At 38.9% G+C, this 72,089-nt stretch overlaps 1 protein-coding gene across 1 annotated transcript; it reads right to left on the reverse strand.

Moving 5' to 3' along the window:
• Positions 1-201: 201 nt before the first annotated feature.
• WASL (WASP like actin nucleation promoting factor) lies at positions 202-48,677 on the reverse strand. Its single transcript, XM_083859835.1, has 11 exons — positions 48,561-48,677; positions 23,119-23,253; positions 21,759-21,845; positions 21,148-21,244; positions 16,206-16,229; positions 11,303-11,471; positions 8,077-8,119; positions 7,540-7,693; positions 3,938-4,455; positions 2,743-2,851; positions 202-1,316 (listed from the first exon to the last, which is right to left on the reverse strand). Exons 1-11 carry the CDS (start codon positions 48,672-48,674, stop codon positions 1,255-1,257), a joined length of 1,512 nt encoding a protein of 503 aa, XP_083715961.1. The 5' UTR covers positions 48,675-48,677; the 3' UTR covers positions 202-1,254.
• Between the last annotated feature and the right edge of the window lie 23,412 nt (positions 48,678-72,089).

The following is a 72,089-nucleotide window of genomic DNA, read 5'->3' on the forward strand; positions in this document are numbered from 1 at the left end:
CAAATACTATTCTTGTGAATCAGGTTCTTGATCTTTATCACAACCCTCGGTCTTAAAGCCAACATATGAAGATAAAATACTGTCAATAAAGTTCAGTACTTATCCAAAGTGTATAAATCTGAGTTAATGACTTTCCAACCTACAAGATGTAGGATTGGTGTTTCAGCATCTGCTGTGTACCATAAAGCAAAGACTGCAAAGTAATACCACTTGTGTTTATTAGTACACCAATGTCCTACAAATTTTAAAAAGTAATTAAATGCTATTGAAGCAAGCCTTAAATGCAGCCCTTCAGCCTAAGAACCACAAAAAATTGATTTTAAAAATAGATCAAACTGCAGTGATTGCCAGCCTCCAGTACAGCCCCCAGTAATTTAGATATCTTCATTCTGAAAGTAATAGCAGGGGGAAAAAAACGAAACGAAACAAGAAAACAAACAAAACCCCAACCAACCAACCAACCCCAACCCCCCAAAAATCCCTCAGAAACCCTCCCCAAACCAAAACAAACCAACCAAAAGTTGAACTTGTCTGCATCAAAGTTGCCTTTACCACCATGAAAATATAGAGCCACCCTGTTTAACTTCAGATAGAGGTCCTCAATTGAAGAATTTAATTACCACTGCTGTTCACAGCAGTCAGTACTATAGCTAGGGCAAGGTAATTTTCACAACTAGCTGTGCATTTCTGTAGTGCTTTTGTGTTACGTAAAGCATATTGCTAATATTTGAACTGCAATGTTTTGATGTATTTGAAACCATGCAATAGTATAAACCAGCCTCAACATTCATATAGCATTGCATTTGAAATCATGGGGCTAAATAAACTAAGAGCTGCATCACTTAAAGAACATAGTGCTATACTAGGCTTTAATAAGAAAATTTAGATACAGAAAAAGTAGGGTATGAAAATAGTGTTTTCCTTCTTGCATTATAACTAAATTACATTAAGGTTTTTGTCAGTCTCACATATTACATTTAAACTCCCTTATTGATGGAATGGAAAGTATTCACATGTACATGATCATCCAGATGTAAACTTGCACACATTAACAGGGAGTAGCTTTGTAGAGGATTATGACAAACCTTTACAGATTAAATGAGGTATTGCACAGATTAATAAAAAAGCAAAAGGCAACAAAAATATACAGCAAATTGGTAGAACATTTACATGATAATTTTACAGAATCCATAGACAGAAAGCAGTGTTTAGTATATCATTCACCTTAAAAAATATATATATAATAATATATGATCAATCATCCCATTCGTCATCATCCTCAAAGTCTTCTTCATCATCTTCATCCTCATCTTCATCTGCAAGACAGGAAAAGCAAGTCACTTGCATGCACAGAATTAACATGATAAAAGTATTACTGATTTCTATCACAATTTTCTGAAAAGAGAACGATCAGTTCAAGGTCATAATGACAATACATTTAGTAATACTCTATTTTAAGATTGCTAGACATGACATCCAGTTCAGACAGTTACTAGCTGGAAGTAAAATCTAATTTGCTTCTTTTCTCACTCTTTTCCTCATGTAGGAAAAATGTGTTTTGTTTGAGACAAAAAGAATCAGAAGCTCTCATTTAATAGTTACTACTTAGTACTCTTTCTTAAAGAATGTGCAAGTTGCCAGCTTGTTCCAGACTATGTGTTAAGCTTCAGGAACAGGTTAATTTCTGGAATGTAAGAACTGCTTCCCCAGGTTTATTACATAATGGAATTTGTTTACTTTACAAGCAGATAAAAAACCAGCCTCCCAAAAAAGGTCTGGTGAGCTAAAGATCATCATGGATACTGGAATATTCGAAAATGTGTAATGAACATCAACCTCAAAGTCAATGCTTGCTGTTGACTTTATTCAGCCTCCCACTTTTTTTATATGCATCATACTTTAAGAAAATGTAGCCTGTTAAAATTAAACTACTTATTTGTTAGACAAGAGCATTTCCTTCCCATAGGAAAATACTGCATTTAGCTCCCTTCAGGTATTTAATTTATGTTAAGTACCAAAATTGGCAATTACTACATAGGGCAGTTTATCAAAAAACCATACTGCTCTTGGTCAGATGCTCTGCAGACTGCATACCCAGTTCTGATATCAACGCAAGCTCTAGAAATATATCAAAGCCTAAACAGAACAGATATACCCAAACAGCTGCACTGCAGCCACTGAACTACATTTATTACCAGCTGGTATTTGAGAAATGCAAATCCTCTTGCAGCCCTAATTTTTTCCCAGCACTTAAGCACAGAAAGTTGATTCAGCCCTGGTAGAAGCCTAGTCAAGTAACACTGAGTATCTGTTCCTTATCCAGGAGGTGGCAGCCAAAGCCCACTGGGAGCCACAGCACAGCAGCTGAATACTGACAAGAGATTTAATGTCAACAAACAGAATGCATCAAAAACTTTCTTCCAAAATACTTTGACAACTTATTTCATCAGACATCGAGTAGATAAAAACAAGTCAGTTACAACAACAACAACAAAGTCTTTATAAGGATATTAAGCTTGCTTAGTAACTTAGTTGAGGATTACTGTGAATTGCTACACCCCAGTAATTCAAAGCAGCATGAAGGAACCATTACCCCCACTGCCAGGGCACTGCTGAGAGCATTCTGCCCTGCACTATATACTGGAATCCATGCTTTTTTCTAGGAGTGCTTTTATGATAAATAGAAGTGCTAACTCTTGAAAACCTGATACCATGAGGTCAGAAAAATTCCATCAGACTCACCTGAAGAATGAATGGCTTTGCTCCTTTTCTGCATAACTTCCATTAATGCACCCACAATTCCTGAGGTGGGTGCAGGTGTAGGTGGTGCACTCTCCTGACCATCAGATACCTTGGAGAAAAGGTTACAAAAGAAAGATGCAATTAGCAAAACAGAACCTCTGTATTTTGAGACAAACTTCCTTGTACGATTAATGAGCTTATTTTCCACCAGAAGAAAGTGAGGAACAGCTTGTTCCTTTAGCTCAAACTGCAAAATCTTTATTTAAAAAAATAAACTTTTCTACCATATAACAACTGTAGTTAGCCATATCCAAGGTTAAATATTTCAGCTCTGATGACGTGAGCACTCATCTAAATGAAAACTTCTAATATGGTTGTACAGTCGTGACTTGTATGGCTCCATAACTATTATTCATTTTACCTTTGGTATATACCACAAAATATTTATTATCATTGTTTGGGTTTGATCATCAGCTTGAGGCTGATAATCGCTTCTGAAGTAATTAAATTCAACAATGCCTACCTCTAATGGCAAATAAATATGAACACACCCTTACACTTTTTACAGCAGAAGCCTCAAGTGCAGAGGAGCGGCAAAAAATAAGTACCAACAGGCAAAAGAGTTTTTAAGAAATTATTTTTAAGATAATCAGTGGCATCAGTAAGGAACAATAATAGCCTGTGCTGCAGCAGGGACAACTATGGCATCTCTTATGGGCAGCACTTGTCGAAACACTGGCAGTCACCTTCGTACAAGCCTCAATATTTGCAGAACATAGGTCCATTTTAAGATGAAGATAAAAGCAAACTAATAAATCTAGTGTTTTCCTTCCACTACCATTACTCCTAAACTCATCCCCTGCAGTTTAGATTATTTTACTGAATAGTCAGAAAAGCAGCAATATTTCATAATTCTTGCAAAAGTTCTGTACAGCCATGATACTACAGCATCATCATTGTAGGATTTATGGATTTTACTCAAAAATGAGAAATGAGTTTGAAAGGGTAATTTCATGCACCAAGACTCATCTGTAGCAAATGTGTGTTCTTTGCATTTTCTCAGTACTATTGTTTAGTCATCACTTCAGAAACTCTCAAACTTACAATCCAGCCCCCAAAGCAGAGGCACATTTTACTGTTCACACTGCACTTGCAAGTCCCAAGGGGACCTGGATGAGAAACAGCTTTTACTCACAGATTTCAACTGTATACCCTGTCGTATCTGGTCTAGCAGTGCATCTCTTCCTGAGCAGGACACTGGTCGACTGTTCTGTTCAACCTTCTTTAACTGAGCTCCTTCTCTGATTTGATCCAAGAGCGCTGCTTTGTTTCCCGCAGGAACTGGAAGCTGGTGATCAACCTCTGAAGGAAGGCCTGGTGGTGGTGGAGGACCAGGAGGGGGTGGAGGAGGCGGAGGGGGCGGAGGAACAGATGACCCGCTGGCTGGCGGCGGCGGGGGCGGAGGAGGGCCGGGCGGTGCCGATGAGGAATGCACTGGCGGTGGGGGAGGAGGATACATCCGGTTGGGAGGAGGCGGGGGCACTGTTGCACCAGGTCTAGACGGTGGTGGGGGTGGAGGTGCAGCTGTGGGAGCTCTCGAAGGAGGTGGAGGTGGTGCCCCTCGGCCCCGAGCAGGGGGAGGAGGAGGGCCCGAGCTGTGGGGAGGGGGAGGTGGAGGGGGTCCTCCTCTGCACGGTGGTGGCGGAGGTGGAGCTGAAATGAAACAAAACAACTTTGAATTACCAGCTACTCAATACCTGTAAGTCTTTCAGAGACTAGCAGAAAAAGAACACAGGCTGTGCCTTGCCTCTTGCAAGGATGTCTGTGCCTGTGCAAATATTACCAATTCTGGATTAAACTGAATACAGCTGAATATAAACTATATTTTTGCTCTATAGGGCAAACCAAGCTAGACATAGCCTATGCCAGTTGTGTGTTTTCTAAATGAGTCAACCATTGCAGGAAGCAGGTGCAATACATACAATGACTGAAAAAGATTCAGAAGAATCCTGTAAAATTTTGTTGAGCTAAGACAGAACAAAAGAGAAAAACTTTTCAGAAAATATACTTAAAGTGAAAGACAGAATTTCCACTTTCTAAACTATCCATTATTTTATTAGGTAATTACAGAAGCAAGCATTTTTTGAAGCAGTATTTTCTAGTAACACCTCCCCCCCCCTCAACTAATGCACTATAATGCACTATAAACTGACTTGTAGTCTCTTTTACTGAAAATTACTTCCAAGTATCTTTATGGCAAGGGCTGTCGAAAGGAAACAACTTTAGGGCTACACACAGGATCATTTCTCTGTGAAGTGGCCTTGAAATGTACTTGCTTTGCTAATGGCATTTTAAATAGCACTGTTTCATTTCCTCTTCCATTAAGCATCTAATGGCTCATGGTACTTTAGGTTGTGTGGTTGCTGCACACAACTACTTAATAATCCAGGTGTCATCATATAACTAAGAGAATTCATGTTTGATTCCATGTGCCTTTATAACAAAAATGGTATTACACTCAAGAAGATACTTTTTTACGCCTTCAATTATTCCCTTCATGTTACTTGCAAAGACAGTGGGCTGGCTGCACTGGCAGAGAAGGGAACATCCTTTATGGCATTTGGGGAAGCAGGAGTCACTAATACCTCAATGCCTCCTTCCCTGCTCATCTCCAGAAAAAGATACTACTCTTAAAATCATGTATTATGTTTTTAAGTTCCACAAGATGCTGATTTTTTTCTATCCCTCCACAAGAGCAACACAGAGAATTGCCTCTGAAATGCCATGTATTTTCCAAGAGACATACCGCCAACATTCTTGATTTTAAAAACTGCCTTTTTTGGCTGATATGGCTCTAGTTCCGTTTACGGCCACTGGAAGGCGGTATTACCAAGTGTAACAACCCGCCGAGCACTACGGACAGATTTTTGCAATACTCGGCGTGGTCATGGCTCCAGAGCCTGTTCTGTCCCTAGATTTCCAACACAAGGTTTAGATTTTCCTATGGGGAAATGGTTTATTCACATTATAACTAGAGAGATATGCCGTATCCAATCTGTGGAAACAGTATTCTGCCTGTCTGCACTCAACTGTAGTGAAATGAGGGAGGAGAAGCAAGGAAAGAGCACCATTAACTCATCCTCTCTCCCTTCCCCCTCAAACAGATGGTACAAGCAAAGCAAGAATAGAATTTTACGTTTTATAAATGCACAGTAATCTGTACACTGCTATTAACAATATAAATAATGTAATCGTCTATAGATGGTACTGTCACCAAAAAAACCACCAGTACCAAAACTAGGGAAAGGGCAGAGAAAACAGGAAAATAATTTCCATCTCAACAGAATGGCTTGTCTGAAACTCTCTAGTCAGCATCCTAGCAGGGTAAATATGTAAGCACAGAAATTCTTGCAATAAACAGAAAAAAAATGTTTTTCAGTTGAGAAAGAACACTTCAAACAGCGGTCAAGCCCATACATCAAATAACACAATTGTGGATAATCCCACTACAATACTGGAGTATTTTATCTACCTCTATCAAAAAGCACAAAGGTAGATTATCATCATGCATATTATAGATAAGGCAGTTTTTCTTTTAATTGCACACATGCAAATGGTCATAATGTGAAGTTAAAACATACAAAATAGAGAAATAGGCATTTTTACAATATTTTAAACTAGTCATAAGACTCCAAGGCAAGCCTTCTCAATCTAGTTTTGAAGTTAGCAATCTGGGATCAACAACCCTTTAAACATTTAAACAGAGTTAAGATTCTATAGAGAAGCTGACAGATTTCTTATTGAGAAAAAAAATTCATAATTGGGAATTTTACTTGCAATTTAACTTAGAAGTTCAGATGTAATTTTTAGTATTGCATTCAAACAGGTGCAGACTAAGGAATCAGCTAGGAAAGAAATCACACAACAGCATGAATACTTTGAAGCATATGCTTAGATGCCAGCTCAAGTACATACCGCTCCACCGTGGGGGACCTAAGGAATAAATGTAACAAGTCATTGTACCCTGATTCTGTATCTCTTAAGTCACTGAACAATTTACTCATTGCTTTCAAACCACTATAATTTCACCTTAGGTAATTTTTCTGTTGAGAAGAGCTCTAAGCAAATTTTTGGAAGTTTGACACTGGCAGTGTAATTTTACACTGACTTGTTATCTTCCACTAGATAGTGCATCAGCTGAGACCACATTTAAAGGTTAGGCAGGCAGCAGCTTATTTGAGAATTTTTTTGTAGCAGAAGCATGTTAAAACCTAATATTTTTTATTTCAAATTAAAAAAAACCCCTAACTTTAAAAAACATAAAAATGGCAGGTCTGTAGCTGTTACAAGGCTCTCTACAGAGTGCTGCCAGGGTAAACAGTCAGCATACATTCCTGCCAGCCATCTACTACCACTACAGCTAACAACAGCATTACAGCTTCCAACATTTTAATTTATTTATAAGATTGAGATTATAAATAAATATTTAACATACACAGTCTGAAAAATCTGTATCAAACATACTGCATAGCTTTGCATTCAGACTAAGTGCTACGGGAAATTACTTAATTGGCATCAATATCCTTATTCCTCAGGGTCAAGTACTCTAATGTGTCATGCCTGGATATTTTGACATAGTGTATAGTGTATGGAAACATGATCCAGTGCAACTGCAGTGACATGAAGCCCAGAGAAGAGAACCAAAACCGAAACTGCTCACCATCAACAGTTTCTACTGTAATCCTTAAGATAAAAAATACCCTGTTAATTTTTACATGGAAATAAAAGGAATCCCACCTTGTCTGCGCAGTTCATTTTTAACAGCTTCCACACCTCCTGTTTTTTCAATGAAATCATATATGACCTTTGAAGTTTCTTTGTCTTTTAGTTGAGCCTCTGAAATTCCACACAGATCAAACAGATTTTTCAGTTCTGGGTCTAAGTTGTTTACCTGCAAGTCATATACATTAGTTTTAAATAGCTTGGAATGTGGAAATACTTCTAAAATATTATTTATATTAAGGGAAAAAAATACCCACAACTATATAGTTAAAAGGAGCAGCAAGCTGATGTACATGCCTCTGAGTCAACTTTTCAAGGGGGAAAGTACTACTTTAGGAGGGGTAAGTACCCTGAATGAAAACCTGAAGAGTCTGCATCCTTCCCTCCCCAGTCCCCCTGCCTATTCCTCTTCTACTCCAACATCTCTCTGTTTACATCACATCATAAAAATCCCAATTTATAATTATTTAATTGTACAGTTAACTTTTTATTTAATGCAAAATGTCTCTAAAGTTTAAATCACTGTCTTCAGTAGCTTACTAAATTACTTACATCAAAACCTGTGTTTGGATCCCAACCAACATGTCCAATGTGTCTAGAAAAGCAGAAAAGTCCATTTAATCAGCATAAAAAGAATCTTGTTAACTAAAATAAGAGGACAAGATGATAACCAGAAATGACTACCAGCTTCTAAGCAATCTTTATTCCTCAGTGCCCCACTTGAGAATGGAATAGTAAAACTTCTTTACTTTTACTTTTTGTCTCATATCCAGAAGACCAAGTGGAGAATTTCTCTCCCCAGGTTACAATCTGTGGCAAAACATGAAAGCTTCGTGCCACCCTGTGGTGCAAATGGATAATGATGGAAGGAGTGCACAGGGATCAAGGAAAAGTTTAGCCTTTACATAGCAACTGGACCTTAAGCTATTGCCAAATTTTTCCAGCGCCATGCAGCTGGAAAACCTCCTCCCTGTCACCACTGTGTTCTCCTATCACCCCTTTCCCATTCACATCTTTCCAAGATAAGTCAGGACTGTTTTCAGGTGTCATCTTCCTAAGCTTCTAGTAGCCATTTCATGTAGCTACTCAAGTATTATTTTATGTGATGCTATAACCAGTTAGAACACAGATGAGTTTTGTGCCCCTCCAAGCTACTTCATGATACTGCTATTGGATACGGAAAAGAGCCATAATGTTACCAGGACTCCATGTTTTGTGATTCTTTTCACATACGGTGACTTCTAGAAGCAAGATACAGTTTTCAGGAGGTTCAACTCGGAGTTATAAAAACTACCAGGTGAGCTGTTAGTAACTAATGTAGTCTAGGTTAAGCTTGCTAAATTACAAAGACTGTTTGGCTGCTGTTAAACAGTGCCTTGCACGAGACCTTGTATTCTTGTTTGGGTCCGTTTTTATCAACAGCACAAGTTTTCTTCATTAAAATACTTAAGTACATACAATGATCAGTTTTGGTTTTGGTGTAACTATGACTAGTTAACTACTTACTTGAAGAAGCAAGAAAAGTAAAAGGTTTGGTTTAAAATGACATTATGCCATAAAAACGGAAAACCAACAAAGTGCCCGTTTTGCCTAATTATTTAAATGCCTTTAACTAACTACCAAAGTATGGGATGATTTGTTGATTACAGAATTCTGAATGCTAAGCTACAGCCTGGTGCACATAAATTAAACATACACTTCCTAACAGGGTCTCACATGTGATCACAATGTATTAACCTGGCATATGTAAATTGACATTAGTTTACCACTAATATGATCTTACCTACATATTTGTGCACAATCTGTGTGATTTGGGATGCTCTTTCAAGAGGTTGTGAGTGTACAACTCAGAATTTGGTGCACTTAATTGACACTAAAGTTTTATATGCCATAGTTTTAGCATTATTTTTCATTTACTTTTCACCCTTCAGAGTAAGATAAAATACTTGTACACACTGACTCTAACATGCATTTTTCAGATCTTTTCAATGCAAATACATACTTATCAGGTAGCCCCAAGTTTCATGCTACTTATACAGTAATAAGTTACATTTATGTTGAATACAGATTGGGTTTTTTTTCTCTAAACACAAGCTCCACATCTGTAACAGAAGGCATTTAAAAATTTTATATATTGATTGCAACCTTGATCTGGCATAAACAGTGACCATGTTGGTTGTCACAAATATCACAGCACAAGTGATAAAAGTTATCCTACTGGCTTATTTGCCTAACAATACCAAATGCCAGTTTCCATATGTTGGTACAAAACCAGCAATTAAAGTATCTTACATAGTAAGATGACACGTAACTGCTGCACTCTGCAGGAAATAGTCAAAATAAGCCAAAAAAGACTTTCAACAGACTCATTTTGCAAATGTTCACCATTTACAATTACATGATACTGGAACATATCTTTTGTTTGAACAGGATTAAATATTTTACCACCTTACTCTCAGCTTCTCTAGGTCACAATCTGATAGACATCATAAACAAAGTCTCAAAGTAATTTTATCTCTATGCTGCTACACAACCCCTTCCATAAATTCCCAACAGAGGTCTGACCAGGGTAATGAAAATTTTGTCCGCATATGCTCAAGTCTGCATCAGTACAGCCACAACAGTGACCAGCCACCAAGGACTCTTTGTTTTTTGTTTCCCTCTTCCTTCTTTTCTACATTTTTCTGTTCAAGTGACACTAACAAGATACAGCACTTCACTGATACTCAGATCAGTAAGGAAAGGTTGATACCTAAGCAGAGCCTGTTTAGGGAAGTGTTTTAGCCCACCTCTTTTATGTTCCATCCACTATCCCCATTCCACAGAGCACTGTCTCAAAACACTGTGCAGTAATGTTACTGTAACTAGTAATGCCAATATTACTTAATGGAATTTTATTCTGGGAAAACACATCAGTGTAATGATGCAACACAGCAGTTCAAAAGAATAAGACATTCACTTGGCACGTAAATGTCACACTGGTTTTCTCATGCTTCACAGAAACTGATCTCTCCTGTAACTAACTCACACTCTTTAAGTTCCTGTTGCTTCAGCAAATAAAGCACATTTATTTAAAAGGCAGAAGATTATTACATCAATTAATGTTCAGGAAAGCAACAGTTAATTGAGTAGAGTGACCAAAACCAAGTTTCATGAAAGTGAAACTTAAAAGTGGTACATTGTAACTATTTCAAAAGATTGAAGATCTGTAAGAAATTACAGTAAGAAAAATTGCTGAAGGATGTATACTGTACTCTCATCACAAGATACCAGTCCTAGCTTACACATCAGAAAAAGTTTGTAAACAGAAAGCCAAAGATTAAATGATGGCAAGTAATTTCTGCAGTTATGACAAGTCAGGACCCAAATGTGTATTTCACAGCTAAACATGCGCAGGTGTAGGAATCACAGTGTTAAAGAGTTGAACATTGAGGCTGAATATGAGTCTCCACTGAGCTGACAACTTCAGTAAGGCGCCTCTATGCAGCTAAAGTGTTTTCTAAGCTGATTTTGGATAGCAAGTTACTTTTTGTTTACAAAAAGTAGGAAAGCTGCAGGAAAATCCTCATCTGTGTCTAAGCTAACCCTCTTTTAAACCCCACAGCATTCCAGATAGCATTTACTTAGTTGAGATTACACAGATTCAAGAGTTGGCCATTTTCAAGTGTAACTGACACACAAAAAATCAGAAAAGCAAAATACCAACATCCCCCCACTACCCCAAACAACAAAACTGCCACCCACGTAAAACCAAACTCAAACTCAAGAATATACTTACTGGAAATTAGATGGAGTTCCAATATCTGCCTTTGTCAATCTTCTCTTTTTAGTTTTTCCTTTCTTCTTTTCTTTGGTATATGAAATATTGTTGACTTGTGGAGTATAAAATCTGTTAGTTGTAATTTCTGGGTTTTTGATATCAACAGTTGCCATTGGTAGATTTGGGCCTGTGAAAGTAAAGTACAGGATTTTTACTACTGTGTTTCACCAATGCCATGTCCAATCCACAAACTCTGGGAGCCGTTTTTGAGCTGTAGAATTCTTGTACTCTAGCTGTAGCTCTGCATGTGTCCAGATGGGTTCTGAACGTCAGATGGATAAACTATGATTTGATGAAAAAAAAAAAAAATTGCTAGAGCAGAGCAGCAGGAATATATTCTAAACTACGTCTTGTTTTTTTGCCACATGCACAGAACACATGTGATGAGAAACATTAAGTAAGATACAACATAGCTACAATCCTAGATAAGATCAAAGACTTTCATAAACAGTTAGGCCCAAGAAGCCAGCAGGCCATTACCTGGGCAGCACACTAAAATCATCTTTCAGGAGACAGTACCTTCATTTAATAAGCCCTTCTGCCACCACACACAGTCCCTGAACATCACAATAGCTTCAGAAGGCTGCTCTGGACACACTATACTGTCTTCAAACATAGGATAGTATCTGTGGAACTATTCAGGATTTCTTATGTCTCTGTAATAGGTTTTCAAACCAGTGGAGTCCCGGATAAGAAACAGCTTGCAGCGACAGTAAAAAGAGCACTAGAAATAAAATCCATAACTTGTGTGCTTCATTTATGTTCTCCAACTTTGTTTTTAATTATAAATAATTCTGAATTACTATATGAGCTATTTAAAATGCATCTGAATTATACTTATGCCAATTTTAGCATTTTAATTTTATGTTACTTGTGTAATACTAGCAAACAAACATACCTAGCACATGTTCCACTCAGGTTTTTTAGCTTTGACAGAAGATAACTCTTCACATAAGCAAGTGATAGCAGTACTTAAATACTAAGAGGCGATTTATGCATTTATCATTTACATACATATGTATACACACACACACACACACAGACGTATTTTTAAAGAAACTTACAAAAAGGGTAAGTAATTTCAGTTTTGGAAGAATGAGATTAAGCAGGTCATTTAAAACCAGTTTGGCCAGAAATAGTTTGAAAACATTCCCTACTTCCCTGTGAGTTAGGACCCAGTGCCTAGCAAATCAACTAAAGTAAGATACAGTCTTACGGGGCAGATGATAAAGAAAGTCTAATTAGACTTTGATAAACCTGAACCTTGTTTTGACACTACTTTTTCATAACTGCATTCAGAAAGAACCAAGAAGCCTTATGTTCACAATCCAATATAAGAATCAGAAAGGACAAGTAGACAACATCACAGATAACACAGCTGACACTTGCAGGTAAACACCTTGGTGGGAAGCACCTAGTAAGGGCAGGACAAGAAACAATAACAGGAACAACAAGAAACATGACACAGGACTCGACAAAACTCATCTAAAACATATGACAACTCCAACAGTCCTGTAGGAGTCTTAAACGACAAGATTAAAAACTGCATGAAAAAAATTCTAAAATGATTTCTGCTAAGCAGAAATACTTTTATCTAGAAATGTTTTGATCTAGACAACTGTCCTTTGAGAATACCAAAACAAGCTGACCACGTAAGACTACACAAAACAATTTGCATTGTTAGACTGTCACTTAAAATTAGCACTGGCTAATCATCAAATATTATCAACTCTAAACTTAACAATAAGTTCAGTAAAATCTTCAGAATGAATTGAAAATCACAGTCTTAATTTCCTTGGTACAAAACAAAAAACACTAGGAGTTAATCTTATTATACTCACTTATTATATTTTCTGTTATATTCTGTCCATTTTCACCTATTATATTGGTATTTAGAGTTTTAATAGATGTATTGACATTCAGAAAGAAACTGGCACCCTTATAATGCTAGTAAGTTGGTGATATTCTTCCCTCAATTTCTAGCAGTCTTTGAAATGCATCTTTTTGTATATAAAATCCTGAACTAACCAAACGTGGTCAGTTGTATGTAAAGCAGCAGCAATTTGCAAACAGAAGTTTTATTCAGCTGAGCTAAAATCAAGGACAGCCTGATTCCTTGACAATAATATTTATACAAGAGGTTACAGTAAACTTAAAGATGAAATTTTTTCTTACCGTCTGGTTTGGACCTTATCTGTCCACGAGGGATAAAAGAATCTTGGAAAGAATTGTACTCTTCTAGAACTGCCATATTTATATCCAGTAAAATTTTCCCCATCATTACACATGCACCTTCCCCAGCAGGTGTAGACAGCTCAATAAACGAAGATGAGAGAGGCATATAGAGCTCATCATTGGGAAGTACCTGACAGTACAGTGGCTTTAAGCATCCACTGTTATCAGTATCTGTGGCATCTTCAGAAGGGGCTCCAGAAAACGTTGTACAGAACATTTTGAAATGTTAATTCTAGTCTGTATTTTATTTAGAGCCTCTCTAGGTATCTAACTCAAACTACAGACAAGCCCCACAAGAAATGCAAACTGCTCTGCTTAACAGCTGAAACAAAATTCTGCCACATGGCTCTTCATGATTCCCTCAAAACCTAATACTCTGACAAATCCTCATTTCATCCAGTACTTCATACTAGGTCAGTTCAACCACAATAACTCTTCTTTATTTGCATAAAGAGACCTAGCTATTACAAATGAGTAGAACACAAATCCCAGGAAATTACAGACTAATACATTTTACATAACTGTTAATGCCAATTTGAGTTTAATCCTGCAATTCTACAAAAAAAAAAATCATCTTAAATCCCTATCATTGAAAACGTCATACGAAAGACCAAGTGCTCTTTCCATGCAGCTTCAATGTATGCAAAAAATCCAGACTAACAAGCCCCAGTAAAACAAAATTCCTCACAGTATTTCAACCATGGGTCATATGAGTACAGAAATGTGACTATTCTTGTTTTTCAGTTTTAGAGCTAATAATGCATTAATACCCAGCACAAAAGAAGCGCAGCTGTTTAACCTTTTCCCCCAACATAATTTCTAAACAGAAACTGCATATAGAGAGTAAAATAAAAGCTAGCTGTTATTACAACAGGTGTGGTTTTTATTTCCTCCAGTTACATGCTGATAGTATGTACCTGCTCTACAACCTGACACTATAATCCATGCCCTGACCACGTCTTCTCTGTGACTACTGAGACATGTCCACACAACTTTTCACCAGCAGAGAAGCTAGGCATTACAGAATTTGATAAAATCAGAAAAGGAAAAGGTTTTGACAGGTTTTGAAAAAGTATGTGGATGTCCCAGGGAAACAGTTTATTAAAAAACAGATGCTGAAGCCTTTAAAGTGATTATGAAACTGAAACACTGAGCATAAACCCTATGTCTTCCATAGAACATTAAGGATAAATTCAGCATAGGGACAATGACTGCAAGTTTAGTATGAGAGAATTTTTCTCAGAAAAATATTGTTCCCAAGGTCTTACAGGATGAGTTATGGAGAGTATTTTAAGCACATAAGTTTTTGCAGGCTTGGTTTTCTCAAATCTTATTCTATTCAAGGATAGCAAAGTAGACCAATTATTTGTTTGTGTTATAACAGAAACAAAGGCTAAAGTTTTTGTGGGAGGTGTTACTACATGATTGCTGCTGCTGTAATTCCCATCTGCTCTGCAGACATTGCTATCAAGGATGTGCTGTTTAGGTGAACAGAGCAGTTAAAACCTTCTGAAAGCTCAGAAAAGCTGCCAAGACCATTACGGATGGTATTACTGTGAGTGTTTCAAAACTAAACAGCCCAGTCAAAGTTTAATCTATACTAAAAATGCCCGACCTAAATTGATGGTTGTCTGTATTTCCTCAAAACTTAAAATTTATGGAAAAGAAAAAGCAATTTTTGAGAAGAATTCCATATGAGGAAGGTTTTATCTGGCTATATAAAAGGAATCATTAGTTCCCATAATTCAGGATTAGTTATGAATTACCTATTTTGGTGACCTACAGAGGAATGCTTGAATGACTTGATTAGAACAAATTTTAAGGCTACCTAAAGTCATAAGCAGATTTCAGAAGATCAGTTGACTCTACCCTTGCTCAAGCAGCAAACTCACAGGTACATGCTATGACCTATGATCTGGATCACTGACGGAAATATGACAGGAGAAATCCCTTTTTAACTTCAGTGTGAATTCAGAAATCAAAACCAACAAATTAGATATTCACTGATGCACCTTTATCATGATTTGAGAATGGACGGTAAAAACGTTTATCAATTTAATAAGAGGATCTCCTGAGGAACCTGTATCTTCAGGCTAGTGAGACATGTTCCTGAGAGGCAATGAGATTCAAATAATTCTTCACTCAAAAGAAGTTTAATATTGATGAGCATATGACATAAATCCAGAAGACTATGTTACGTGGTTAGCCAGATATACTGAAATTGAAATATTATATCCTATTAAATCCATCATTATTATGCCTGCCATTAAGACAAATGGACTAAATTTGTACATTGGTCCTATACATGTATATTCTGAAGATCAAGCAGCAAATGCAAGGCACAAAGTTTTCTTCTCAGTTTAAACGGAAGGGCCCTCTCTCCTATTTGCAACAAAACATGCTCCTCCAGAAACATTCTTTACAAATGCCAGCTAAGCCACAAAGTTTTCAAGCCACAACTAAACAAATACCAAAGAACAGAAACAAAGAGAATACTGTAACCTCCACTTTACTACTTTTGTCCCTACATGACTATCCTGAACAAATCTGAAACAAAGCTATACATAAACGGTAAATGACAGCAGAAGGAAAAAATAAAATGCAATGATTCATGCAAAAAACTTACCATTTGGTGGATCTCGTCTTTTTTCTGTTGAAAAAGAAAAAGAGCCATTTAATCACAGGTATAACAGGAAAAAATTCTACATTTTGGTGTAGATCTTGACCTTGACCTCAAACTTAGGAATCTATTAATATCCTTAAAATCTACTTGTGCAATTGAAAAAAAAAGTATTACAGAACAAAACCCCCCAATCTTAGATAATAAGCACTGATTTCAAGCATACAAACTGAGGAGGAGTGTAAGGCAATAGCTACCAACTTGGTTTCAGGCATTTCAACTATGAAGTAGAGTGAAGTATTCAAAAAGTATCTGTTTTAAATACAGCCTATCAAAGTAAGACTTTTGAAGCATTATGCTTTCTGATGTCCACTGAATGAAACTGTTCTTTCATTTTTATCTGAAATGTAATTAGCACTTTTATAGAGTATTGCTCCCTCACAGAACCTAAAATTTAATTCATTTTTGCTTTATGCAAAAAAAATAGGACACAGTGGCAAGACACTTCACCTATGTTATTCAACAGGTAACTGAACAATATGGAAAGAACTAGAATCTCCTTGATACTAATGTGATACATTAGTAGCACCACTATTCATAGCACCACAGTGTTCTACAGATTATGAAGAATCTGCTTGATGATTTAAAATGTAAGTATTTCACACCTCAATATTCTGAGCCTATAATAGTAAGGTCCCCTTTAAAGGAGATTTCCCTCATTTACTATTAATTCCTATCCACCCCCAGTACACATTTACACTATTTGTCTATCTATACACACACTTTTAAGAAATTTGGATTTAGCAGCACCCATAAAGGCAGGCAGTTTATCATCTCACTACAACAAAAGCCACAGCTCTGTAAGGATCTGGAGTATCTGTAATCTAACAGGGGCTCCCAAGAGTTGAATAATAAGAATTTGTAACAGGCACTTCACTTTCCAGCCAGCCCCAAAATAATGGTTAACTTGTTGTATTTTTCCAGACTCACAAACATAAGAAGGGAGAGGGTGCCTCCACAGATGGTGCTGACCTTGTCCTAGGAATACTTAAAACCCCTAAAATACACAAACCTAAATATACAAGGCAAGTCGGCCTCCTGTCAGTCCGCTGATCTTCAGGTAGGAATAAAGGAATCTGTCAAGATCATCAAACCTTCATGGGAAGGTGACCAAAATCCATTGAGAATCAACTTTTGATGAATATGCCTTCCAAAGACAGTTGAATTTTAGGTCACAGCAGGTTAGTTTCAAGCATAGAGAACCTCTGCAAGGTTCTCAAGGGTGCCTCAGCATAAGGTATCAGGTCTGAGGTAAGAAAAAGAAAACAGGCTTTTTGGCCAAGTACTGTGCTCTCTTTTCCTACAAGATTCAGTTTAAGAAACATCTTGTACTGTCTACTAAAAATGAATTAAAAAAAAAAAAAAAATCAACTCCCAACTCAACCTTTGGACCATAATCAGAGTTCTAGACAGCAATTCAGAGACAGCAAAGGAGAGAGAGTGCAGGACTTGCTGCAAGTCATCTGCCAGAGGATGGGAAGATGGCAAAAGCAGGAGGCATTCATAGGAAATGTTACGTGGCCTTGAGTGAAATCATGGGAATCCTTCACAATTTTCATTATAATAAATAGATCAAGAGAAAAAAATAGTGGGAAACAAACCAAAACATTATATACATTTCCTGTCATTTTTACTGGCTTGATTAATTTGTGGCCCAAAGAGACTAGCTCTGCTTTTCTGTGGTTACCACTGCTGACTTTTGTTCCTGAAGCGCAGATGACCGGACGAGAGTGGCAGATTTGGTTTTTGAAGATGAAGATGCCTACTGATCTAAAACAGATGAATACCAGCAGCTGCCTGAGTACAAAAAACATAGCTCCCTTCACCGAGCATTCCTGGATTCCTGGAGCACCCAGAGAATAATCTCTGCCAAGACTTGAATCCAATGCAAGCTGAGCAGGTTAGAGATGCTGTTGTCACCCAGACAGCAAAAACAAAAGCTGTGACCAAAGATGAAGGAGAAAAAAAACCAAAGCAAATTTAAAAATCCTTCTCCATATGAAGTATCTACCCTGAAATTTATGAAGTCCGTTATGAAGGTGTTCAGGAGCTAAAAGCTTGTGAAGGAAAAAAGCAGTTTCATGGAAGGTTAACAGAGCTCCCATCCATGAGCTACAAGCAGTACATAAAAATTAGTGAAGAAGCCTCCTACTTCAGAAAGAACTACCTGCAGTTAAGAACAAGTGTCTGCTTCCCTTTTAGGGATGAGTGCTCAGCATGTGGACAAGGCACTTCTGTATGTACACACATTTCTGAGGCAAGATAATAACAATAAAAACTAATGGTATCTATGTGCAATAGCCAAAGGGAGAGTGTGCTACAGTGATAAGCACTGAGATGAGACACACTGTGTTCACCCTGCTTACTGGGGCCACTATTTGGGATTGGTTTAAGAAGTAAGTGGAGAGATTATTTAAGTAAATCTACAGACAAATTAATGAATTATAGCAATTCCTTTCTAATCTAAGGTTAAGAATTTAACTGACAAACAAAAATACCCAAAACCAAAACACCAAAGCTGCCATAATTGAAAAGACCAACGCAAACCAGAGTTTAGCTAGATTAAACCCTGCCCAATTACAAAGATTGGGACAACAGAAAAAGAATTCTCCCTCTCCCTTTGTCCCTCATTCTATTCGCTACTTGATTATTTTGTACATTTTTAAGCTTTTGTACATTCTCTATTTGGATCCAAACTTTCACCTCTCTGGAACTCCAGATGCACTTACTCAGGGGTTGTCTGTGTACTGGAGTGCATTTCATGCTGAGTGAGGAAGAGCAGAACACTGTTGTGTCTTCTCTTAGCTGTCACACAGTACTTTGTGTACTAACCTCAGCACCAAGCCAGAGCTTTGTGAGCCAGAACTGCTGTTACTGCTACCTTTCAACAACGTAAGTTTTCCATAAGACTCCCAGAGAAGTCTCCTAGCAAGCCCTGAATGGCATAACAGGCAGATAAATGATCACACGGAGTGCGTAGTTGAGTTGAAAGCATCTCAAGTTTCACTACTATGAAATGAAACATACTTTGGAAGGTATGAAAGTAAAAATCCCTTTAAAACAGAAGAGCATCAAAATCATCAGACTATTACCTCCATCATTGAGAAATTAATATGTATTAATATTATAAATTATATACAACTCTGGTATCATTTGTATATATATAAATCTATATGTAAATAAATATATGTTTTATGTAAGCATTTATAAATAAATATAAGCATAAACACTAACACCAAATCAGCTTTGATATGAAGAGTGCAAAGCCTGTTATTTTAGAAGCACAATTAAATAGTCACAAGGACAAACACAGAACTCCATCTGGTGGCTTGACTAAGCATCTCGTAACTGTTTTAAATTCTTCATTTGCAGCTCTGAACGAGGTAAAACCTGAAGTGTTTTCAGGGTTTTTGTTTTTCATTTTATTTTCTTTTTTAAATAAAAGTTGTCTTGAAGTTGCAAATGTTTGGGGAGGTGGAGCTTTTTGTTGAAACAATATATAAAATGACATGAGCTTTAGCATACAAACCAAGATATTAGTTCAGAGAGTAAACAAGAAAAACTTAATGTGGTCCTGTGGAAAAAAATCACTACATAGAAGAAAAACTCCATAAACAGAAGGTTTGACCGAATCATTAGTTTCAAAGTTTGCTATGGCCAATAATGCAAACACACTTCTTCCCATGTCATGTCTGTGCACTGTAGCATTTGTTTCAGACTTGTAATAGAGTAAAACTTCAGGAACAGTAGATGCAAAATTACTTTTGCAATGTGAGTATAAGAAACTTTCTAATTGCCTCTTCTTAATGATCCCACTTCTTCTCATTAAACCTTATGAACTTATTCTGAGCTGAGGGAATCTTAAAGAAGTCATTTAAGCTCCCAGAACAAGTGCTCTGCTCCTGAGTCACTGTGCCTTGGTGAAATCCAAGTGAATACACATTTGCAAGAGTACTTGCAAGGACAGCTTTCCAAGCTCTCCAGAATGAAGGTTTCCTCCTTTTACAGCAGTCTACACTGCATTGCTAGTGCAATTCCAGAATGGATTACAAAAATACATCCTGTAGCTCATACACAAGTCCACACTACATCTTACAGCAGGCCTGAACACATCTATTTGTTCCAAGCCTGTATCTTGTATCATATTATGCTTCACAGACACACAGCTGTCAAGACAGGAAAGTTGTTTATGGGATCCCTGGAAAATGACCAAGACAAGATCTGTAGGAAGCCTGAGCTGCCTTTAAAGCACTTACCAAGCTCCTAAGGCATATTGCACCTGGCAAAAAGCATGCTGTGCTTCACTGACTGTCCTGTGCTGCTAAGGACAATATAGGCACATTATGTCTTCTGTTCTTGCCCTGAGCCAAGATCACTAGTTCTGAATAAAAAATATTTCTCTACTAACTGCTGGATCAATGCCAAAAATTCATGAACTACTGAACATACCAGATGGTAAAATTTTTGTTACAACCCACTTGGGCTGAATTTAACAAATCAGTTATAAACAGCCCAGGGCTAAAAGAGGGTTTATTCAAATATGAAAACAACTTAGAGAAAGATTTCTAGTTTTCCCATTGTCATCTTAGAGTTTTTGTTTCCCCCAATCTGTATTTTCAAATCAGAATCTTGGGGTCTCGGCTTACACAGAGACTTAAAGAACAAAACACCAAGGTCAGTTGTTTCAAAAAAGTACTAGTTTTTGCACAATAGAGAAAGAAGCACAGTTTAACATAGCATAATTACTTCAAAATATAAATATGGCAGAACTGCCTCCAGTGGCTTTCAGACATATCAATAGCTTCCTGCCCCACCCCCCCACACCCCCCCCCCCCGCCCCCCCAACAAAATAAACAAGCCTGAATTTAAGGTTAATTTGAATATTTACCAGATTTTCTCTGCCGTCGTCCAAGTAAATCTGTTACTGTTTTGCGGAATAGTTTAGCTTCTTCTTCATTAGCAAAATTAAGACCGACTTGACATGTCTGAAAAACATTAATATTCCCCCCACCATGACTAAGAAAATGTTTTTAAAGGCTTTCCTAAATATTGTCTTACACCTTTCTAAAGGTATAACAAGAAAAAAATCACTGCAAATCTGGAACCAAGTCTTAGTGAAACATTGTATCTTAGGAATGTCTGTCTACTAATCAAGTTTCTAAAGATCACAGCTAACAGATATGAACAAAATCATATGAGCTTCATATCAAAGAGGGGAGGGAAAAGGAAAATTTGTGCTTTAAGAACACATGATACGTCATAAATATCATCTGCAAGTCAAAACCATTTCATTAAAGAAAGTTCAAAATGAAGAACCATGTTTTATGCTTCTGTACTATATATTAAATTTTCTAGTTGAGATACCACAAAAATTCTTTTAATAAATAAGCTTTTACAAATAATTAATAGAATTAATTAATAACCTCAGTTACATTAAAAGATGATACTGTTCAAACCAACGGCATTTTAAAATAGGTATTCAAAGACACTGAGACTCACATCTCCAGCAAAGGTATGAAAATATCCTCTAGGACTATTATATACAAAGTTATTGTACAGCTCTTGCTCCCACAATAATTTCCCATCCTGAAAAGAAGAAAACAAACAAAAAAGAAGACTATAAAAATTCAGATGAAGAGTTTAACTTCTTTTACAACAGAAACTATTAAGAACTGGACACAGCATAGTATTAAACATCTGCCTTGCTATTAACCCAATGGATAAGCTCAATCAAAATCAATACACAGCAGAACTTGTGGAAGAGCTGTGAAAGCCTATTCTATTGGGTCACTGTGTTCTGTTCAGATTCCTGGATGTTTCCAAAAACTTCTTCCAAGTTCTACAACCCTGGAATAGTGATACTGAGAGCAGTAATAGTGACCAGTCACAAGAATACAGTGATGAAACAGCAATAAAGGAGGCTTCCAGTCTCCTGTTCTTACGTCAGGCTTGACTTGAATACAATTAACCTAAAGAGAACAAAAATCTCATCTTTTTAAGAAGCCTCATGTATTTAAACATTATAGCTCAGCATCCAAGAAAGAGGTTGCTGACGGAATCTTAAAAATCAAGTGACCAAATCACAAAGTCAAATGCAAGTGCCAACTGGCAATCCTGAACAAATCTGAGACTTCAAGCACTGAATGCTGACAGATAAGGAGCTGCTTCCTGGCTGCAGAGATAATGGGAAACTTTCAAGTCTCAGTGCAGTCAGTAGGACTTAGGTTTCTCAGCATCGTTTTTGTTATGAAAACACATCTTGGACACTTTGTCTCTCAGTTCCTACTCTCTGGATTGGAATATTATAACAGGACAAAGATCCTCAGTATTAGTCTATTCTTTGTGGAGGGGGAATGAAAGAAAAAGCCACCCATCCCACCCCCCCCAGAAAGTCAGAACACACAACTTGTTTATCCTGCAGTTTTTTCACATGCACCAGCACACTGATCAAAAAGATTGTTTCCACCCATACCTAAGACAGCATCTATTTTTTTAAACTATCTAAAGTAGTGACACCTGCTAGAATTTTGATAGCTAGTTATATCAGTGGCACAATACTAATTTCCACTAATGTGATTAATCAGATCTGTAGAGGAGTTTCTGAGAGCTGTAAAAAAAACCCAACAGATATTTATTTCATCCATTAAAGATGACATATATGGAATTGTTTAAATTTAGAGTACCTGAAAAAGTTGCAATTGCCTACTGGTAACAATTGCAACTGCACTGCTTAAAGCAGAACCACTTACTTGAGAATTTCTATGAATGCATAGCTACAACCTATACTCATTGAATTAAAAATGGAGAATGAACACAACCAAACTTAAAGGCTCTGAAAAAAAAAAAAAAAGATGCTTACCTTAATGTCAAATATTCTGATAAAATACGACCTCTGCGGATTGTCCTTTACAAGGCAAGCTACACCGCAGCACTTCTTTGACCACATGGCGTTGCGGTCTGCTGCGTATATCTGAACAACGGCTGAAGACATGGTCTGAAAAGAAGAGAAATTACTTTTAAGGAAAAAATTGTAAATTCTATAATTGATCCTTTCACAAAGCATCTCTTAGTTTCCTTGTTTTAGGGAGCACCTCTGCTGATTTCCCAGGTAGTTAACCCCATAAAGTTCAAATGACCCCAAATCACTCCTATGCTTTAGATTCTCACTTCTATGCAAGACTTAGACATCTCAAGAACCCAAATGAACTTTTCATCCTTTTTCATGAAATTTAGCAAAGACATTTTGCCTGTAAGAAGTAGGTCAATAACTATAGTGGTTACACAGAGTAGCCCTACCATGCAAGGAAATGCCTGTTTTAGTACTTCAAACTGAATATAAACACAATACTCAAGATGAAACTCTAAATTGCACAGTGCCTGGACACACTCCGAGTGCAACTGGAATACATTGCTTAATTGTTTAAGTGGTCTCTGGCACAATTTAAACCTATGCCAACCAGCAAAGTCCGAAAATTCCTGGGCACGGTTTGAGAACTCACATGAGTTAGGCTCTTTCCCAGCTGGCAACCAGAAATTGTCCTGTTTTCAAACTGAGATTTTTTAGTAAGAGATGAAGATTATTCCACACCAGATTGTTTCAGTCACTAGAACATTCTTAAGCATGTTTTCTAGTATATATGTGTCTTACCTTAAGAGTCCCATAAGGAAAACAGAAGCCCTTGAAGAACCTGTATTTAGCAGCAAAGTCATAAGGACATAAAGCTTAAATGATCTGTAATGGGCCATACCAGAGGCTATCAGCCTAGGATCTACACTCCAGCAGCACCAGATGCCAAAAGAAGGTAAGAATACAAGAATATACCATTATAACTATGGAAGCATATCCCCAGGAACTGCCAGGTTAGAGTTCAAAGCTCCCCAGGCCATCAGCACATACTGCGTTTTTCCTTTGTGAATTTGTCTACTCACTCTTCAGACCCATGTGAAATTCTGAGCATGATAACACTGGACAGGATTGTGTTTCACAGTTTTCTAAAGCACTGTGTGAATAATTAGCTCCTTTTATCTAGACTTTTGCCACCTGCTAGTTTCAGTTGATTTTCCCTCCTTACTCTTACACTAAGAGATGGTGTTGATGGCTTCAGAGTTGTTCTTTTATGCTGCACATCCTTTTATAGCTATTTGCCACACTTCTTTGGCCTCTACACTCTCTTTAGGAATTTTAGGAAGCAACACTAGTTTTATGTCATTCTTGTACCGAGAAAAAAAAATACTACACATTACCCTTGTCACTCTTATGTGGATATTAACTAGTCCTACTATGTCCTTTGCATGGGGATGAGACCTATGCTATATGAATACCATTTATTAGCCCTCTGAATATAGAGTCACAATAATAGTTTTCTGCTTTGTTCTGTACTTATTTCACTATTAGTCAAAAAGTGGCATGTCCTTTATCACTATGAAATATTAAGCATATATTTTCTTTAATCTGCTATAGTTCCAAGACCTTTCTGGATGACTTATACCTAATCTGAGTAATGGGCTCCCTGCCAGGTTTTCCTCACCTGCTCAACAAGGATTACTTTGCCTTCATCAACACTGACTACTCGCCAAAGCAGTAAACATCTAGAACGCAGGCATGTCTTCTGGCATTATAAGATTATATACCAAATATCATTGTCACCATGGTCATGCTTTTCAAATGGCTTAAAACCCCAAAAGAATAGCCTAAGTTTCACTAGATTTTCTTTAATCAAAAACCCTTTAGTTTTGTTAAAATAGAGTCAACATAACATAGTCGGACTGACAGCTGCACCTTAGGGAAGCTATATAACCCTTGCCCAAGCACTGAGATGCCAACTTTCACAAGTCAAGATAGATTTCTGTTTCTCTTTGCCACCTTGTCAGAAGTTGTCAGATTGACCACTAATGTTCCTGGTAACCTACAGAAGAAGTTATGATTGTCTGATGAAAAGAGTGCTTTGTACTTGCTTCCTCAAGTGCTCTACAACTAAGTGTGGAGTAAAACTTCTCTCCCTATAATCTACAGAGTAATATGAGTAATTTAATCATAACTGCATTTGTCAGAGGAGTAAAAAGGGACCTAAGAATTAGCCACACTACCACAACAAAACAGTTATATCTGCAACTTAATGTCATCTAAGAAGATAAGCATCTAAGAGATGCTGTTTTCCCCTCTACGTTGCACACAGACAATGACCTAATTTTGGGCACAGCCAGGCAGATTTTGTTCAAAACCTCTGCTTCTCCAACAGCCTTTTCCCCTAATTTCTCCAATATTTTCTAATTGTTAAATTGATAACCTTGTAGACACAAAATACACAGGAGCAAAATGGGCTATTCTACAGTTCACATTTAGCCACAGCAACTATCTCACCACCCTGCAAGAAACCTTAACACTCCAAGACAAGTCAAGCGCCACTAGCCTCTACCCAACAGGACTTCTCACAGAATTGGGTGGTCTTGGCAGGAATTATACAACTTAAATTCAAAGCACAGGAGACAGTGACCTGTGTCAAGACACGGCTCCCTATGCATTGCTCATTATCGTATCTAACAGCAAAAGCACCAACTGGATGATCTGGGTAAACCAGGAACTGTCGTAACTCGACAACTGCTTATCAAACCTTGAACCAACACCTACCTCATGAGTACAAAGAAAAATATTACGCAGAGTGTGTCCTCATTCTGCATAATCATAATAGTTTTAATGTATACTTGGTTACCCTATGAGTAGAGCTTGATTTACAAGTTAGACAATGATTTCACTGAATCTAAAGTAGGTTTTGTTTTGAGGTCTACCAAGTTTAGAGTTCAATTGCATTTTAACTTACTCATTAGTATTGTACAAATTCCTAGTGTTGACAAGCTGCAATGAGGCTTTTGCATATCAGAATATAAAGTTACAAATCCCGCTGTCATACCACTCCAGGTTTTCTTATTAACAGGGCAATACAGGAAAAAAATACATTTTGGCAGAGAGGGGAAGAAGGACAATAAAATCCAACTCCTTTTACTTCCATCCCCTGTTCATTTTCATTATGTAGAGCAGTGGTGCCAAGCTTTCTGCTATTCAGCTTCTGGAATAAAGATGGTAAAAGTAATCATCCACAACATTTAGAAATTTACAGACTCATGGTGAAATTCTAAACTTGAGAAAAAACTTCATTTACCAGTATTCAATATGAATCCTAGCTACATAAATTCAATTTAAAAAGTTCAAATTTAATTGCATACTTGCAGCACCTAAGAACATTTACAGCAATACCATAATTTGAGTATTCTACCGCATTTACTGTGTATTAACTATTTTGAAGCCAATTAATACACCCAGCTCAGTTCCTCACAGCATTCTTGAAGAGAATCTTGCATTTAAAAGTATGGGTTCTTTTATATTTAAATATTTTTTCACAGTCAGACCACTGAATCAACACAGTGATTGTATTTTTTTTTTCTGACATGTAGGTCACTTTGTATACTACTGTATTTTCAGGAGGAGGATTTTGAAGTTGTCACTTTTTTAAAAGTTTTGGTGAGGGCCTTGTCATTTTTATATAGCTGTATACTTAGAAAAGGTGCATAGAGGAAAGAAAGAAGGTAGTCCACCAAAAACTGATGGGCCATGGAGGTGAAAACCAACACTGCTGAGTTCCCACTACTTTTTCCACAGTCAACCTCCAGTGGGAGGACATACCATTGATTCCAGGAACTCATGACACCCTTCAAGCTGATGAGCTATGAAGCAGCAAGCCTGTGCTGTCAGCTGTACTGGCCGTCCCACTGGAAGAGCTGGTCCCACCCTTTTGACCCATACTGCAGGATATACGGTATCAACTAAAGGTTCACGAAAACACCTTTTGCCTGCAAAACTTAGCCACAATCAGTCATCAAACATTTGCAGAATGTGATCACAGCAGCCACTGACAGTTTCTGACTGGGCAGCAGATAGCTGTGTACTTTGATTGGTTTCTGGCGTGAACATTTGCTGCTGTGGCCTGTCAATTTAATGGCTTGCTGTAATTCAAGTGTTTCTCAAAAAATAGTGAAGCAAGCCAACACAGATGGTGGCACATCTCATTACAAGAAAGAATCATTACAATGCAAGGCTTATGGCTGACAGACATAAAAACATAGTGAGGCGAAAGTCCCAACAAAGAGTGGCAGCAAGATTAAAGCTGCAAGACACTCAGCCACCTCAGTACACACCAGAACAGAATGCAAGACCCACTGGGATGGTTTTTGGGAGTGTTTACATACAACTGACAACAGGCTGTGGTGCAAAGATCAAAGACTCATAAAATGACTTTGGTTGGATGTCCCCAGGCCAAGCTCCTGCTCCAAAAAGGGAAATTAAAAGCCTAGTGTTCATTTGCTCAAGGTCCTGTCCAGTTAAGTTTAAGGGCTAGAAAATCACCTCTGTGCTTAATCACTCTCATTTTGGTGCTTGTACAAATGCATTTAGGTTTCACGAATTTCTCTAAGGGTTCAGTATTGTTATGTACCATTGAAGACACACTAGTATTAACTTTCAACCTTTTTCCAACTTTAAGAGTGATTTTTTTTCCCATAAAGGTGCAGAACCCTGCATACACACTTAAGTTAATCCCACATGACAGGGCTTACTTTTCTGAAGTTATCCTTTCCAGCCCTGAAAAGTGTCTTACAGATAAAACCAGGAAAAAAAGATTAAAAAAAAAAAAATAAGACTTTGTCCTCTAATGCAAGAATGCAAGTAGTAGCAGTTGCTTCCAAGCAGAGTAACCTCTTGAAAAAACCCACACATATACGCTGTAGCTTCCTTATGAAGTCAGTCTAAGGACTTTCAGCTCAATTACCTACTTTTGCATTTCTGGGGGAAAAAGCAAGCTATGGTAAATAGTTGTGTGCAATAGAAATCAGTATTTCTATTCTCTTTTCCATAAAGCGAGGATCTGGAAACATTGTCCTAATCAACACTAGAGCTGGTGAGAAGGTACCTATGGCAGGTATTTTTAAGACATGCTATGGTGGAAATCCTCATTATGGCTAAGCCCACAAGTTGCAGCCTGACCAGATGATGCTGGGTGCTCCTGGGTCACACATTTCTTCTTTGATACAGGACAGGAAGATAGCCCACAGTTTGCTCGTAGGGTGACTGTTGGAGAACAAAGGGCTGTTGCTATTCACCTACATTACAACAGCAGGTAAGTTTTCCCAGAGAGGAGGTTCAGGAACACAGGCATGCTAACACTAAGTACCACTTCACTGCAGAAATGCTTACCAAGGCCTAACTTTAATCTTGACCACAAGAACAGCAGGAAGCTTCAGTATCAAAGCAATCTCTAACAGCCCAGCATTAGCTGAGTCATGAAAGAACATTAGGAAACAATATCATTAAGACTCATGAATGAGAAAGACAAGAAGCAGAAGTGAGGCCATGCTCTATAGAAAACTGACCTTCATTCACAGAAAACTAGGCAATTAGACTGAATTCAGTGGCTGACATTTTTTATCCAGATGACAAATATTCTGAAGGAAAAAAACAACCAAAATATAGCACTGACTAATCAAGCAGAGACAGCACTTGAAATCCTAGATTTTTTCCCAAAATAAGCTTAGGTTTTAGCAATTACACTTTTAAATGTTGGTACTTTAATTAATTCATGTTATTCAATGCAAACATAATTGTAATTAGACAGTGATAATAACTCCCTGTTGTTTTGCAATTTCCTTATCTTCAGTGTCATAAGTATATGGAGATTCCAAAAATGTTTCTGCAGTGCTCAGTATAGCTATGCATTTTATCTCATCACTCAATACAGAAACACAAAACCTGCTGTAAGGACCAGGTACCAGTACATCCACCCTCTTCTGAAGGGAAGACTTTGGTGCCCTGCATAATCAAGCTCTACTTGCTCTTTCTGGCAGTTTAATTTTCCTTCTGCACAGTGGTCCTGTTTCAAGAAAAAATGTAGCTTTTTTCCTTGGCACTGAGGAGTCTCCTATGCTGTGGGAACAGTATGTTCCCTTCCTGCTAGAAGGGCTGATAACCCACTTCCAAGGAGAATGTTCTCTCCACCATGTACTCCTACAGAAGGCATGCACTGCAACCTCCTCCAATGGCCATTTAAAATGAATTCACTAAGCCTGCCACTATTGAAACGACCCCTAACTGACTAGGGCACTTAAAAACCATGCAAGTTTGCTTCCCTAATAATTGCAACATTTTAAGTAGCAAAAGTATTTGTTAGACTAGACAAAACGATTTCCTAGCACTTTCACAGAAACTTACAAAAGCTTAATTGGGTTCAAAATCCTTTGACATTGATTAGCTCTGGAGAGGAGGTAAGCCAACCTTCTTAAGCGTGGGTATCTAGTATGAGGATATAGGTGCAATTCAGGCCTCATAGCAAGAAATATGAACACAAATTAACATCAACACTCAATTTTAAAAAGCTCAGGGAGTATTCACAAGTGTCAACTTGTAATTACTTTCCAGTTACAGATGGGAAAGGATTGAGATGGGAAGAAACTGGAGAAAGGACTGGTAATGCTAAAGGCAGACTACTCTTGTGTATTGCTGACACCTTCGTCTGAAGGACTGCAAGGATTAGGGCCCCAGACAACAGAGTAAGTACAAGAGATGCATCTAACTGTCTTTTTTAGGCTTTTCCCCTCTAAAACCAGTTTATCAGGCTATTTATGGTTACTGCCTCTTGTACAAAGAAAGTGTGGTGATACTGTCTTGATAGCATGATAGCACACACAAGTGCGTGCAAAAAATGCTCTTCGAGGACTCTACATTTTGACTACAAAATGTGTCAGTTACATTTTGCAGCTCCCAGGCTGCTTCATAATTTATGTTTTCACTCCAGGTTGCCTCCAGAATCATCACAACTGAGTCTAAATGTGACAGTATTCATCCACTGGGAATTTGACCACTACTCAATTTTTGATTTGGACAAACTGGGATTACTTCAATTTTAAAGCTATTACAGCTTCTGAAGATATATTTAGCAAATTATTAAGAATCTCTTCTTTAAAGACAATTGTGTATTGCAAAAAAACTACCTTCAGATATTACTGACACGATTTTAAACTAGTTTCCCGTAGGAAAAAGACATACAGAACTTTAGAAGTTTGCTGGCAGATTTCATTAAGCAGCTAGAAACGATCTTCCAATTTTTATGCCATTTACAAGACATTGTTTTCCAAAGACCAACTGATTGCTCCAAAGACAAGAAAACTAAAGCAAGACTTCACATTATTTGACAGAAATGACAAAAGAAAGCCTTTTGTAAACATCCAGTCACATGAATAACTTTATTTCATGCAAATTGAAAAAATACTCAGTTGAAAACACTGAGGCCTCACCAGTTCTACTGCTTGTGAAATTATTTGCTACTATTACTAAGAATGTTCAATTTTAAGCTTAAAGCTTGCTTTTAATCTTATTAATTTCCCATGATTGCCCACTGATTTAAAAATGCCACATATATAGATGCCAGGAAAATAGTAATTTTTTTCCACCTCTACATCTAGAAATAAAACCACTGTGTAAGAGATGCTGCATTTTTTTTATTTGAAGGTAGAAGGAAGAATTTTCTTCAGAAATAACAGAGCTACTTCAGGTATTTCCTATCACTTCTGAAACATGAGAAGACAGTTCTTTTGAACACATAGCCATAACATTTAAGGAAATAAGAGATCAAAACCAATTTAAAAAAAGTTAATACCTAAGAACAGATTCCCTGTCTGCCTGGGCCCTGATAACCAGACAAGTCAGCTGCAATATCCTCACTGAATATCTTTTACTGATGTGAGGAAGGTACCAGTAATCATTAAGTGATGTTACAACAAAAAAAGGGATGGAACAAGGCATTGCTGCTTAACAAACCTAAGCCATAAAAGTACTTGTCTGAAATTAAGTCTGCTGATGTCCAGTAAAGAGATCCTTCATTCCTGATCCTCAGTCCGCCAGTTACAGACAGCTCACATTTTAACAAGTGTTTTCATACACAAATTCATCTGCCTTTCCAGGACCTCCCACAACCCCCCAGCTCGGGTAGAGCTGGCCAACTCCTTTTCAAAACATTGCTCAACGGTGGATCACAGCAGACCAACAGTTAAGGTGTGGGTAAACAACAGAACATATAAAGCCTAATCAAAGAGCACATGATTAAGAGAGACATTCTTTTATCAGACACAGCATGAAGATATTTTTAAATCCTACAACCTCAGTTGAGGACAGCACATGGAAGACTTCAGCCCTCCTGAGATATGACATAACCATAACCACAAGAATGCTGTAGATTATAATATTCCAAGCTATCTGTTTAGCAGATCATTTACCAGCTGACATACACAACCTGGGGCTTCCACTGATGAGCAAACTGAAGACTGTCACTTCCTGTTTACTGGCCCAGCATCACTCACTGAGCTGCACCTCACTGCTTAACGCTGCTGAAACCCTGGCCACAAAACAGCACACACAGCAAAACAGTTACTTGTGCTCTGGACTTGAAGTTGTTCATATAGTTACTTTCAGAAGTAGAGAATGTGCTGCATTACAGGCTTTCCATAAATTTGTCACTGCCTACTGCCACGGAACAGAAATTCTCACTGAAGAAGACATTTTGTCTTGCAGTTCACTCCCTCTCCAGCCTCCCAAGAAACTCTCAGATTCAAAGCATGTAAGACCATTCTTGCCAAAGCTCAGGGAATTTTTAGATTAAATGCTGAAGTCTACCTTTCAATTTTGATCATTTTAAACTTATCAAGAGTCCCAAGATTAGGATGAACCTTACACAACCAGACCATTGTACAGATACATAGATTAACCAGTTCTCAAAATTATATTTCATGGTCATAAACAGAAATTGCAGATTCAAGTCAAGAATCACAAGTCTCATGCAATGCATAGGACAAAATTGGAGTTCGCCTCCGTTCTGTCCTGTTCCACTGCCCATCCAGATACAAGAAAACCCAGTTTCCTTCCTTCAATATTCCCTTCTCTTGTACAGTAACTCATTGCCTTCATGCACTAAGGTCCCCTTTCTTCAACCTTCATCAATCATTCCATTCTCTGCACAGCAACATTTTGTAGATGCTAGTTCCATATTAAGTGCAGATTCTTACAAGCAAATCCTCATACCCACTTTGAGGATATGAGAGTGCTTTGAGAAAAAACATTAGAATTCAGGCCCATATTTTTAGAGTTAGAACCACTGCAGTTCCTTATTGACCCACTCAATGATATAGGTATCACAAAGTTCACAAGTAAAAATGTGTAGAACAGTTAAATTGATTATGGAAAGGATGTGAAGCATAAACCTCAGGAATTCATGAATTATCCCAGCTGTGGAACACTCATTAATGAGCCCTTGAGAATGCTATTCAGCACCCACTTGGTACTCCCAGGTCCAGATTTAAAATACAGATTTAAAAAATGAGTATTTGCTTTGCAGAGATGATGTTTAGGTGAACTTCATTTACGATCTTTACACTTGAAGACAAAAAATAATATGGAATTTTGACTTTTGATACTTAGGGAAGATTGAAATAAAACAGCTTAAATTGTTTTAAAAGAACTCTTTTATAAGAATACATTAATTACATGCCAACATAAAACAAAGAACTCCCTTCAAAATATTAAGAAATATGAGAAAAGGCTATTAAAAGTAAAACCTCTTTGAAAAATAGCCAGCAACTGGTCTCACAATTGTGTATAAAACTTGTGTCCTGTCCTGTAAAGCAGACTCAATCCACTTACATAAAGGTACTTAGAGATGCAACCCGCTCTCACACTTTGACTGTGCCACAATTCAACATTAATTAATTCCTCCTTGAGCAGTTCACATCTGAACACAAGAGTTGTGGCAATTCAAGTCAGATACAAGAAACCAAAACTGTATGTAAGATTATTTTTTTAAAATATATACCAGCAACTGAGTCTGCTGTGAATAGTTATTCCCAGTGACAAGTCTTAAAAAGTAGATATACTATGGAAAGAAAAAAAAAAGGCATGAAGATGTGTTAGCTCTATGATCCCTTGCCATATTCAAAGTTTACTGCAGAATATAACATTAGACACCAGGTGAATGCCCAGGAGACCGCTGGTTTTCATTTCCTTCTGGCAACAAGAAGTTGCATGCTAGTTTGTTTCTCCCCATGCCTTAGTTTCCTCATCTGTAACATGTAAGGGAGACACTGACCTCTACCTCTGTAAAGTGCTTTGAGAAATACTGATGAAGAAGTATTATACTGTCATAGACAGAAATTATTTTTGGAGGGTGTGGGATATGTGTCAACATTATTATCTCTGCTAATAGCAAGTGTTAAGACAGGTTAATTTCCACATCTGTTTTAAGTAAGGAAACAGAGATATTCTTTTACCATGGGGGATGCCCCTTGGGTCTAGTGACATTGATTACAGCTAACAATTTCAATTACAACTGCCCAAAGGGGCTTCTTCTTTGCAGGCACCAGCACTACATTTACCAATGTGCTGTGGAGGCCAAAAGACACTTAAATTCACCTGTCTGTAAACAAACTTCAGCAGTTTGGAAGCAGTGTCACGGAAGGGTGGTCTTAGATGGCCAAATGTATGTAGATCTCAGGCTCATGATTTACATCACCTATTTGCATTCTACACAAATCATGGCTGCAAATACTTTGTAACAAATGTACTCTGTAACAAACTTGCTTTTGCAAGCCACCAACACACTTATTTTTTACACAGTACATTTATTTCCTGATTCTTAAGATGGAAGACTAAAGAGTACAAAGTGTATGACTCAGAACTCCCCGTGTACCTGGAATTTCTCAGTGGTCTGTTCCGTGACAAGCCCTGAGCAATAATAGTCCCTGAAGTCTCAGTATGTAAGCATTGAAAGAAAATGCAAGACAATGCACCAAAAAAAGTAATTTTGAAAACTAGGCACTCTATCCTCGTTCTGTCACAGCCCTTAGTAAGGTCGACCTCATCACCCCCACATATCCAGGTTCATCTACAAAGGATTAAGGCTACACTGAAAAATGCTAGGGAGGGTTTACTTGAGCTTTTGGCACTGCTACTTGGTCCCCTACCTAAGAGCTGGAAATTCCACTGTAGCATAGCCTTTGCAGCACAAGATTTGTGTGTAAACTCTCAGGTCAGGTATTGCAAACCTTCAACTTCTACTACTAAAGAAAAGCTCTCACCAAAAAATAATTTGTGTTTTCGTTACACTCTCCCCCCTTGATTGGCTAAGTGACTAGTTACAAAGACAATATTTGAGTGCAGTTAATTGAAGGGGAAAAAACACCCAACCTTATGGAAAGAATCACTGAGTTTGCAATATTCAATTGCCAGGACAAAAGAAAGAAATTGGTACAACTGAGCTCTGCCAAGCTGGGACTTAGTAAAAAGCTTAGACTAAGAATTATTTTGAAATTCAGGTATTAACAATGGAGTTGACAATTTTCTTTCCAAACTTACTACCCACTATCAGAAAATAAATGCAGAGGGCTGCTGAATGGGAAAGCTCCTTCCCTGAAGTCAAAATTCTTCTGTTACTCCTTATGGTGCCAGAATGTTTCTTATAATGAAGTTGCCTGCTCTACTGAACACACCTAGAAGAGCAAAAACTGTAAAGAATCTACTTACTTAAAGTTAATGAAAAAAATGTTTATTTATACAAGAAAAATGTTGTAGAAAGGGGGCAGCAGGATGTATTTTTCCACTGCACTTTCTTAACACTTTGGTGTCTGTATCCTGCCACCAGTTTTAAGAAAAAAAAAAAAAAAGTAATATTTATATTTTCTTTCAGTGCAGAGCTGGTAGTACAAGTTCACATAGCAAAAGGGAGGAACAGATATAGTGCTATTGCTCCCAATCTTTAATTCTTAAATATTAATGTCTGGATGATCAGAACAAAATCACCCCTATCTTCGTTTGAAGATAGTTAGCTCCCCACAGCTGCTGTGCTCCTGTTTGTTGCTTGTGAACATTGTTCAACAGCAGTAATATATGCTACATGGAAAGTTATGTGTACCAACCTGAATTTAAAAGCAACATAAAAATTATTTCACTCTACTTACAACAGAACTAGTAGTACTGGACTCATGTGAGAAACAAAGCTAACAATAAAGAAAGCCAATATTTATTACACCAATATAAGAGTTTAGAATCCACAAAGTGACACCAATATAATTAACATGGACACAGTAAAGATATTTTAACAACTCTTAGGACAGAAAGTATTTGTTTCAAAGAATGGCAACAAGAAACATCTGGTCTGAAACTGGCCTTTAATCTTATTGGTGAGTATTGTCTGAATTAATAAAATACAGCACGTTGAGCCGAAATATTAACTTAAATGAAAAAGATCCTAAAATAGCTTTGCTTGTGATCACAGTGAAGTTGTAACACTGACAACTGCCAGTCTGTATAGCCCTGCATTCCCATCAGTCAGTATTATTATCCTAATCAAGCATTAGATTTGAAGCATTACATGCTTCAGTTTCGGAACTACTTTTCTGCAAGTCTCCAAGTCTCTTCTGGAGCTGACAGAGGCCAACATGCTCAACCTTACTGCTTCCTGCTGCTTGGGAGCACTGGCAGCTGCTTTCTTGTCAGGTCAAGTGTTTGTCACTATTCTGAAAACCTCCACTTATGCAATAAGTTGCAGTGCTTTTATGACAGTATAAAATCAGCAGGTAAATCGTTACACCATACTAACATAATAAAAATGTACATAATAAATGTTATGCTAGTTATTGAACTTATTATTGAACTATAACTAGAAGTTACAGTGAAATGCTAATTTTTTCAGATGTGTAACACTTTTGGAAACAAGATATTCCTCTGTAAGGGCACTGATGCACCTTAAATCCCAATGACTGAAAGAAGGTACCCTGTCTGTCAAAGTAGACTTTGGATTTCCAGTTTTTGTGCGGATATTCCCTTCCTTTGTGATCAACTAACTACATCAATTGCTCTGAGCACCTGAACAGCCTCAATCTGTTAGTACAGAAACAGAAAACTCTTGATGTTGAGGGCATGACAGATAATACCACTCCCATGAGTATACAGTTTAGACAGAAAATAAGCTGGTTACCTCACTAAGACAGAATTCAAGAAAAATTAAACCCTACTCCAGAGATTTTACATGAATATACAAATAGAGTACCTCTCCCAGTCTCCTGGAATAAATTATCACAGGTGTGGCACCCACATAATAGCAATACATTGCTATAAGTTCAGTATAGTTGACTGTATGTGCATCAGATTTGAGTCTTTATAACTGGGTCCTCCAAAGACATAGAGGATAAATTGGCAGAAGCTTTAACACTCTGGTACAAACACTTCCCACGGGAAGCTGGTGATGGAGAGTGCCAGTAACACAGCTGGATCTTGGAAAAGCCTTGCGGGGGGGGGATGGGAGGGGGCAGAGTTTGGGATAAATGATAAAATCTTGATTTCCTGATAGTCTAATATCAATTCCTGGGCACACAGAGCAGATTTACAGAATAAACTGAAAGCTAGTCAGCTTCACCAATGGAAGCGTCCCATTGAACATCTGGTACTGAAACCTGCGCCCTTCAGAAGGCCACAGCATCCACCATGTTGCGTGCAATGTGATACACAGCTTGGGAGCTTTTTACTAGATTATGCGGAACCAAGATCTCTAAATCGTGGGATCTGACAATCCCTACATAAAAGTTTCAGCTCTGCAACAAATGCAGCAGACTTCTGCAGAATTCCAGACTCCAAGAAGTGACATATCAGTCAGCTCATTCCAGGACCAGGTTACTCTGACAAACCAGGCACTGTGCTGCACCTGAGGTGCCCAGAGCACCTGAATTGAGAAACAGCCTTGATGACGCATGGCAGACATTCGTATTCATGGCTAATTTATTTGGACCAAGCCAACTGCATAACACCCTTTGCTAACTCAGACTTGCATCATAGTGATATTTTTTGTATGCAGTGACCTTGGAGAAGTTATTTCCAGTCAAATGGATATTAGCAGCATCTAGCATCATTTCATTGCTAGAACAACTACTGCAGCCAGAATTGACATGCAAGTCACCATCCTGAACTTAAGCCTAAAAACACTCAGCTTCTTAATCCATGGCAGATTGTTATCTCCCTTCTGCTCTGAACCAAAGGCTACCTACCTGTTGTAGGAGAGAACTGCTTGCACAGCACTGAGCCTCAACAGGGGACCAGTTCCTGTCAGTGCTGACTTTTAAAAGTGACACTGGGAAAAAAATATGGCCTGAAGGGAGAGAGTGAATAACCAGACACTCAAGGGGAAAAAAATTATAAAATAAAAACTTGAGAGAAGTGTTTACAGAACTGAGGCATGCAAACACTATCTAGCAGATCTCATGGACATAGAAGACAGAATGATCTGAAGTTTCCTGAGCTCACACCTTTATACCCCCAACAGAACCAACGATTAAGGTGTGATACTGGAACAGATAGAGTATGTTATGATTAAACTATCACTAATTGCACTACTTCACACCCTAGAACAGTCTCTAGAGCTCAATCAGGAAACAAATTATTGCATCTGAGCTCACTGGAAACTGCTACAACACTCCAAAATGCAGCTTCAGGTAGGATTCCAAGAGAACTGCACACCCCTGGAGGCTCTGAAGATGCACAGAACTTTTCTTAAATTACTCACAAACTACTCATCAGAAAAGAAACCTTCAGACAGGACACATTTTCTTGGTAGGCCATCACTCTGCAAATGACAAGTGAAGTGAAAGAAATAGAACATCCTTTAAGGTCATCCCTGCTGTACCTCATGCACGCTGCAGAGGCACAGCTACAAGTCAGCTACATGTCTTTACCAGATGGCAAAATCTTTTTCCTCCTGAAATCAGAGATGAGAAACCTTATGAGCTTGTGTTCACAGTATCAGTATCAAATAGACTTGAAAACTGTCCACTGCAGTAGGTGATTACATGCACAGGCACACTTTTGTCTGCTGTAAACTTCTAGGCACCTGCATTTTCTCAGGTTTCCAAAAGCAATTTCTAGGAGCAGAAAGACAATATTGAATTTTGCTGCTGGCAGGAAAACCAGGTTTGACTTGAACTTAATGTCAAAACAGACAGTTACGTGCACAGCAGCAGAGCTGACCCTTATTCTGCGATCTACATGCTACTGACAGTGCTAGAACAGACAGCTCACATCTTGCCATCCCCAGAACTGCTTTTGTCTCCTTGCAGATTTCCCTGGTTGTGCAGATGTGAGTTACTAAGACCTGGGCCACTTTCTGGATATGGTGGGAAATGGCGCAGAATGCATAAATGCATAGAGGAACAAACTCTCTTCCTAACACAGCACAAATTGGGTGGTGATGGCCCTACTCCATACGATGTACCAGGAGCTGTTTACACCATTCTGGTCTCAAAACCACACTCATATTAATTTAAGCAACTACTAGGGTAGCACTTGAAATTGTGCCAACAAATTGAACACCATGGATGGTCACCGGAACAGTGCCTGGGTTCATGCTACTGCCCCACTCAGGTTTGTTAGCCATTAGCATGTCAGCACAGCTGGCTGACAGACCAGAGGTGAGAAAAAGGACAAGACGCATGCTTCTGCCAGCAAGCTTAGATGTTATCAGCAACATAAAGGTAAGGTCCTGACAGGTGTCAGTGTGAAGTCTGGAGCAGCAGCACGACCATTTACTTTTTTGATAAAAAAATTTCATAAACAATATGAAAAGAGGACAGAGAAACAAACAGGATTTGTCGTTTATAGGCTGGAAAGACCAGAGGAGTTCAAAGAGGCTGTTAAGGAAAAGCCTCAATGACAAACTGAAGCATTCAAATCAAGACCTCCTAAAAGACAAAAAGATGAAGTTAAAACCGTAACACAGAGTGAGATCTACATTTCCCAGCAAAACATTTAGCACCAAATCCATCTGCATGCATCCTATCAAAAAAACCTGTAACACACCTATAGGATGTTGCATCTAGATGCTTGAACTAAGGCAAGGAAGAGCAGGTCCTGAGCAGAGACAACAGCTGTATTTTCAATCTCTCAGGTATAGAAATACTGGCACCTGAATATGATATGGACAAATCTCTTAAAGACAAAACTATTTTTTAAAATAAAGAAATGGTGTATTGAATCACTACTGAGCTCTAGACATCAAGTGCAATCAGCATTTTCTGTCACAATCATGCTTTACATTTAAAGCTATACAAGGTTTTAAAATTCCAGCTACACAAACTGAGCACAGTGCCTACAAGTACAATGTAGCACAGAGGCCAACATCGTTTAAGAATGGTCAAAACTACAACACCTATTGTATGGCTAAAAAATATTGGTTCACATAACATTGCATAAAATTAAGCCCAAACCCTGAATTTTTAAAAACTGTTAATTATCACGTTGCTAAAAATATAAATGCCAATAAATGCACGTCCAGTTATAAAATGAAATTCATACCTGAGATACTCTTAACGAAAACCTAAAGCCAATAAAGAAAAAAATAGCCCTGCATTTAATTTGTTAGAAACTACTGCTTCCTTCTCTGCAAATGCAAGGGGAAGCTTTTGCCTGTGGTATTGCACAGAACACACACCACTACAGGATGTTCATAGTTTTCTTCCTCTTTTCAGTTAACCACAAAAATCAAGTGCAGTTTTACAGAGAGGAGCTTATTTGGATGCCTTTGTGTATATTTAGTGTCATAAGCCAAGTGATGTTTCTGTTTGCTTTGGCTGACTGAGGGGGAGTAAAGGGAAAAAATGTCTACTAAGAAAGAATGACCACATCTTAGCTGTGCTCAGAGAGAGCTGTCACATGGTTAGAGGAGCAGGAAATAACTTACAGTTCAGCTGAAGCAGGACTAAGCAATTCTGTGGTTTCAAATCTGAGCCTGTAGAGTTGCTGAAGCTGTATCTCCCAGTATTCAGTTTCTTAATATAGCAGCTCACAAACCGGAGAGTCCGGTCCTGCCTGGAGAAGCAGCATGAAGGGTGGAGCAGCGCAAGAAGCCTGAGGAATACCATACTCCTGGGTCTTGTGTACCCTTCTCATATCCACTAAAAGTTCTCTTCCCTATAACAGCATTAACAATGACTTTGGCCAGTGAAGACAACACAGGTCAGGAGTGTGTAATGGCCAGGCCTCAGGCTTAAGGGCACTCGGTGTGTGCATCAGCCAACAGCGCCCGGCACAGACACTGACTCCTCTCCTGATGACTTTCCCTGCGCAGTGCTCTGCTGAGCTACAGCCCATGCCATGTCTGTCCCAGCACTGCTCATGGGTAGGACTACACATCTGATGAGAAAAACCAGATGCTCCTTTGTTCAGCCTCAAGAACAAAGCAGTTGAGGAACTGTGGAGGGGGAATAAGGAAGTGGAAGGGAGAATGGTGAGGAATAGAGTCAGTCTTACCTGGAGATTTTTGCACAGATTATGGATGCAGGAGCTGAAATGAGAAAGGAAGATTCTGGGAGCACTTGATGTGCAAGAGGAAAACAGGAGAAACCCTGTTACTGGGACAGGACAGAAAACTTCTAAAAACATAAAAAGAGCATGTGTGTTAAAAGAGTACAAGGAGAACATGATGAAAGTGGAGACATGAGATTTGGAGGGCAGAGGTCACTACGCAGGACTTTAAGGTACATCAGCAGGATGGGGCTTACGAAAGAAATAGTGATTAAATTGATTCCTAAAATAGAAAATTCTTTCAAAGTCAATAAATTACTGCTTCTGTTACAAAATGTACTAAGGAGGTTGTAAAAAATCTCTAATTTTTCTTTATCTCCAACACAAAAAAATATTAATACAACAAATTAATTTCTTATCCACAAATCACAATTTACACAAGTAAATTGGCTGTCACCTTGGGAGGGGAGAAAACATTTAAAGTTTACTGCCAAATTCCTACTTTCAAATATTCTTGCTTCTAGACAGCAAGACAAGTACAAGAGCTTGTTACTTAAGCTCAGCAAGTGCCAGCTAACTTTTGGGAAAGCCATTATCATCAGTAATACTTAAAGCAAATGTGTTTTTTAAAAGAATTTGCAATTTCAGAGGCAAGAGTTATCTTTGCATAATTGAGAGTTCAAATAATGAAAAACACTTTTCTAAGATGTTCAAAAAGGCAAAAGTCATCCTTTCTTTTGCTAGGTTGGTGTTTCTCAAACTACAGGTATTGTACCTTCACGTGCAAAATACGCTTATATGGGAGCATATCTGTGCTCACTAAACACACCACACTGACGCTGCATAGTGGCTAATGAACAAGGGGAGATAAAGGCAAAATAATATATTTGCATTGAAGGGAAAGGAGATGAATGCAGGGAAATTCTGAATTACACAAAGTTCTGCAGGGGAAAATGGTGTGTGAAACTGTCTTACAAAAATGGAAACGCTTACAACCTTAGTGTGATCTTTCAGCTTTAAGCTAGACACACTGGAGAACTGAAAAATGTATTAACACAGTTTCTCAGAAAACCTAAAAAGAAAATGCTGCCTTAAGAGTGAGGATTTTAAGGACAGCTAAATAAACAGTAGAGGAAAACAGCCTCACCAAGGTGGGGATGCATGTATGAAAGCAAGTGCCTAAAGTGAGAAGCAATCTGCAAATGTGTTGTGGAGCTCTGCAGCAACAGTTTCCTTGCCAGCAATGATCATCTCCACAGAACATTATGTCTACAGGAATTGAGTAATTCATTTAATGAACTTATTCCAGAATCATATATTCTTAACACAGACATTCTAATTTGAGATGCCTAAAGTGTCATTTACTGCACAAAGAGGTGACAGCAAAACTGTCTACCTTTAACTCAGAAGTGTCTGAGAAAACACTACTAAATTTTATGAATTAAGCAAGTGAGCAGCTTTCTAAGAAAGTGTCCCTATGATTGTTTAAACTGCATCTTTTATTTTCTATTTCGACCTTCTAGAACACTGCTCCTGTCATATGATGATCACACTTCAGGATCTTCAAATTTAACTACAATTGCCCCTGAAGGTAACTGCACACCTACTGTTCCCATTTTATTGGGTATCCAGGCATCAACATGTCTGGAAGCCACAAAAGATAGTGTGGCAATGTACCCAAGCAAACATCCCGAGAAACTGAACTATCTTGAATAGCATCTGAGTCATGTCCCAGTAGAGTGGGCTGTTTAAAGCCACCACACTTCTAGTTTCACTAAACCCACTCGGCAAGATTTACTATTTCAAGGAAAACAAACTAGCCATAAAAAAAAAGTCTCTGTGCATTAGTAACACTATGTCAAACTTTCTTCAGGAGAGTGTACTCAATAAGCAATTCTGTCTAGTGCCTGTGACACATTTTCGTTACTTCCTGTATTTTATTATCTAAGTATTAGGTAATGAAACCATAGGTCTCCTGTATACTAAGTTTTATTCCTATACTACAAAGATTCCTCAAGAGACAAGTCTATGAAACACACTCACTGGAGGAAAGGACACCATAAATCTTACCACACAGCTTACCATCAACAGCAAATTTCCTCAGCAAACTAAGCATTTAGGGCTCCACAAACCCCATCTACTCTGCAGACAGTTCTGCCTATAAAAGGTCAATGACAGGATTGGGCCTTTTTTCTTGTTGGTTAATGAACTAGTACAAAGTTCCTAGGTGGCACTCACTCATAACATACAAATATCTTCAGTGCTTCACTCCATCCATTCCAGCACTAAGCTAGGAGCTGCCGTGGCAATTGCTGCCACTGCTGGCACTTGCAGCCCCTATAAATGAAAGCAGTAGATGAGCTCTTAATACTGGCACTATTAAAAGTGGAGCAATAAGGGTCACAGAAAGTTCTAAAGAAAAAAAAGGTGAGTTTTTTCAGGCAGAAGTACCAGAACTCTTTCAAAAAAGAAATTCAAAATCTAAAATTAGAGCATTCCCCATTCATGTTTTTAGCCTGAAACTGCATGGTTCTTATGAGATGGATCTTACACTATTCACTGGCAACAAATTTCAGAACTCCAGAAGAAATATCCAGAGAAAAACATTCTAGTGATAAAAAAAAATCAAAACAATATTTACAAGCAGATAATGCCAAGAAATCACATTAATTTTCCATTAAAGGAAGAACGAAGTAGTCTTTACATTTACAAAGTTGCATGAAATAGCAAACTCAATCTTTCTAACAAGAACCAACCTCTTCCTTGAGTGTTCTCCTAAGCAGGGCTATCTGGACATCATGGTGAAAAACTTGCAGTCAAAACTTGACTGTTCATCTGTATCCTACATTAAAACTTCGCCCTCTTCTAAATTCCTTAATATGAGTCTTAGCTGTGAAAAACCAGCAAGTTACAACACAACAGCTTGTGACTACAAATTGTTTTCATCCTGTTGAGTAGGTATACCAGAGGATTCCAGAGCACTTATCAGGAACATGAGTGGCATACTTGACCATCGGATTAACCACAGAGATGCTGAGAGACTTTCAGCACTTGACTGCCTCCAAAACATAAAATATAGAGATAAAATATATCTACAAAGATGCTCAAAATAGAATGCAATAATGCTGAAGCCTTAACAGAGTGAGGTACAGGTTCCAGCTCTATCTTAGTAGATCACCCTTCATTCAGCAACATACAATGCTTCACAGCAGACACACAGTGACTGAAACTTGTAGCAGGACTCACTCCTCATATCAAGACACAATTTGTCTGGCACATGAGGTACAAGAACAGCCAGGAGAGATGTAACCACTGCAGTCACTGGAGCAAAGATTAAAAACTTCTGATAGCTGAGTTTCTACCTTAAAGCCAGTTGAAAAGGAGATTTAGATAACTGATAGTGAGGTTTATTGACAAATATGGGATTTTAACACCTAAATTTCTGTCTTTTACTCCTTAAGCATATCCCACACTTCGTGAATTGATGCTTTGCCTCAAATACATCCGAGATGCAGAACCTTCTAGACTGCTCCCAAGTGGTCTCAAAACATTTCTCATCCACAGGTAAATAAGCTAAGGCAGTGAACTATGCTGTGAAGACATCAATAGCAAGCTGTGAGGAAAACGAGCACGAGAAACACACTACGATGAGGATGATGGTTGTACCACTTGCTTTACAGAGTCTGATGTAATCCATTACTGTAAAAATCAGTTTTGTAGTCACAGGTTTGGTTCAAAGGAACTGTCAAAATCCTACTGTCATTCCCTCTAGAATGGAAGATTATCACTGATAAGTTGTTCAGGGAACTCACTCTAATAGATACTAGTGAGGTGTCTAAAGACGCTACATGTCTTTTGTAGAACAGGGCAAATCTCAAAAGAAATCCAGGTGTAATTCTCAATACTCTGCTGTTCCACAAGACCCCATCCTATACACTTCATCTTCTTCTCCCTCCACATCTCATTTAAAAACAAATGCAAAGGTGAGAGAATCAGCACTGAGTTAATGACTCAGTTCTCCCTGCTTGTTTTACAGGGGGTAAATCCTTTTTAAATTGCAATGTTCGTGTTTTTTGGGTGTACAGACTGCAGCCTAAACTCAAACTGAAGAGTCCCAACACTTCTCAGACACATCAAGTTGCCCATTACTTAGACCTGTAGTCTATCTTCAGGTCTTAGTTCATGCTGTTTTCATAAGCACAAGTAACCCTGCAAGTCCCTTCCGATTAAAACATTTAAATCTTATCCATAAATCTTATCCAGAGCTATAACTGCCATTCAAGTTTTTACTCTGTTTTATCTCAACTATTACTGCAATTTGTTCTTTGGCTCTGATATACACACTTATTCTGGTCACATGCACTTCTAAAAGCAGCCAAAACAGTTTTCTTAGCTTACTGCTGTGTCACTTCTCTTTCTGCATCCTTCACCAGTTCCTGTTTACCATATAAACCATGGCAAGATCTTACACAGAACAACATATTCCTTGCCTTATTCATTACACCTTATCCAAGTCTTGAGTCCCACTTCTAAGCAGCATGAAATATCCATAGTCCATTTTACCTACTTCTAATGCTACTGAGTACATACTTCTCATGGTTTGTTGTTGTGTGGGGTTTTTTTTTGGTTTTTTTTTGTTGGTTTTTTTTTTTTTTTTTTTTTTTACTAAGGCCTCTCAAAAATTGTTTCTATGGAATAAACTAGTTTTGCATTACCATCTCTGACCGATATTATTCACACAAATTATAAAAGTTACTTCTTTATTACAGATTATAAAAGGGACACCTAACATTTACTTTCTTACAAAACTCATTGTTATTTAAAGTAATGATATGTAACTAACCAGAAATTCTGCAAAAACTTCTAAGCTGGGCATAACCACAAAAAAATTTAATACGCACAAAACTCATCTCATAGTTCCCCTTAGTACAAGCGTACATAAATTTTTGTTTCTACATTATTATTATTAAGAAGTTATTGAAAACTTTTTACAGATAGCAAATTGTGCACCTGACCCAGATAACAAAGGTCACAACCCTGAATGAAAATTAGTTATATGCCTAAACAATGGAAGTCCTAAAGGGCTTTACTCTGGATATGTTCTGTAAGTAGTTCTACATCTGGAATCATATTTCAGCCAAATTAACTCTAGCTACAGCTTTGACTATTAGTCAGTGGCTTGGTTTTGAAAGCCTGATCTGTCATGGGCAAAGGTATTTTAATTGCTTATAGGTTCAGATAAACATTTTACAGCTCAGTAAGGGGAGGAAAAAAAAAGTAGAAAAGAAAAATCGATTACCCTCTGTATGTACATTTCCTTACTAGTGAGTTTCTCCAAGTACCAGAAGTAGTCTGCAAAATGGTATCAACCTCAGCAACACACAGTGATGGCTCTTCACCATTTCCCCCACTCAAAGGAAATTTTTTATCAGGCATCATTACTTAAGATGCCATTGGAATGATGTCCATTTCCAAGTTCACAGACTCTGAGTGCTCAATCAAAGTTACACCAGATAAATTCCTTTGCTTTTCCATAGAACAAAAAACAGACAGTTGAATCCTCAATGTTATTTTAAAATAGCTGCCTTGTTACCAGTCAGAAATAAAGCAAAGACTGAGATAAATCAGATTCAGACCACCACAAGCTTTCTTAACTAAGCCCTTCAGGCCTGACAGGAGCACTATGGCATCCATTAAGAATTCTATAAATTATTACTACAAAGAGTATCTAGGAGCATGGCTTAATGTCTCAATTGTCCTCTGGTGTTCATTGCAGTAGTGATCTAAACACGAGGTCTAGTCAAACAAAACCTAAAATTCTGTCAGTGTGGCTAATACACATCACATCCAGCAGCCTCTCCATGCCCCAGAGTGACAGAAATACCACCTGCAGCAGCAAGGCAGCCCAGATATTTCAGGTGAGTGCAAGAGCAAGCATTTACCATCCTACAGAACTCGCAAAGCTTTCCTTTCTTAAAAAGCAGCATTTACAGTCTGAAACTTCACTAATGAGTAATTCGAATATGAGTATTATGAGATCAAATATCATGACCATTACAAGGCACTTATCAGCACAGCATGCTGAGTCAAGGTAGAAGGTCAAGAGTACCAAGAGTCCTAATGGGCTCCTACAGACACCGTGGTGTCGACCAGACAGCCAAGGCTGTTACCATCTCCAGGTACTCATTCCACTGCTCTGCTTGAGACAATGCCCTCCAAGAGACAGAATATTCAATCCCTTCACTTGTTTCCCAATTTCTGGCTCATGTCACACAGTGAGCCAAAAAAGCCAGGTTAAATACCTCAATACATTCAATGCTCAAGTCCTCAAGATTGAGCAGAAAACCTCAACTGTACTAAAATAAGCCTATGGGAACATAAAGGGCTGGGGAAAAGGAGAAACAACAGACCACAATTATAAGAACCTCAATTGAGAAGTCATCCAATCTTCAGTGTAAATCAGAAGAATGTGTCATTTCAAGCAAGCCGTAAATCCCATGACACCCAGATCCTGTGAAGATATTCACCTCCAGTCTGCTTTCAACATACTATTTATACAGGAAAGCTGGGAGCTTAACTAGGTGAGTTTTACAGCTGAGTATAACAGAAATTATAAGTGCATTCAGCTGACAAGAAAAAAATCAAGTTATAGAAAAGCAAACTGGAAATCAATTTACACACGAATTCATGCATTATTTTTTATATTTAGAGAAAAGTTGATACTGGGTTTTTTTTGTTTTTTTCTTTTTTAGCAAAGAAGCTTAAGATACGAAACGTTGCCTGGAATTAACTGAGGCATTTCTACAAATCTGTACTTTTCAAAACATACACTGTAGGGTCACACCTTCTGACACACAACTTAGTTACTGTGACAGCATCTAATCTAACCCACCCCCACGTAAATATTCTCTACTTCCTGTTCAGTTGCTGCATCTTATGTTTTCCTCGCAGCAGTCAGTTTGATCAACAATACCATTTCAAAGTCCAGAGAGTTCTGTAGAATCAGTACGACTACACGGATATCCTGCTTTAAGTCACATTTTTAAGTTCATGAAACATCCTCCATAGCTTTCCAGCATGTGCCTAACAGTATTTGAGGTACTGGACACAACGCACCCGAATTGTCATTGTTTTGAAAAATATGACTTTTTAAAAAAGCAGCTTCTTTTCTAATGAAAGGGGTTATATTTTGAAGCTTTCAAATAGTTTTTTGATACAGATAAGTAGTTTTAGTACAGTTTTACCTCACATGCAAGAAGGTATTGTGAAACCAAACTTACTGATACAGAAATAGGAAAATATGCAGTATCTGAGTATACACGAACCTGCTGTTTAGGCTAAGAGAAGTACAGACTAAACCCAAGGCAGGCCCAGCACTGATACGAGCTTTCCTACAACTTCGTCCAACACTGCTTTGTCGTACCGCTGGTGCACCTGGGGGTCCGTCCCGGCCCCATCGAGCAATGGAACTTTCCCTGGCCCGAGGTTCCCCTGCAGAGCACGGGTCGGCTGGCGGGCAGCGGGAGCCCGGCCGGCCCCCGGGAGCTCCGTGTGCCGACGGACAGCGAGGCGCGGAAGGACGGCGCCCACACCGCTGCCCGAGGTGGTCTCGGGGCCGCCCGGCTCCCAAGGGAGCGAGGCCAGGGCCGGCAGCAGCTCCGCCAGACCGGGCCGAGGGGCCGCCGCCGCTCATCGCTCCCCGCCCTGCGCCGGGGCGAGCCGGGCGGGCAGCGAGGCCTGCGAGGGCCGCCCCTCTCCCGACGCCGGGACGGGGCAGTGGAGTGGGATGAAACTTCCACAGCCTCAACTTCCCAGCGCCCGGCCGGGCTGTCCTCACACGCCCCCGCCCGCCCCGGGCCCCGACCCGCCGCGCCTCGGTGGGGCGCCTGGGGGTGCCCCAGTCCCGTCGCCCCCCGGTCGGGACTTACCACGCATTTCTTGCCGAGGAAGCCGAAGAGGCTCTCGTTCTCCTGCGGGGTAAGCAGCAGCGAGCCCACGTTGGTGACCCGCCGCGGGGGCTGCTGCTGCGGGGTGCCGCTCATGGCCGGGGCCGGCCCGGCGCTGCCCTCGCCGCCCTGCGACCGATGGCGCCCGCGGCCCCTTCCTCCCCTTCCTCCTCCGCCGCCGCCGGGGCCTCACAGCAGCCGCATCGCGGAGCCTTCCTCGGGGCCGGGCAAGGAGGGAGGAGAAGAGGGGCGGCGGGGATGGGGGCGGCCGGGAAAGGGGGTGCCGGGCGGCGGTGAAGCCTCGCCGGAGCCGCTCCGCGCCGGGGCCGATCCCGATCGCTCCCGCCCCTAAACTTCCAACTCCGGCCCGGCCCCGGCGGCCGCGCGATCCAACATGGCAGCGGGGGCGGGCGAGACCACGGCGCGCGGCAGCCAAGGGGGAGCCCGGCGAGCGCGCGGCCGCCGCGACCATGCGCCGTGCGGGGGGAGGGGAGGGGAGGGGGCCGCCCCCCCTCGGTACCTGCCGGGCCGGGCGGGGCCGGGCCAGGAACGGGCGGGCGGCCGGCGGGGGCGAGGGGAGGGGGCGGTCAGGGCACGGAGGAGAAGAAAGACAAGAAGATGACGAAAAGGAGGAGCGGTCGCCGCCGTAAGGACGCAGCCGCTGTCCCGGAGCCGTGGGAACCGCCGTGAGGGGCAGTGCCGGCCGGAGCTGGCGGGGAGCCCGGGGGAGCCGACAGCATCGCCTGAGCGCGGGGTGTCGGGGCCGCCCGCCGGGATGCGGGAACCGGCGTGTGCTGGGAGCCCTTCAGCTGTCAGTGGAGGCCCGTGTAATTTGTAACCCAAAAGCCTTTTCTCGGTTTGTGTCGGAAAGGAGGCGCGCTGCCCGCGGGCCGCCCGGCCGGGCTGTCGCTGTGCCCCAGCGGGGAGGCCGGGCCGGGTGCCCCCCGCCCCGCCAAACGCTGCCTGCCGCAGCCTGAGGTGAAAACACCTCAGAATAGTAGGTATTTCACGCTCTCCAGGGGCCAGCTGCTGAGTAGAAATCACGTATACAATCAACAGCCTTTGTCAGCCAGATTTCTCTTCCCCCCGCTTCTCTCCATGTGGCAGCAGCCAGCTGCGATGAGGGCTGAAGACATTTCAAAACCCAAAGCGCTGCTCTTGTACTCAGCTTTCAGCTGCACAAAAGAGACGTTCGCGTTTCTCACGTGCAAAGGTGAAAAACAGATATCAAAGTGAGCACTTTCCTAGTTTTCTGTGGTTTTAGGTGAAGAGTGTGTCTCGTCTGATAAATTAATTGTCTGTGTGGAAGGTGCTAGGTGAAAGATGGAAGGTAATTTACTGTACATTATAGAGTAGAACTGAAGAAGTACAAGAGGAAATGAACCAGGGAAGACTGGAGAAAAACCTGGGAACACAAGTCTTTATATGATGCTGTACTGACTTTGTCTCTTCCAAAAGATCGGGGGGGACAAGACGGCAGCCCCTTCTGCTCTACTATCAGGCCTTTCTACCTGTAGTTAAGAGCTTCTAACTGTGTCCAAGAGTGTAAGGAAAGGAGAATATGGAAGGAAATCATGATTTTACACCATAAAAATAGTTTGAAATGCATGCATATGCAGGACTCCTCAATCTGCAGGTCTCTCAGAAGTCACTGGAGTCGTACTGTAAAGGAAAACCAGTAGGAACCAAGTGCTTCCAAAGCACTTCCCAGCAATCCTAGGTTCTTCAGCTTTACACACTTTGTGTAAGTACACACTTTCTGTGTAAGTATGTGTGTGTTTTTAGTGGAATGGGAAATGCTGAAACTATAGAATATTGGCAGCATTTCTTTCATTGCAAAAGTGTGTGAAAAGATAAAACACTTGGAAGTGCTGTGTACGATGATATTCTGTGGGATTTTTTGTGGTTTTTGGGGACTTTTTTTTTTTTTTTTCTTTTTTTTAGGTTTGTTTTGGGGTTTTTATTTCATAAACCAAACAATTATTGTATAGCTTAAGCCATTTAGGGGAAATTTACATGCCTCCCTTGCTGGTGGTGTAAATAACAAAAAATATAGTGCACCTTCAATGGGTATGTGCTGGTACAGTTCCTCATCTCATCCCTTCTATTCTTTGATTATTTTTTCTCTCAAAAAACTTTTGATGTTTGTTCCTGTGTAGATCTTGCCATACTGCCTGGGTGTTACAGGTGCATTTAGCTTCATACTGTTCTTTTCAGACCAGCTGGCTGGTAGTTGTTCTTTAGGGACTTACAACCTTCAGGCTGTATTGTTAGGGTTTTGTTTGCTTTTTTAATAAGAGGGGGCAGGAAAGGGAAGAAAAGAGGTCTATTTTCAGTCCCTGTGTTTCGTTAATTATTCAAAAACTGTTTCTGTTTTTATATCATGGCTGAGCAGCAGGTCCTGAAGGGAAGGGGAAATACCAATATTTGTCGATACATCCAAGGCATTCACTGAAAAAAAAAATTGCCTTTGATATATATGTTTGCAGTAATTTCAGCAAAAACCTGCTGTTTCTGCATAAAACATCCAGTTCAAGCAAAGTTCTCTCAAGAAAAGCCACCAAGTAGAGTTATCTGTCTGTATTTTGAAGACATAGGAGTGCGCTTGCTGACTTAAGGCAATTGCTGTTTATTGGAGGCCGTGTTCTGAATTTCCCACTGCACTCCTTAGGGTTCAAATTGTGTTACCCATTGCTGATGTCTGTGACCTTCTAGGGAGGCTGGTCTTCTTTCATATTTTTCTGTTTCAGGAAAAATAGCACCAAGGTACTGAAATACATTGGAAATTGCATAATAATATAAGTAAGTGTCATAATTTTAAAGATCTATATTATAAATATTTATATAATAAATAGATTTTATTACTTGTCACAGTTACCTTTGACAGAAAATTAATTGAATTTTGATTTTAAAGGGGAATCTCTATAGTAATAGTTCATACTTCAAGTTTCGCAGTTTAAATAGTCACACAATTTCGGAAGTGACGTTCTACAATTGAAAATGAAGAATGTGAGAAAAACTTCCTACCTAAAGTTCATTTTTCTAGTGCTATGAATCATACCTTAAAGATTTTATTAATGACTGAGCCATATAAGTGAAAAAAAAAATCAGTTATCCAAGGATTTATTATTTTTTAGTAGCATTACTTAATTTCCCAAGTCTTGATCTTATCACAGTTCTGGTTTTAGGTCACAGTTTGGTTTTCTGGTTTTCCATAAAATGAAGAGACGGGTGATTACACCAAAGAATAAGCAAGGGTAATGGAGAATATGGCTTTCCATGGGAAAAAAAAAAAATTCCTACCATCTCTTCCATCTCACGTTACTTGCAGTGACAAGTGGAGCAGTCTGGGACAAGTGCAAACCTCACTGCAGCGACCACAAGAGCATGGCCGGGGGAGATTAGGAGTGAGAGGATGTGATTGCTGTGGCCACACAGGAGGGGTGTGTCAACAGAGCCGCCTGGGATGACCAAAAGTGTAGCAAGCTGCCTTTCCCTCAATACCCTTTTGGTTGGGCCTGTAGAAAACACCAGTCTGCTCACTGCAAAACCGCTTGTGGTAACTGAAAATGAGGAACTGTCTTTGTGGTTGGAAGTGGGTTTGCAGCTCTGAGGACAAGTTCTCTTTTTTGAGTAAATCACATTTTTCTCAACAGAGATCCTGTTGAAGAGGATGGGGCTTGCCCTGTTACTGAATCGATGTCAGAAAACATATTAGTTGTTTTACTGATAATAGCTTCACTCACTTCTGCTCTCAGTGTTCTGAGCCTTTAGAAGTTGAGGAATGGCAGCCCTGAGAGGTAACTGAATCATCTATATTAAATCAGGAGTCCTTTCGGATTCAGTCACTGCATTTCCTTTCTCAGAAATTTTGCATTATCTCTTTTAGGTGAGGAATAGTCTGGGAGCAAAAGGATCAAACCTATGGTGTTTTATTTTCTCCATGCTGAATTTGTATGCTGTAGGTTTCAATAACAGAACAACATGGTTTAGCAATAACAGTTGCCAAAGATGGCGGTTAAGTTTTGTTTTAATTGGTCAGTAAAGCCTGTGCTGATTCCATGTGGATGTGGAAGTGTGTCAGTAGGAAGCAGCCTCCCCCTTGGTGGGCAGGCTGTGCAGCAGAATGTCCTTGCTGCAAGGGTGAGCAGGCTGCAGCCTGAGAACCAATGCTGTGCTACAATAAGTTCTTTCATTTTTTGCACGAATCCTGTCTTAGGTGCCAGCTAGAACTTTTCCTGTAGTGCGTCATCATATATGTCACTTGTTTTTATCTTTTCTAGCCCTTATTTTTGACATTAGACTTCTTACTTGAAGAAAAGTAATTTGTGCCTTTCCAGTTTATTCAACAAAGGATAAGGTTGGTTTTGCTTTGGATATAGAATTGTACTTTTGAGTTATGGGGATAGCTAGCTCTTTTCAAGAGTTCCTTAGCAATTCCTTTGTGGCCTGAAGCATCAGGCTATATTGCTCTCCTTTTCAAGACTGTGAGGAAGACAGACTAAAAACATGCTGGAAATTGAGGTGTCCTCTCTTTCCTCTTACTTATTGATCACTGCTTGCAGCAACTGTACAACAGTTGTATAGCTGCTCTGCAAATTAGAGGAAAACATTTTTCTTTCCCCAGCCCAGGTAGCATCTAGCCTTGCATTAGAGCCATCTTCAAAATAGTATGGTACAGGGTTTGTTGAAACACTCTTTGTTCTTTTTACTTGGTTTGTAACTTAGCAAAGATATGACTTCTTGAATTTTACACTCAGCAGTAACTATGACTGGAGTAAGTAAGTTAATCTTGTTTTATTTGCAGGTATTAAAAGGAATTCCTTCCTGTAAATTTCCTGACAATATTTTAATTCCATGTAATGAAATCCCCCTTCAACCGTTAGTCAGCCACCGTGGAGCTCAAGAACTTCGCCAGTTAAAAGCAAAAGAGAAACATGTTCTTTCCTTACTGTGATCTGCCAATCTGTTGTTAGAGCACATTTCCTTAACAACAAAAATCTTGCTCTGGCTTTGAAACGTCAGTTCTTATTTGCAGCGTGACTGACCTCCCACCCTGATCAGCATGGTTCTGACCAGGAAGCCTGGTCTTTACTGAGAAGAGGGAAGCAGAGGCAAGTGCATTCAAAATCCACCCTTTTTACTCTAAGTGCTAAAAACAAAGTACATACTTCTCTAAAATCTGCCTTGAGATCAATAGTTTACTCCCAACAGGTCAATGAGCAACTGAGAAATATGTAATGCAACTCAGCAACTTTTATATAGTTTTTCCTTTTTTTTTAAATTTTTTAATATTTTATTTTATTTTATTTTTTGTCTTTAATTCTCTATCTGGCACATAAAAACCTCAAGAAATAGGCATGAACTACACCTTTGTTCTCCATTGAGGTTGTGCTGGGGCTCATACCAGCAGATCCTTACTGCAGCCCTGTGGTGTGTCAGGGCTGGCCATGTCCTGGCAGTCCTGCTCTGCTGCTGCTGCTCTCCAGGAGGCCAAAGACTGACAAAGGGCAGATTTGAGTCCAGACTTGGGACTTCTCTGTTGCATCATACTGTCTCTGGTACTTCTTCAATTATTTTGCTTCTGTACAGGTTTTGCCAGTGGATGCAAATATTTGGGGGAGGGAGGGGGAAAGAGAGAGCAGTCTTTATGCATCAGTGTTCTTGCAGGTGTATGGCTCCACCTCATAAAGCAAGATTGAGAACATGCATATCTTGATCAGCCTGATTTTTGTGTTTGGGGAGGTTACTTATATAAGCTGCAGGCCAACTAGAGCAACTGGTACAGTGAATTATATTGTTTTTATAGGAAGAAGAGAATATGCTTTAAAAAACCTAAAAGCTTAACAAATGTATGCTGTAGGAGTTTTAACATATATAAACAAAACAAAATTGAACATGCTTCAAACTGGCTTGAGAAGATGGATGAAAACTATCAATTTTATTTTTTTCAAAACTACTGTTTTTTAATGCATATGATCTATCAATAAGAAAATCTGTAGTCTGTGCAGTTGTCTCAGCTCTGAGAGAATTAAGTTTAAAAGTACTTCTTTGTTTTAGATTGCCTTTAATAAGTAAATACAGTTAAATTTCCTTAAGACCTTAGGAATATGTGGAATTTAGCACAGGCTGTCAACTTATTTTAAAGCGTACATTCCTGGCTACCCTATTATTACTTTCAATTAAGGACTCTTCCTATGGTATGTTAGGATGGCACATACAAATTATGTCAGTGCTTTATGTGGATATCTAATTCAATCATGCTCGCCAACTCTACCTGGAGGAGAAGTTGTCAAATAAGAACATACCTACCTGACTTTTTATAACTAAAATGTGTGTAGCATTGCTTTGAAGCCTGTATATATTCAAAGCCTTGCTTTGAATAGCATTGCTTGAAGCCCTGTATAGTTTTGGTGTCCAACTGCCTTTTAAGTACATATGAGAACCCAGTGGCTGATCTGGGGAAGAACTGTTGAACTTGGAGAATATCCGCAGCAGTCCCCCTCCTAAAACTAACCAACCTTTAATAAATACTGATTCTATCTGCTACAGGCTGAAGTAGTGAAATTTAGTTCAGTTTCTATACTTTGTGACAAATAAATTTTGGAAGATGCATAACTTTTTTATTCATAGATATCATAGTTCTTCAAGCTTATCATTACATCTGTTAAAATTATATATCTATATATGTGACAGCTTCAGACCTACCATTTTGAAATGTAGATTTGGTTTTCTAGAGTTTGCTGCTACAGCATAACATGTAACGCTGCCCTGTTTTGTCTGGTTAGCCTTCTTGACCTTGAATTTTCTCATATCTATTTAAAAGATGAAAGCCAGCATTTTTATTTAAAATACTGTCACAATAATTAAAGTACAATGAGTTGCTGTTCAATAACTAGAAACCTACAGCACAGCTAATAAGGCTTTCTGAGAACATAGTTGCTACTGCAGCTCTTGCACAGAGGTCATGGCGGGGAGCCAGAGGAGGTTGGTAGACAGCTAGGCAACCAGAAAAGAACAAGTTTGTCAGCATGTGCAGCTGATTAACGTGAGGATAATTTTCCATAAGCATAGCCTGCAGTATTTGCTTAAGGTGGGGGGGTTTAATTTTTCACTAAACTTCCTAAAAGCGAAGCCATTTTTAACTGTGGTAGAAAATCGTTTGTTCAGTTCAAATGGAATAAGGCTCGGTAAGATTTTTATGCTCTTTTAACTCTGCCTACACATTGTGGTAGGCTGAGGTGTATTTCATATATAGGCAATATAAGGCTATTTCCATGAAAATACATTATGACAATTATTTTTGATAGGTGATTTTATTTCTACTAGTTAGAGTGATCACAACAAGAAAACATGAGAAACATTTAGTGGCAGAAGAGGCACCCTTTAGTTATTATGTTCTCCTGCTTGTGAATATCATCTAGATTGTCAACATGTAACAGGAAATAAATTAACTAGGCGGTTTATTGTTATAAATGTTACATAATCTGTGGAAATATAAATGGTCTAAGTTTTATGGTGTTCTGTAACCCAGAATCTCTGTTGAAGTATAACTGAATCATAGTTCCAATCTCCAAAGCAGGTTTAGGTGTATTCAACTGCTGCACTGAATCTATACTTCTTTCTCCGGCTCTCTCCATGTGCAAGGTCAAGGCTGAAAAGAGAATATTACCCAGGCCTGTGTCATGCAGAGACTTCCTTCACACTGAAATAACCCAGATTTTGCTTAAGGAGTGGTATAAAGCAGATGGAATAAAATAAATGCACAAACTCTAAACTTTCAAAGGATAAGACAAAAATCAATTTGTATTTACACCATTGTTTTTTAAAAAAATTATCTAATAACTCACTCAATTCTTAATATTGTTCTTGAATATACAGGATATTTGCCAGCATCTATAACCATGTGTGGTTTATTTCAAATATGATACGACCTATAACCTGCATTCTGCTTGATTTTGCAGTATGAACTGTCTTTATCCATTATTTATTGTGTTCAGATATGAGGAGAATCAGAACATTAGACAGAAAGAGCACAGTGGCTTTGAGGATGAGTTGTAGAAATGAGATGAAACTGAGTAGTAAAAATGGCAGTGCTTAAGTGTCTGAATTGAGAATGACTGAAGGGGAGATCCAGGAGTGGTTGGGAGTTGCCCCGGCAATATGGCCTTGGAAAAGTGAATGTAGGTCCCTGGGGCTTCTGGTGAGAGATTCCCACTAAAGCCAGGGAGGCATTACTGCCATTGTGCAAGGCCCTAAAGCCCCTTATCAGGAATAATGTATATGATTCTCTCTGTCCATTTTCTAGAAGTGAATTTAGGTTAGGACAGGTTCAGAGGACAGATAGGATGTCTGGGAGAATAGGAAAGAGGAAATGAGGTATCGTGGCAAAACAAAATGACAGAAGACCAAAGAAAAGATGTAAAAGTTTAGGTATAGTGTATTTCCTGATCAATGAATAGATACAGTTTCTGTTAACTTGATATAATTTCTGTTCTTACATGTAATTTTTTAACAATCAACACTGACTGCACTGTTATTTTTCAGGTGGTGAGGAAATACAATTTTTTTTAAGTAAAAGATGATGTTAGTTCCAGGAAGGTGTTTAGAAATTATTAACAGATACATTTCTAGATAAATTTACAGATTCCTAATTCTGAGGGCAGTCTATAATGTGTCTCCAGCAGAATTATGTAGGGACAAAAAGATTTTACTGCTTTAAAGCTGGAGCTCAAGACAAAGTGATTCTATGCAGTGTTGCTTTTAACACCAAAGGACAGGCCTCAGTTTAGAAAATCCCTTTAGTTTTTCTGTTCATCTTTGTCTTTTGGATATCTTGCCATATAAAAAGTAATAATAAACCAAATCACTGCTATGGAAGGAATTTAAAATCCTTCTGTCTGAAGTTGTCTAAAACTAATAATGATTTGGGGGTCTGTTGAAGAATAGTAGCTTCTGAACAAATCTGTCAAATATTAATTTAAGTCTCCGTTTAGTCTACAGCAGTGATATTGCTTTGAATAGAAAATACATGATAAAATATGTGTAATGGGTCTTGTCAAAAAGCTTTTTCATTCTATTTCACGTTTTCCAATAACAGACAATCTCCACTGCATTTAATAAAAAGTAATAAAACTTTTGAAGCCAGAACTGATTGCTGGTTAATTTATAAGAAAGGGAAGTTTATTACCTCTCTTTGCAGTATACTGCTCATTTTCTGCATCTAGAAGTCAGTGGTTAAATAAAGTCTCTCTGGGAGGAATTTTCCACTGTGAGTCATAAGCGTTGGATTGACAACCTTTATAGAAATTTAAATGCAATCCTATTAAACAATACACTTCTATAAACGCTGAGGGGTGCATTTCTTTCACTGGGTGTGGGGGCACTAAGGTGCAGTATCTGAGAGAATGGCTTGTAGAGAGTTTATGTAGCTATGAGAAGCCTTAAGGTGGGGATCTGCCTGGCTGGAACACCTGTAGTATCCCATCAGGAGGACAGGATATCTAATGGTACACAGCCCATCAGCCAGCAGCAATTATCTGAATTGTGTTTGCTCACAGGAATGAGGCAATGGTCACATAAATAAAGAATAGTTGGGTTTCTTTCAATATCACATTAGAGCTGGATATTGCTCTTGAAAACATCACTTGAAACAAATATTTCAGTAAAATGAAAATAGCTATCACAATACTTCCTGTATTTTGAATGTACAAAATTTAGAGAAAAAAAGTCCTCTAAACGTATTTTGTGATTTTGTCGACTTTGTGTCCCATAACTATCAATTTGGCTTAATTTTGAGTTTTCCCCTATAAACTCTGTGTGGCCTATAAGTGAAAAATGTAAATGTGTGCAAAATTATTAAAAATTTCAAACACTACTCCTGTCACCAAAAAAAAAAAAAAAAAAAAAAAAAAAAGCTTAGGGGAAATTACTGCTTCCCGTATTTAAAATAATTGGCAAGTGTAATGTGAGTCAACCCACTTGGGATGCTGAGCATACACACGAAGGAGAAGACTAGGGAGATCACTGATGATGATGCACAGCAAGAATGCTGAGAAGAGGATATGTGAAGATGCTGGACAGCTTTCTGGAACAACAGAGAAGGCATCACCAGCAGGTATTTTGGGAATGTATAACATCCCTGTTCTGATTGAATCCAAGCATTCATAAATGTCTGTGTGACCACAATTTTGTGAAGCTGCCCCTGGTTGCTGGGCTGGGCTCATGGTGAAGTTTTTGGACGTGGACATTTCTTGGTGGTGGCAATTCTCAGAACAGTTCTCAAAGCTCTCAAACAGTTCTACACAGCTACATGAGTTAAAAACCACCACTCCCAGTGTAATCCCTTCTGACATCAGGTCTGGCACACGGTGCAAGTTATTTCTTGTTTTCACCCTTCTGCTATCACAACCTCTAGATTGCTTCAGCTCTGGCACTGGTAGCAGCTTCCTGGGGAAGGGCATTGCAAGGTGGTTGCAAGCTACATGTGTGGACACAAACCCCATGCAGCTCAGCGCTGTGCTTCTCAGGAGACAGGAGTGCCAAAAGAGAAATGCAGTGAGGCCCTGCCACTGTTCAAGAGTGTTACTATTAACATTTTCTGTCTTGTAGCAATAATTTTTGTCAGCATCCACTTTTACATGTTACTTCTTGTTTGTTAAAGCAAATTATTTTTTACTGCTAGTGATCAGCTGTTCTTTTTCTTCTCCCTCAAAAACAGCTACTAATAAATCATCAGTTTGTGTTTTGCTGTACATATGTTTTTCTCTTTGTATAACTGAATAGCTTAAGTTACACCAGAAGTTTGAACAAGCAAATGAACAAAACCCAATAAAGAATCTACACAAGTGAGTTGTGTTTCCACACATTCTTCTGAGCCAGCAGAGGTTTAAAGTATTTGGAAACAAAACAATCCCTTAACCAAGGTAGTCCATAAAATTAATCAGCCATAATATACTCCCTAAGATTAGCAGTAATTTCCCACCAGCCATAACCTCTCTCCCTCCAGCAAAACAGGCACTTTACAGGTCTGTATTGCCCCGTGTCTTGTGCCAGCCCACAATCCAGAGATCAGAACAGCCAGAGCTGGTTTCATTAAAATTGCCATGTATTGCAGAGATGGGAGCATTTGTGCATGTATATGTATGGATGTATTTTATGTATATATGTGTGTATTATTTGTACATATATAATCACTGATTTTATTTTTTTGTTCTACACTTCTATTCCAACAGGGATGCATCCTGTCCACTTGGGTAAAGGAAAACTCTCATGAGAGAAGAACCATTTACTTTCAACAATCATGTTGAGCATCACCTCAACAAGGCCTTTTTGGCCTTTCCAATGCATTTTATACTAGAATTTCTGCAGCAGCAAAGGCTGGAACTGAACTTTTAAATGCGGCTTTACTGTCTGGATGAGGTTTTATAGCCTGGGGCCTCAGGACAGGCAGGATTTCCAAGATGCATTGTATTGGAAAGGTTTGAATAGCTCTGCTTCTTCCCATGGATTTTTGAAATCACCGCTGGTCATGCAAGATAATTTGAATCCAAAGTCATGTGGAAAACCTCCCACTCTCAAAGTCTTGATGTATTTGCAAGTTTTGTGAGCAGTTGGCCTATAAATGTAAATCGCTTCCTATGGTAAACATTTACGATGAATCAAAGAGATCTGTAGTGGATGCGTGTTGATTTCAACAGATGTATGAGACTTCAAAGGCACTGCAAACATGACTGGTTCTCCAGTGTGTAGTCTTACCTGCAGTAAGGTAGATGATATTTTTATTAAGAAAAGGTGTGCGAATATTTCCAGACCCAAAAACAGTAATAAGTCAGTATGCAACTCTTTTGTATTCTCTTTTCAGCCACCACTAAGTTAAAATCCTAAATTATTCTATGAAATCTCTTTTTAGTTTGTTAGCAAAAGACCTCTGTGACTCTTGAGTTTAATTACAGGGAGTGAAAGTACAGAGATTTGATCATCAGTATTAAGATTTTTTTAAATGTATGATTATTAAATGAAGAAATTTCAAATTATTCTGCTTTGTTTGTGCCATATTTTTACAATAATGTTAACAAAATCTTTCTTGATTGATAAATATTGATGAAAATAAATCTGGATAAGTCTTCTGATGACTTGCCTTTCATAATAATATGTTTGTTTCCAGTGTTTCTAGTGATCTCTCACTTTGCCCCAACAAAAATACTGAAAAAGAGAAACTATAATAAGATGTTCCTCATTCTAGTACAGTACATCAATGAAGTGCAGAGAACATGACAATTACCGTGGCAGTCAATATACCAGCTAATGGTGGCAATGCTTTCTGCAGTTACAAACCTGGTTCTGGGTTCTCTCAGACTCTCTCAAAATTCTGTTCAAATTGATGAGGCAAAGTTTAATGTTCAAATGATTTTCCACTGAAATTATGCCCTTGTCTTAATTCTGTGAGGCTGGGATGGCAATGGCAGGAGGAGAGATTTGGGGAAAGGCATCACACTTGCTGTCAGGCCCAGGATAGTGCAGGAACAGTTTCTAATCTTGGTGGCATTTTCTGCCGAAGAAGCACAGCAGGAGATAAAAAGGTGGGTGGAGTGGCTGGCATTTAGATGAGCCAGACTGCTTCTAACATCAAAAGAGTTTCAATTAAATAATTGGCCAAAGGGTCAACCAGATTCTTGCCTTGCCTAAGGCAGTATTTCCGTAATGGCTTTGGTCTGTGCAATTGCTTCCATACAAACATGGAGTCACAGAGCCTGCTCAAACTCCTTAATTGTTCGAGGGCTTTGTGTTGGGCTAGGAATTGTCATTTCTTTTCACATTGGACATGTAATTACACAGCTTATCTTTGCAAATTATGTCTATTGTGTAGTTCTGGTATCTTTTCTCATTGGTTGAATAATTGGGCTGGTTTGCAATAAACACTTTTAATCTGTGTTGCCCTACTTCCTAGGTAATTATGGTCTTGCTAAATGAGTTTTTATGGAAGCATTTTCTTATTATTTGCCTTTACAACTTTGTACATATATATATATCTGTACATCTATATATCTCTATGTATATCTCTTTATATTCTTTTCCTACCTCATTTTTAAGTGGTGCCATTGTATTTCAGTGAATAAAAAGAACATTTATTATTACTTCACATATTAACCTTTGTTAATTCCACTTTCTACATGTACTTAGCAAAGGCAAAATGAACAGAAAGTGCCTCTAAATTTAAAGCAACTGGTGCTATAATATATAGTTCCCCCTGAAGGTTCACCACAAAGGATAATGCCAACCTCCTGACACAGCATGTGTTGTCAGCTATTTTATTGTATTAAGCTATTTTAATGGCTCTTAATTGCTTTTTTATTTTTAGTGATTGTTCTTGAAATATGTATTTACGATTCTCTGTTTAAAGTCATTTGGACTTCTGAATTAAATATCATCCACAGGGCCCAAAAAATCTTGATAATGTTATTTCTATGATGCATGGGGGGTAGGATTTATTTGGCTGTGTGCAGATCACTGCAGGAGTTTTCTGCACCTATGCTAATCACATCATTTTCCCTTTATAACCTAAGGAAAGAAATAAGTCAGCTGATCTACTCCTGGTATCTGGTACAGGATGAGATGAACTGCACCTTAAAAGCAACTTTTACTCCCTGAGACCTCAAAACAAGCTTTGGTGACCTGTTCAGGTATAGACATTGGCACTGGTGATATCTAAAGAGAGGTGAATCCCACTGAGGTGACTGACAGTAATTAGGAGCACACTGGAGCACTACGCATTTGCTCTTAGCTGTACAGCTGTTTGCATATTAAACAATCTGGTAATACTCAGCTTCCACAATAGCCTTTTTTTTTTTTTTTTTTTTTTTTTTTTTTTTTTTTTTTTTTTTTTTTTTCCTGTCTTTACAGTAGATTGCTGACAATTCTGGCTAGTCCTTTAAAAGAAGAAATTTAGGTATTAAAAAATGTCTGCAGCTTGTAAGTTCTAAGAGTGAAGGCAGGGGTGTCAGTTTTTAAATAAATTGCTATATTATTAAGTTTAAACTTGCAGTAACTACTAATGGTCCTGAAAACTCATGAGTAAAGGCAAATCCACACTTGCTTAAATCGAGTTTGGCTAATTTAATTGAGGCTTAAAGTTTAGGCTTAAATATGTAAACAAATCTTCTGCATGTGGATTTGAAGAATTTTGACTCACTTCTTGGAGTAAGACATTGCCACTGCAAATGTAGGCATTATTTTCTTGATGAACATGTTTTAGCTAACTGTTTTTTTGTTTTATGGAGCTGACCTCAAAAGAATTTTTCAAAAATCTTTCTATGACATTAGGCAGTGTGTCAGAAATCTGTGTGGCATGGTAGTTAATCATAATATGGTGCATTTCTTCATAAATATCAGCTTTGTGCTAAAGTCTTCTGAAAAAAATGATTCATTTTAAAAGGGGACTGTTCTGTAGAATTATGAGAACCTAAAAAAAAAGAGGGGAGAAATGAAAGAGACATGAAAAGCAACCTCATTTGCTAAAGAAAATACACTTTCATTTTCACCCACAAGATGGTGCCACTTCCTCAATTTAAGCTACAATTTTCTTTTGAAAAAGGTATAAAAATTATATTTACCAAATTATTCCCCATGGAAAGAGTGAAGGAGCAGAGGAGTCCTACTAGTGCCTTTAAAATAACATTTAAATGGCATTTGAATGACATATGGTCCTTGTGCTGGCCCTCTGCAGAAGGCTAGGATACATCCTGCCTGACTTCAGAGATATATTTGCTAATTTGCATGACAGAAATAGCCTTTTCGTGCATATGGTCACTGCCAGCTCTTCAGCAAGTCATGGTGCTCCATCTGAGTGGCTGTTTCTTTCTGTGTACCACAAAAACAATTATTTAGCAAACTTCAAAACTTCCTATCTACTGAAGATTGGTGATCTGCACAAATACAAGTGAAATTTAAGAAGAGTGGAGCTGCCAGCGTGTGGCTGAGAACCCATCTAACCCATTCACAATATTTTTTTAGAGCCATTTCAGAAGAAAACCTTTTGGGATACTAACCGTGGTTTATTATTTTCCTACCTTATGTGGGTGAAAACCTGAAAGAAAAAAAACCCTATGGTTTGTGCAGCACTTTGTCTATAAAATTATCTTGAAGTCAGATGCTGGAAGAGTAGGAAATGGCAAAAGAGGAAGTCCCTTGGCAGCTGTCTGTCCCCATGCTTGGCTCCACTTTGCTCATCCCCACTGGTCCATCTGGAGGCCCTGGCCTTCGCCCTGACCTTCTCCAGGAATCTTCTACCTGCTTCTCTGGTTGGTTGTCCTGTCTGCTTCCCCTGATATTCATTTGGTAGCTGCTTCCTCTGTGGTCACCCCAAAAAAGTACAGGGGAGCAAAAGAGCATGGAATGTCTTCCTGCTTTTACTTGGGGTTGAAGTACCCCAAAAATAGGGTGTACTGATGAAAAAATGTTGGACAAACTTGACCATGTGCATCATTACTAGTACAACACATGATGAGACTATGTTTTACTTTACTAAGAATAGAGGTGTAATGTGTTTTATCATGGAAATCCTAGTCTGTATTTGAGGTGGAAAAATCAACCTTTCATTCAAATGAATTGTGTGAACGATTCCTACTGAAAGTCAAAACATGTAGCCTCCTACATCTCTCAGGTAGTCTTGTGAGGCTTATTTGAGAGTGTAAACCAAAACTGCTTTCCATCACATATATAGGAACAGCAGTGTGAATAACTGAAATGCTTTCAAGCATTTTTATTGCCAAATAAATGCTTCTGAAATGTAGAAACTCTAATACAGGCAGCCCGGTGACAAAGCAGGAATCCACCTCCAACCCAGGAAGCAAGTCATTGTCTCAGGGTAGTTCTGCACTCACATCCTGGCCAGGTGATAGAGTGTCATCCATGTGGTGACCCCAGCTTCTGGAGGAAACAAGTTATTCACCACCTGGGGCATGTCACCCTCCCGGTGGGTGTCAGAAGAGATCCTGCAACTCAAATTGCACAAGTGTGGGATTCTGTGTGACTCACAGCAATCTGATGATGCTGTACCTCATTTGTTTAGGCAAGCTGCAAGCCCAAGGATGTGTCCCAGCCTACATCATGCAGGTTGTTTCTCCTGTTCCTTATGGGAGTTCCCCACATGCATATGACGCCTGTGCTTGAAAAACAAAAATTATTTTCAAGATGAGACATGACATTTTATGGAAAATGACTGTACTACTTCCTTGAAATCTGGAGTTGATCTTATGTGGCAAGGCCCTAGCATTTTACTAGTTATGTAAGAAGTAAAATTGCATTTTGTTTTTACTAAAATGGCAACAAAGGGAAGGTAAATAGAGAGAAGGGAGAAAGGAAAACAGAAAAACTTTGAAATTAAGATTTTAAGGGAGTGTTTAATTTGGTTTAATTGTTTATTTTGAGTTAAAGCTTATTAAAAATCTCAGTATACCATATTTCTAACTAGTTCAATTTTGTATTACCATTTTTTAATATTATGCCATATTTTAGAGGAAATAACCTCTCTTGGCATTCTTTAAAGTCATAATTAATGCTTCTTCTGTGAAAAAACATAGTATTCATTTGAGACATTTTCTTTTGTATTTCACAGTTAAAATTGGATCATATTTCCTTGTAAATCAAAATTAAGCCCTCTGTTAGGAAGGGAAAAGATGAAGGCATAGCAAAAGCAGGAACATATAGCCTCTGTTTCTCGATAGCTTTAGGAGCACATGATCCTAACTGTGATCTTCATACCAGGAAACACATTTGCATTTTTGCTTGTTTTCCTCTCTACAATTCATGGAAAACTTGTTTTTTTTTTTCTTTTTAATCTAGATCTGATTGTTTGGGACAAGTTTTTATCTTGCTGCACTAGGCTAAATGTAGCAGGGTAAAGGTGATCTGCCCGGTGAAGATAGAATCTCAATCAGACAGAAAGCAGAAAGGATTGGAATAATGCACTGCGAAGAAGAAAAAGAAGCTGGAAAGGAAGTTCATACGTTAGAAGAATGGTTATTGAAAAGGCTTGTGTCAGAGGCTTGAGTGGCATTTTCCCCACCACTGGTTGCTGTTGCCTCTTTGGAGCAAAGGGCTGCTGAGCCCAGCACCCTGCACACACAGCACCCCCAGGCTGCCAGGAACATCACCTGTGTGCTCTCTGCTGTAGGGTGGTGTAACAATGGTGTGCAGTGCCAGTAGGGCCTGGGTGCTGGTTCTCTGTTCCTCCATTCCTGATTCATATTCAGCACTTTTTAGAATCCTTCCTCTTTCAGTTCTCCTACCCAGAGAGCTTTTAAAAGGCCAAGGGGCATGACCAGAGTTAACACTTCTGCAAATACCTATATTTATGATATTTCTACTAACTGAAAAACAAGTTTTCAAGAAGATTTCATGAATGTGAATGTTCAACAAAGAAAAGGATGGAATAATTTCAAAACTCTAAAATTCTTGATTTTATCAGTAGCTTACCTCCCTATCAGTACCTTACCTCCCTACTTACCCAAGTTTTGGTGAACAGCACAGGCTTCAGAAAATGAGTCTAAAGTGTGAGGCATGTTTTGTGCACAGTGCGTTTCTGACTGCCACTTCTGTGTGCACATACACACACAAAAGCAAACTTATTCTTCACAAAAAAGTTTTTTCTCCACTGCTGTCTTACTATTTTCTATTAGCACTTGAAAGTACTTATTGTTGCAGTTAAAAATCTTCTGTTTCGATAAGAAGAAATCACTTGATCTCCTGAGGTTTTTAATGATCCTTCTTGCTTCCCTATCATGTAAGAAAATACATGGAAATAGATGAGATGTGACTTAGCCATAGGCCTCAGCTTCTTCTTTCTGGCTATACAATAGAAAGAGAAGAAAGTTGCCATGCAGAAGTATGTGGGAGTCATGGCTGTTCTTTAGCTTCCTCTTTAGTCAATATAAATTGACATTTTTTTCTCCTTATTAATTTATCTCCTGCTGTTGCCTGAAAGTACCGTCAGTTTCACAGGCCTATGAGTCAGCCACCTCTCTGCTGGAAACTGAACAATAAATTCCATTTCTTCCTCCTTGCACTTTAAATATAGCTTCATTCCTCTGTTCCACTGGGGCAAGGTCTGTTATTTATTCTCGTCCTGTGTGGTTGGGTTACCAACTCCCTTTGGTGTGACAAGGAAAATTAATCTGCATTCATAAAAACAGCGAATCCCCACATCTTTTTCTAAACCAATGCCAAAACAATGGCAATATCACATAAAAAGAAAAATGAGGAAGAGTTCTTTGAGCAAAGTGTCTCTTCAGACATCAGTGTCTCAGACCTGGTAACTCGTATCTTCATACCCCCCATTTCTGTTTGAGAGAAGTCCAAAGCGCAGGGACGCCACAGATCTGAGTTTGTGAGAGCTGTTAATAACACATTAATTTTTCCAAAACAGTGTTCTGAGAGTGAAAATCTTATAAATGTTTGCAGGCTTTGAGATTCAAATGCATCTATCTTTTTTATTGTAAATGACCACAGTCAGAGTAAGATCCCTGAGTGCGAGGCCCAGCATGCCAAATGTGTTCTCAGGAGTGCCTTGCAAGAATACCTAAAACCTAAGATTGGCCAAACCACTGGGTAGATTCAGAGAATGTTACTGAAGGGCAAGATTTTCAAATTTATCTGTGTAATTAAACATTTGTGGAAAAGCAGAGACATTGATGCAAGAGGTTCAGTCTCAAATGAATTTTTTAGTTCTTTAGAAAACATAAGTAAAGTGAAGGGGAGTTGTCTTGAATTTCTCATTATTAGTATTAGACTAAGAGTAAGCATCAGATGTTCCTTGGGCAAACCTCTAATCACATTGCAAAATTTCCATGTAACACTATTAAATCCCTGATCTTTCTCCCAGTGAAGTCAAATTGCTAGCCTAAACTTCACATTGGTGTTGACTGATTTGTAACTGCCCTGGTACACACAGGTCTGATCTTTTTTCACCTTAAAGCTGCACATGTCCACTGTCCTGTCCTGTGTGACAGAAATGCCACTCACACATAGATTGTACATATGTGTTTCAGAGACACTTCTATGTGAATGAGTTTGTATATATATATGTCTGTATATTTGTATATGTGTGTGCTTTGGCATCTGGGGTTTTGTTGGCAGTTGCCTCCAAACAAAAATATGTGGGGTATGTTGGATCTGCAGGTTGAGGGAGGTGGGTATGACTCTGGGTTGGAGGCTGGGTGCTGGCAACAGGAGCCAATCACTTTTCTGGCAGAGGTGATCTGAGCATCCCTTAGCTTCAGCCAGGCTGCACCAAAAGCCTGCCACAACAGATTCTCCAAAAAGTGATGATAAAGTGGTGATAAGTGTTGACAAAAAGGTGGCTAACAATTGGTACCAGCACCCCAAACTTGTCCCTGTCCAAACAGAAAAGTGGGAGAGGCAGCTTATTCTGTTTTGTGGTTAGCTAGATAGGTTCAGGGTGTGTTTTAGTTGTAGTTTATCTAGCCATAAAATCAAACATCTATTATTTATGGTTAATTGTGTTCAGAAAGGCAAGAGAGGGATTTAATCCTTTAACCCTTGAAGGAATAGATTTATAAAAGTGCATAGGGGCTCAAAGTGTGGTTAACTATCTAATACTTTCAAAAGTAGCCAACCTGGTTCAGCGCCACCAGTCTTATGCCCAGTGATAACTAGATGTCCCATTGCACTGAAATTGCCAATAGATAAGAATGAAATTTTGAATATTTTTAGAGATATGTACCCTAAGTCCTATGAGGCCAAATCAGTTCAACTGTTTTTAACAGCATCAGTATGTGCCTGTTTGCATTTTTAGGCAATGATGTGACTTGGAAATCTGATTGGCCCTCTTACTTCACATGAACTTTAAATAAAGTGGATTCAGGAGCAAAAGCCAGTTCTAGATACAGGTATGAGCTTGAAATGAAACCCACAGTCCACTGGTCTAATTAACCTGGCAACATTGATTTTTAAAATGATTATTAAAAGTCAGACTAATGCTAAATTATTACCATGCTCCTTCTCACCTTTTCTTCCTAGCTATGAAGCAAAGTAAGTTATTCTGTAGGCAGTGTTGAATTGTTTTTTCCTAAAACTCTTAAAAGTAATTTTGTTATTAAATGCATATTCTGGATAGAATATGTTATAGAATTGTTATGCTACCCCAGTTGTTAAATTACATGTGAGGTTTTTAGAAGCCTTTATTTTTCCAAATGCATTTGTGACATGGTACAAAACCTGGGTTTTAAATTATATTAGGACTCGGTCTTTTTGTTAAAGTCTTTAAACACTGATATTAATAACCACTCGGTAATTAATTAGAAAATGTGCAATCTAATTATTTTGTCAGTAGTTTGAAAAAAACCTCCAAGTCAAATCAGTTTTGTATTTGAGAACATATTACATTTTATTCAAGTGGCAACCCACATACCTATTGGGATTTCCTGAGGAATTTCTTCCTTGATGCGTTGGAAGCTAAATTACATTTATCAGGAATAAAATTGTAAATAAAAATATTATTCTTAGATACATAATATGAAGCTGGAGACAGCTGAGCTTTGTCTCCACCTCTAAACAAATGCTGCTTTACATAAAATATAGCACTCTCTCTCAAATTCCTCCCACTACAAAGAACTTGGTTTCATTTCTAATTCAAATAAAAACAAAGCATAAGTGTCTCTCTGAATTATTTATCCAAATGTGTCTCCTTATGTTCCCCCTTGTCTGATGCAGACCATCATTCCTTCTGTCCCCCAGAACATTTTCTGCGTGGCTGGGGATGAGATCTGGCTGCCAAGAAGGAGCAGGACCTGGGAAGACTCCTGATGTAGATGCCCACCCCCTGAGTTCAAGGTGACAGAGCAAGGCTGCTCTGGGCTTTTATTTTTAGCAGAAGTTTTGTATGGCACAGGAGGAGGTTGGCAGAGACTAGACTGCAAATCCTGGTGTCATTCTCCTCTCCGTCAGAATTATATATATACACACACAGGCATTCTTTGTCAGATGGTGGGAATCAATAGCTGCTGACTCATGGCAATTGTTACATCTCTCCCATGATCTCCATTTCCCAAATATCAAGTGAAACTACAATATCAAATAAAACAAACAAACAAAAAAAATTTCAAATTTGTTGTTCTTTACCACTTTAGTTGGGGAAATGCAGTATTTTCTACTGGTTTGTCTAAATTGTTTCTTCCATCCTTCCACTCTATTTTAAATGTCTTCAGCTCTATTTTTTGACTATAAAAAAGATTTTACCTACAAATGCATATAACCCAAATATATATGAACAGGGTGTACATATTTTACTCTTACATACTGATATTTTATTAATATTTAATTGGGAAGTTTTTCTTCATACAATGTTTTTGAACTGAAAACAAAAAGATTAATGGGAAAAAATTCCTCAAAAATTATGCCTCTCTTTGCTTCATATTCTGAGTGCAGATAAGAAAAAAGGAAATGTTTAAGTGAGGTGAAATGACACCTAGAAGAATGGAAATAAAGGAGAGGGTCTCCAGCTGCAGACCTGTCAAGGCTGAGCTGCACAGAGCTAATGGTCCAAGGGGATGCTAAGCCTTGCAAAAAGGGTAAGTGTGTATTAAGAAGGAGGTGGGCAGTACCTGCAATAGCAGCCACCCTCTGAAGTAAAAATTCATCTAGAAACACATGGAGAAAGAGACATTTTAAGCATGTGTCAGATTGGCCTCCACTCCCGAGCCTACAGGCTGACATAATCTGGCTTAAAAAGGAGATGGATGTAAGGCCAAACATGAGAAGCTGTCTGTTTCGTTTTACCCTTTGTCCTATAATCTATTTTAGGCAAATAGATGACCCTTTGTTTAGAATGAGGTTTTGCTGGGATCCAGCAAATGCTCAGGAAGAGCAGTGCTTGCTGGCTGCTGCTGCTGGCTGTGCTCTGAGTGGGACTCTGAGCCTGGGTGCTGAGGGGCACCTACCCCAGCAGCACTGCAGGGCTGCACTGTGCCATGGCTGGGACAGCTGCTAAATTCACCTTCCAGCAGAACTACTGATGATATTGGGTAACAGTCAGTAATCAGTAGTTATTTCAGCATTTCCCATTGTAGAAGTGATCTTCAAGCTGTTGCTGACCATATAGATATGAGCAAAACCTGTCTGTTTGTCTGTGCAAGTGCATGTCCCTCCCTGACAGCAAATATCAGCCAGACACTTGAGAGTGACTCAGGTTTCAGATACCATCTCAGAAACCACGTCATTGATGGAAACAACCTGCTGAGTAAAAGGCAAGAAAAAAGGGAGTCATGCTGCAAGCTGGAGAATAAGTGCAGGAAAGATCTTCTGTACATGCCTCAGCCTTGGGAAATCTTAGTTTGAAGCTCAGTCAAGGATGAGACACAGGCCCATAGGAAACTTGCCTTTATAATTTCCAAGGCTCGGGGAGCTACTTGTTTCCTATTTAATCCAAATAGCTGTGCAGATTCAGAGACAAATGTGGCAACAACAATAACAAAAATGTCTGTAGTTGTTCCAATAATTCTTTGTACTTGTTTCCTGTATTTGTTTCTAGTTTAGTGCTTAAATGGCAACGGTCATGCTCGACAAGATGAGGAAACCCAGGGTTTCCTTCTTTTACACTTCACAGTTCCCACATGAGGATATGAACATTTTTGACCTCTTAGTCTGTGTTGTTAGGATACACAGATGCTCTTGACCATCTAGCTAGTCCCTAGCTCGGTACGCAGGGACTGTTTCTATCCATCACCCTTCTTTGGTGACTTATACCATGCCATGGCATGCAGGCACTGGGATCAGGAAATTATGGTCCCTGGAGTCTGCTTCCGTGTGTCATGTTTAGGGAATAGCAGACTGAGCAGTTCATATTTAGTTTTAGGGTGGATTGTGAACAAATTAGAATCATGAGACCAGTTTGGAGAAGATCATCCCTGGGGAACACCGCTAGTGACTAGCTACCAGCTGGATTTGAGTCCATTCACCACCAGTTTTTGGGCTCAGCCAGCCAACCAGCTTTTAAAATAACTCTTCCTGAACTATTTTGTTTGCTTGGTTTTGCCAGCATCCCTGCTTGTCCCCGTGCTGCAGTGACCTAGATGTCCCTTCTGCTAATGCCTGTTGCTGCTTTGTCCAGAGTGTGTAACTCTCAAAACACAACTTAATTCCACCCAAACACCAGTCTGGTTGATCCCATATCAGGTCATAAAAGCATGTGATACAAAATTATGACAGAAAAAACCTAGATGCTTACAAGTAATATATCTATCTTTTAAATGAATTTATTTACTTATTTTATAATTATGTGATGAGTGTTTAGGTAAAATTCTACTCTTGTCTTCAAATGCTCTCAGTTTCTCATTAGTTAAAAGCCCACTCATTAGGAGGAGCAGATTCCTGGGACAAACACATCAGCTGTTGTAAATTGTTTCAGCAAAGTTTTCTGCTATTCATTGATTTTGTAGAGGTAAGTGCCATGTTATTTACTCAATTAACAATCTGTAAAGACAAAGTTTTCACTTT

The sequence above is a fragment of the Zosterops lateralis genome (genome assembly GCF_965231275.1).
Source record: "Zosterops lateralis genome assembly, chromosome: 4".
Taxonomy (NCBI): domain Eukaryota; kingdom Metazoa; phylum Chordata; class Aves; order Passeriformes; family Zosteropidae; genus Zosterops; species Zosterops lateralis.

Coding starts and splice junctions, on each gene's coding strand:
- WASL (XM_083859835.1), bottom strand. CDS start 48,674: ATGAGCGGCACCCCGCAGCAGCAGCCCCCGCGGCGGGTCACCAACGTG. Junction 21,245..21,758: donor TTCATACCTTTGCTGGAGAT/GTGAGTCTCAGT, acceptor AATGTTTTTCAG/ACATGTCAAGTCGGTCTTAA. Junction 4,456..7,539: donor AAATGAACTGCGCAGACAAG/GTGGGATTCCTT, acceptor GTTTCATTTCAG/CTCCACCTCCGCCACCACCG.